The sequence below is a fragment of the Electrophorus electricus genome, chromosome 5 (genome assembly GCF_041902795.1).
Source record: "Electrophorus electricus isolate QZ-2024a chromosome 5, ASM4190279v1, whole genome shotgun sequence".
NCBI lineage: Eukaryota > Metazoa > Chordata > Actinopteri > Gymnotiformes > Gymnotidae > Electrophorus > Electrophorus electricus.
Genome location: NC_137501.1, coordinates 2,403,153 through 2,473,493, shown reverse-complemented (window position 1 = coordinate 2,473,493; position 70,341 = coordinate 2,403,153). Strand labels below are relative to the sequence as shown.

The 70,341-nt window shown below is 43.3% G+C and overlaps 4 protein-coding genes across 15 annotated transcripts in view; 2 read left to right on the top strand and 2 right to left on the bottom strand.

Annotated features, from left to right (window-relative positions):
- The window catches only part of rgs3b (regulator of G protein signaling 3b), a 23,362-nt gene extending 4,806 nt beyond the window's left edge, over positions 1-18,556 (bottom strand). Inside the window, exons 1-19 of one of the 4 annotated variants that reach the window (XM_027003039.3) lie at positions 18,334-18,556; positions 17,127-17,297; positions 16,670-16,839; positions 14,218-14,268; positions 13,890-13,948; positions 13,201-13,295; positions 12,779-12,847; positions 12,328-12,388; positions 11,623-11,713; positions 10,102-10,169; positions 6,833-6,914; positions 6,589-6,694; positions 6,036-6,405; positions 5,800-5,848; positions 5,373-5,629; positions 5,152-5,235; positions 3,555-3,666; positions 2,699-2,742; positions 879-1,001 (exon numbers count right to left, since the gene is read on the bottom strand). In XM_027003039.3, the coding sequence (XP_026858840.2) occupies positions 879-1,001; positions 2,699-2,742; positions 3,555-3,666; positions 5,152-5,235; positions 5,373-5,629; positions 5,800-5,848; positions 6,036-6,405; positions 6,589-6,694; positions 6,833-6,914; positions 10,102-10,169; positions 11,623-11,713; positions 12,328-12,388; positions 12,779-12,847; positions 13,201-13,295; positions 13,890-13,948; positions 14,218-14,268; positions 16,670-16,839; positions 17,127-17,297; positions 18,334-18,380 (2,109 nt within the window). In that variant the 5' untranslated portion in view covers positions 18,381-18,556. Of the gene's footprint in view, positions 1-213; positions 298-878; positions 1,002-2,698; positions 2,743-3,554; positions 3,667-5,151; positions 5,236-5,372; positions 5,630-5,799; positions 5,849-6,035; positions 6,406-6,588; positions 6,695-6,832; positions 6,915-8,232; positions 8,532-10,101; positions 10,170-11,622; positions 11,714-12,327; positions 12,389-12,778; positions 12,848-13,200; positions 13,296-13,889; positions 13,949-14,217; positions 14,269-14,840; positions 15,003-16,669; positions 16,840-17,126; positions 17,298-18,333 lie in introns of those variants that run through there. The other 3 variants (XM_027003041.3, XM_027003042.3, XM_027003043.3) reach the window with 3 other exon arrangements.
- A 1,696-nt stretch (positions 18,557-20,252) lies between these two features.
- Positions 20,253-40,208, bottom strand: dnm1b (dynamin 1b). 9 transcript variants are annotated; one of them, XR_014123949.1, is made up of 22 exons: positions 39,811-40,207; positions 37,378-37,451; positions 37,048-37,197; positions 36,688-36,891; positions 36,188-36,286; positions 35,503-35,663; positions 35,099-35,241; positions 34,832-34,967; positions 34,617-34,684; positions 34,183-34,321; positions 33,947-34,033; positions 33,728-33,798; positions 33,562-33,613; positions 33,032-33,043; positions 32,020-32,133; positions 27,552-27,661; positions 27,058-27,169; positions 26,372-26,542; positions 25,974-26,215; positions 25,582-25,779; positions 24,701-25,144; positions 20,253-23,864 (listed from the first exon to the last, which is right to left on the bottom strand). XR_014123949.1 is itself a non-coding variant. In XM_081714975.1 (22 exons), exons 1-21 carry the CDS (start codon positions 39,969-39,971, stop codon positions 24,716-24,718), a joined length of 2,526 nt encoding a protein of 841 aa, XP_081571101.1. In that variant the 5' UTR covers positions 39,972-40,207; the 3' UTR covers positions 20,253-23,864; positions 24,701-24,715. The 9 variants fall into 9 exon arrangements, 7 of the variants coding, with proteins under 7 accessions (XP_081571101.1, XP_081571102.1, XP_081571099.1 ...); XM_081714975.1 differs by having other exon boundaries at positions 24,701-24,737; XM_081714976.1 differs by having other exon boundaries at positions 20,253-22,234; positions 24,701-24,737.
- Positions 40,209-40,890: 682 nt separating this feature from the next.
- ciz1b (cdkn1a interacting zinc finger protein 1b) lies at positions 40,891-47,529 on the top strand. The gene is made up of 16 exons (XM_081714977.1): positions 40,891-40,985; positions 41,391-41,636; positions 41,871-41,935; positions 42,084-42,247; positions 42,480-42,591; positions 42,728-42,815; positions 42,962-43,050; positions 43,624-43,709; positions 43,917-44,096; positions 44,296-44,420; positions 44,728-44,821; positions 44,951-45,064; positions 45,221-45,352; positions 45,455-45,509; positions 45,597-45,718; positions 45,918-47,529. The coding sequence occupies exons 2-16, from the start codon at positions 41,428-41,430 to the stop codon at positions 46,233-46,235; spliced, it is 1,953 nt and encodes a 650-aa protein (XP_081571103.1). The 5' UTR covers positions 40,891-40,985; positions 41,391-41,427; the 3' UTR covers positions 46,236-47,529.
- A 180-nt stretch (positions 47,530-47,709) lies between these two features.
- On the top strand, positions 47,710-54,144 carry surf4l (surfeit 4, like). The gene is made up of 6 exons (XM_027003079.3): positions 47,710-47,923; positions 50,280-50,466; positions 51,130-51,206; positions 51,759-51,802; positions 51,897-52,083; positions 52,707-54,144. The coding sequence occupies exons 1-6, from the start codon at positions 47,876-47,878 to the stop codon at positions 52,971-52,973; spliced, it is 810 nt and encodes a 269-aa protein (XP_026858880.1). The 5' UTR covers positions 47,710-47,875; the 3' UTR covers positions 52,974-54,144.
- The last annotated feature ends 16,197 nt before the right edge of the window (positions 54,145-70,341 follow it).

Genomic DNA, 70,341 nt, shown 5'->3' with positions numbered 1-70,341 from the left:
ATCAGGCCTCTACATGTGACAAACATTAACATACAATACCGGTGAAAACATTGAAAGCAAATATAGATTTACATTTCTTCAAACCCATATGGCAATCAAATCAAATCACTTTTAAAAAGCCACATCCAAAAGGAAAACACAGTAAATACACTGCACATCTACTGACAAAAAACAAATGTGTAATTTAAATATTAGAATATTTAAAAATCTCACCTTCACAAAAGATCCTATGTTTATCTCCTAAAGACAACTAATGTATTCTTTCATCATAGCAGCATGCACTAGAGCAGCACTCTGTCACATCTCTCTCTCCGTCCCACTCTCTCTCTCTCTCTCTCTCCCTCTCTCTCTCTCTCTCTCTCTCTCTCTCTCTCTCTCTAAGTCACATGTGCGTATCTGCTTGTGCTGGTCTGATTAATGATACGTCTGCATCAGTTGTTGCTAATGCCAACCCATGGGGCACTCAGTCGCAGAGAAGACCAAGAGAGAGAGACACACAGAGAGAAGATAGAAGAAAAATCTCATTTTCTCTGCCCTGCTCTTCGAAGAGACTGAAATAAGATGATAAGAGGCACCTCACTTGAACACTAAACAAACCAAACACAGAACAGTGTGACCCAGTGCTTCGCTGAACACCAGCAGTGCACACTGTTGTGAGCTGTGGAAATCACTGGGTAGATATTCTATAGAGGACTATGTGCCTTTTGAATGTGATTCTGTTGTGTGTGTGTGTGTGTGTGTGTGTTTATGTTTATGTTTATATATCTCTGTGGGGACCAAATGTGTACGAGTAAAAATTGGTACTTTCATTTGAGATTTAAGGTTAAGGTAAGGGTTTGGTGTAGCTGTGTGTGTGTGTGTATGCTCATGTGTTGTACCTGGTCAGGACACATTCTCTCCCTCAGGGCAAGCTGTTTGTTAATATTATCTCTCAAACACTGGTATACCCTCCTCTTCTGCTCAGTTGAAAAGGCCTCCAAACTAAACAGGCACTCAGTCCTCTATGGAGAGAGAGGGAGAGAGAGAGGGGAGGAAGGGAGGAGTGTAGAGATACGTCATTCAAACACGTCTCTTTTCTTTGGGCGAAGAGCGGGTGATATGCTTTTTATTCTCAGGGTTTATTATGTGTGTCCATGCAGTGCTCAGCCTCTGAAAAGCGACCTTTGTCTCACACACACTGTAGCGAATGAGAGGTGAGGGAGCGACAGCAGCATAGATGGAAAGGAAGAAAGGAAAGAGAGGGAGGGAGAGAGAGAGTGATGGTGGAAAGACGAGAGAAAAGCAAAGAAGAGAGGTACACACACTGTCACTCACACATCACTGCGTGTGTGTGTGTGTATGTGTGTGTGTGTGCGCGTGCGTGTGTGTGTGTGTGTGTGTGTGTGCGCGTGCGTGTGTGTGTGTGTGTGTGTGTGTGTGTGTGCGCGTGCGTGTGTGTGTGTGTGTGTGTGTGTGTGTGTGTGTGAGTGTGCGTGAGTGTGTGTGTGTGTGTGTGTGTGTGTGTGTGAGTGTGCGTGAGTGTGTGTGTGTGTGTGTGTGTGTGTGTGTGTGTGTGTGTATGAGAGGTGTTGTCAGGGAGATGGGCAGATGGCTGTGTGTTCACTGCTTCGCCTCTGCGTGTATTTGCTGGACTGAGCCGTCTGTCTTGCCGACACGTCTACTCTGCTGAGAGTGAGGAGGTAGCACTGCACTCCCACATGACGTACACCATGGCAGAATCAAGAGTCACTCTCTAGAATATTATGAGTGACCTGGTGCAATTTATAAAGTTAGAGAAGATAAAACCCTCACTTTGGGGATCCACTACAAATACTTCTTCATCTGGGAGCCAGTTTTGACATATGTAGGGAACCGTAAAGATATGCTGGATTACTGGATTATGCTGTATTACCAATTACTTTCAGTATTCATCACTATCGGCTATTAGCAATTTGGATCTACAAAAGGGCTCACATAAGGTATATATATATATATACACTACTACTACTACTACTACTAATTCAGAAGCACTTTCTGAAATGTCCTGTTTCTCTGGAAACTCTGTGTATTTCACTACAATTTTGAATATCTCCACACACCCACACACCCACATATATATATATATATATATATATATATATAAAATGCATGTGTGTGTGTGTGTGTGTGTGTGTGTGTGTGGTGTGGTGTGGTGACCAAAACACAAACACAAATTTAACAATTTAGCCATGTCCAGCATATTCCCATATACACACACAGTCATCTGTGAATGTGTGTGCGTGTGTCTGTTTCTGTGTGTGTATGTCTGTTGGTTTGTATTGGATATGGCTACAAGGACACATTTTTGTTTGTTTTTTTCTCAGCCTCACTAGGTGACTGTCCTCTAGGTGGGAGGGACGGATGGATGCATAGATGGTTTGTTTGTTGGATATTATACATGTATTAAAATGCATTTCTTTAAGGACTTGTTCACTGTATTTTGTAATCCTCATTATTTCCAAAAAATCCTGTAAGTATTTAAAACATCATCATGTCAACATCATGCAGAAGTCTGGACATCATGTCTACAGAGTGGTGACCATTTTGAACAGTGAGTAAAATGCTATGTTATACTGTAAATTCTAAGACCCATACAGGGGTCCTTGGGGTAGCTACAGAATATTCATTTTAGATGTCAAGTGAGGAGAGGCAGAGAAAACAGACATAAGAATGATCTCACCTCTACTCTGTAGGAGACATACAGTCGCAGCTTGTCTGCAGGAACTGGACAGGAAGGGAGATATTTGTGTAAAAAACAAAACCTCACTGGAGTTTACAGTATGTTACATGCACTTCTCACTTGGCCAGATGCAGGATTGTAACATTCAGTTTCCACTAAAACTCCTAGTAATGTTAAAAAAACACCCATTAGCATTAAATGTACCTTCTGCTTAAATGGTACCAGATACAGTGTCAGAGATAAGGCTATCCTCTAAACATAGACACAGCAGGAGACATGCCCACTGTAACACGCCTTGGGGTATTTCTGTCCATCATCAGGGAGGTTTAAAACTCACAGGCCACCTCAGGCAGCCAGGAACAACCCCTGCCCAAGACAAGGCCATTGTTCGCAGAAAACACAGCAGCAGATAGGAGACACAGTGGCTTTTCTCAGGGAACCTCGCACACACGCACACACACAAAGACCTGCTGCCTCCTTCCTGACTGCTGCCGTTGGCTCATGTACACAATCACAAATAACCCAGGGTGGGGCTTCATCACATCCCCTCCTCTCTAAACAATCAGCCTACAGATATATCATGCACTTTTTCACAGACACATGCACACACAGACACACACGGCCGTGCACGCGCACACACATTCACATAGCTGGCTGTGTGGCCCTGCTTCCCACTGCAATAAATACAGAGGCAAAATACTGACAAGACCTAGCTGTTCCCAAACAGAAACATACAGTGACATTTTAAACTATAAACTATAACATTTGTTTATGAGTGACTATAGAAGAACAGAAACATAAGCATAGCAGACTCCACACTCCCTAATGTGTGTGTAATGGATGTGAGTAAACATACCATCCTGCAGCTGGATCTGGTGGAGGTATAAAGGACTCTGGAGCACATTACATCGGCCCTGGTCGTCTTCTCTGGTCAACAGAATCAGGTCAGTGTAGATGAACACTGTTGCCTACAGGGGGCGATAGAGTCATCAGTCATATCAATATACAACCTGCTAACCTCAGGACATTAGTGGCCTGCTTTAGTCTTACCCAGAAGTCATTCTGATCAGGCCATGTATGGTGAGATACGAAAAATGAAGTGTGCATGTCTTGAACTTTGGTTGATCTAAGTACTAGATGTTACATTATACTAGATGTTACATAATTATGGATCTTTTCCTTCTAGAAAAGGAGTGAACTATGACACCAAACAATGATCTGCTTTCCTCCCTGATCCATGGAAGCAGTTGTCCTTTACCTTGGTATAGGACCAGTTTCTATTTCTGAGGATTTGAGAACTGAGATTTGAGGAGCGCTGATCCTACATCAGTTTTTACCTGATGTAGTCTTTATTTGAACTCAGCTCTGCGGGCTTGTATCTATGGCTACGGTGGTACACGGTGAGGTCGGGTTTACTCCTCCTACAGCTCACAGCTTCATCATTACTCTGTTCTGATTCTCACAGAAAAGCCAGCTAGCCGGTAGGGAGTGTTTGTCTCTATCCTGGCCTGGAGTAAAGCCAACCTAATAAACTCGGCAGTTCCAAATCGCAGGCAAACATACACACACCCACACAGCCGCACACACACACAAACACACACACACCACGACACTGAAGGAATGCGAGCCAGTGATGAACAGCTCATCCTTATTAAATACGCCAAACTTTACAAATGCCAAGCTCCTCAGTGCATTACACACTCAGGTCTCACAAAGAGAATAAAGGTCCTTTAGCCATGAAGGCCTGGTGAAAAAAAGCTCCAGGAGGCTGCAAAAAGAGAAGGGAATAATTGCTCGCGCTACAGAGTGAATCAGAGTGGCTATTGTAGCATGGAGAGATTTATCTTCCCTCGATATGCCTCACTCTGTTATCTAGAGGTCAAGCTATTCCCAAAGCAGGTTTCTCCAATGCTGCTGCTAGATGAAAGCATGAACCTGGCTATCCTCTTCCCCAAGCCTGACAAGCATGTGTCCGATTTGTGCCCCCCCACATTGTCGATGATGAAGCCAATTTTTGCAGTTGTCTGCTCAGTGAACTGAATCTAATTCACAGGTTGAGAGGTAAGGTAAAAGAAAGGAGACACTGGGTGCCGAGAAACGAGGGTCACCTTCAGGACTAGCGAACAAGTTGTCACAAACAAGGACCCTCTTCATGTGTATTTCACCCAAGAGACAAAACGTTAGGCGTATAAAGCAGTAAGCTCTAAGCTAGTTTCTTGGATAATCATCCACTATTCTCAGCTAAGTCTCAATTCATTCACCAATCAACTTACACTCTATTCATCTTACACTCCACAATTGGTTTTCATTTTACAGCTTTCTGGAAGAAACAATAACCCTGATTTAGTTTGTAGAAGTCTGCAAGCTACACAACCCACACAAAGCACAACATGATTAAATATTAGAAGTACGGACACTTACACAAGTACACAGGGGAGTGTGTTTGGCCTTACCTTAAGTGACATGTGTGTACTGTCGTGAAGGATCATCTCCTCTGACAACAGCAGAGTTCTCTCCGGGCTGCACAAGTCCAGCGGCTACGATACAATCAAACGTCCATGAGTAACCATGGAACTAGCTTCAGAATAAACCATACAACTCAATCTACTGCTTGTTAGAATCACACTCAACGGTACAACCGCATGGGACCGCAAATGGGCAGAGGGGACCACACCTGCACAAACACAGGGAAGATGAGGATCTTGGGGGCCAGGGTGACGTAGGTGCCATAGTTGGAGTGTGGGAGGTGCGACTGGACGATGGTGCAGTTCTGGTAGTTGGCAAAGCTCTGTCTGTAGGCGCTGGGTGGCAAGGAGGTTGTCGTGCTGCTCACCGACCTGCGCAGGGTGGCCCGAGCCTCCAGACCCGCGTCCGGCAGGTAGCCCGGGCTTTGCTGGAGCCCTCCAGATGGGTGCGTCTGATAGATTCTCCCTAAACACATCAGCAAGGATTAGAGGATGAAGGCTGCCTGGGCAGAATCAGGTTATTCTGAAATGAGAGTGACGGTTGTGGTGATTTAGAACATTTTTCTCCCAACCCAAATGCTATCCTTATCAATCATAAGGATATATATAATATATAGATAAGATGGATTTTCTTACCAAGAGTTCCCAATGTCCCATTGCTGCCTGGATAAACAGTTTGTAATATCTGCAGAGAAACGACACATCTAGTAGACATCCAATAAAAGCAACTGAAATCTGATGATGACTGAAGGTCTTATTGGGATGCACAGAAAGCACATCTTAGCAGGACCAGGTGTGTTCGACTCTAGAGCAGCAATGGGGGTTGCATTAATATTGATAATACGCCATGCACATGTTGTATAAGTGGTTACCTGGTTTGCTGGACTGACAGGAGACAGGATGATGTAATTGTCCCCGCTCGATGATGTCACCCGGGTACCTTTGAGGGTCGGTGTGCGTGTTTTGTAGTCATTCTCTTCCCGTTTCCCTGTCCATGACCATGCTGCATCCGCTAATCTACTTCCCGCGCTCTCTGAACTTCCTGCTTTCTTGCGGCGTCCCTGCTTCTGGTTGGTGGGCCGGGAGAGCAGGGGTGGGGTCTTGTTTTGGGTCTTGGCGACGGGAGAAAGTGTCTGGAAGCCTGCCGGTTTGTACGATGGCCTGTGGATGAGGCCTTCGTAGTAGGGCTTCATGACCGGCACGGTCCTCCACACCACCACGGTGATCTCATTACGGCAGTTTCTATAAGAGGCGAGGACACTTTAGATGTCTCCAGTGCACCAAAAGATGGAGAGGTCAAAACAAATTCACAAATAATTCCCTATGCCAAATGCGCCATGAGTCATTCAGATGTTTGTCATGGTGCTCTGGGGAGGCCAGTCCCACAGCAGGGATTTAGAAGTCCCCACAGTAAGAGAAGCATACCTGATGGCATGGGCCAGGTCCACGCACTTCCAGTGCTCCACGGGTTGGCCATTCAGCTGAAGCACCGTGTCCAGCTGCTGCAGGCCTGCCTGGTGAGCCGGGCCACCTTGAAGTATATGACAGAAAGAGATTCCACATTCTAACACATTCGAGATATCAGACAGAGAGGCCTATATGTGTGCAAGACACTGCAAAATGTTTCTTTTCTGTATGGATGATGTTTCCAGGATATGACGAGACTGACCTGGGTCCACTGCCTGCACTCGCACCGGCGAGTCTGAACAAATGGTGAAGCCAAAACCATCCTTCCCCCTCAGAATGGTAACCTGCGCAACAGAACACACACATCTATTGTCACAAGGACCGTGGGAGCTAAATTACTCCATTACTGTATGCACTTGGTCAAGCCAAGCAAACAGTGCCTGAGTCACCTCCATTCGATTCCAGCCAACTCAGGAGTTTAATCGAAAGCTGCTCAATGCAAGACCTTAAACTGTCTAGACCAGACTTACTGAGCATGGGATCTATCGGAACTGAGGTGAATTTGATCCAGTAAACACACCAAATGCAAGTACTGCGATCATTCCCTACAACGTATCGCCAGCGGAGATATCGTTCGCACAGGCACAGTAGAGAAGAGCGACTGCTGAACGAGGTCAACCAGAACACGTGTGGAAAGAAAGGTCTCCCTCTGAGAGCTGCTTCAGCCCAGCGGCAGCCAGGCTCGAGCCTCGCAGCTCCCAGCCGTAGGGTCTGTGCAAACCTACATGCTGAGAAATTAGCCCAAGTTGCTGGGGGAGATCAGAGGAGGCCTCCGCTCTCGCTGGTGAGAAAAGGAAACGTCTGGCCTCGGGCGAACAGTGGCGAGAGGGATATTTGGACAGAGCAGAGGCGAAGCGGCGCAAGAAAACGATGCCAAACTAAACAGGGAAACGCGGGGGGGGTTGGAGAAAACACGGCTTGCGTGATGCTTGGTGAACAACAATACAGGGGGAGAGAGAAAGGGAGAGAGAGAGGCAGAAGGAGGAAGAGTGAGAGGAAGAAAGACAGAAAGAGGGGACAGACAGGGAGAAAGAGAGAGTGGACAGTGCTGACAGACTTTGCTGGTGTTCCTCTTGGTTCCTCTGGGTCAACATACTACCCTCATTAGATGCTCATCTGATTATGCTCATAAAATGACCAGCAGCGCAGGCTTTGTGCTGTCCCACCATTGCAGTGTCTTTGTGCAGGAGCCCCCACTGATCAATTCCTCTGACCATCCAGCTTGGTGGTACTCTTGGCAGAATGAGCTCTTTACCAGAACTCAGTGCAAGATCTCTTCAGCTTCCCTTTCGATATTAACACAAAGTCCAGGAGATCTCCTCGAAAACTGAAGTGCTGAAATATTCTTACCCAGCATCTATGACAGGTTGTTGACACGTATTTAATACTCACACCAAAAATAACATCTCAACGATAAATTTTAAAAATTATTTAGTAATCATAAATATTGACTCTCCATATTACTCTCAATGATAACTGCTTCTGAATATTTTCTATATTCTAATTATGCGTGAAATAATGCATGAAACTCTCCAAAGCTCCAGTACTTCCATCTTCACAGCTCTCTCCCCGGGCGAACTGAAGGTAAGCGGCGAGACCAACCTGAGGCAAGTTGCGTTCGATGCAGAACCTGCACAGCCCGTGGATGGTATGCATGGTTCCCGAGCTACGGCCGGGCGCGCACAGACGACGCCTCTGCCCTGTGGCTCTGTGTGCTTTGAGCACGGCTGGAGAGTCCCTCATGTGATGGCACAGTGGTTTCAGAGCAATGTGCTACTGAGCCGAAGCACGCCTGCTCATGGGAACCATGCAGCACAGAAGAATGACAGGAAGCCACCTTACAACCCCCCGGCCAGTGGCCAAGCAGTGTGTCTACACTTGATAAGCCAACGGGCTTCCTGAACAGATATGTCTGCACAGTAGTGGCGCTCTCTCTCTCTCTCTCTCTCTCTCTCTGATAACCCTGATTTGGCATAAACACAAACATCCATTATGACCATGGGACATTAAAGTTTAAAGGCATGTTTGTTTAAGAGGGGCACACATCAACAAGGTGCCATGGAGGGACTTTCTCTTGTACGTGACAGGTAGACTGGTGAAAACAAGTCTGGAGAAAGTTCCAAAATATCTCCTTTACATGCCTACAAAATGGAAGGAATGTCATGTTCAACATACACAATTATTTTTAAAAAAATGAAATAATGATCATACACAAACAAGGAAAGACCATAATTCCAGTGAAACCAGTGAAACCATAATAATAATCTACATCTGCTGTAGACATCTACCACAGGGTTTATCCTTGTTTGACCACCTTTTCAAAGAGCTTGTTTACGAATCTAATAAAACATGTTATAAAAGAACACAGCCGTTTCCAAAGAAATTCTGAACAGCTTGTTACGGTAAGAGAGGAAGGAAGGGCATTGAGGATTAGCCAATAGCTCCACCAGCTTCTACACTTCGGGTAGGAAAGTGCCACTCAGCCAGGAGCAAACAGAGTGGCAGAAACGAAAAATCAGGTGGAGATAAATCTTACACGGGGGAGGCCTTTCCACCGCCCCACTTTGTTAGCTCTTCCCGTTTCCCAGCTTTGTGTGGAGAAAGACAGAAAAGTCCAAGTGGAGAGCAAGTCCTGGGAATTGCAGCTCACTTAAAGTGGATGGGCGGGTTTGGAGACTCTGTGTGTGTGTGTGTGTGTGTGTGTGTGCGTGTGCGTGTGTGTGTGTGTGAAACTGTGGGCTGATGGTTAGACAATAATGCAATATCCAAAAGGCACATCCACACAGCTCCCTATACTCCTGTGGGTCATTAGAGTGGACGAGTCAGCCTTGGGTGCGACCCTGGTACTGGAGGTCAGTCCTCTCAAACACAATATGAGGGTCATATATCTGTAATGTCAAAGTTATAAAGATCTCTACAATAAATATTTTAAACCCTTAGTGTTAAAAAATATCTAAATCCTAAAATGCATAAAAAAGTTAATGGGCAGTAAAAATAACTATCTTAAATATTTGGATTAAATGAAATATGAACCATTTGAATGATTTTAGTCACCCTGCAGAACATTCCCATAAAATAAAAGGCTAGCAAAGAAGAATGCTGTTGCATTTACCACAGTAAATAAAATATAACAAACATCTCCTCATTACTATTTACAACAAAACTTTAACTTTTTCTAGATTTCTGTCATCTCTTACATGCATATTTCCATCAATGCATTCATACCACAGTATGAGATTAGACAAGTATAATATAATATTATAATAATATAATATAATAATAAAATAATAATATAATATAATAACATTAGACAAGTATAATATAATATTATAATAATATCATATAATAATATAACAATATAATATAATAACATATAATATCAAGGAAGCATAGCTGGCTACAGCATTACTCCAATTAATGCAGCTATGAATATGCAAATTATTTAGGCAAAAGAGAAGGGAGTGCACTTACAGTTGCGGACTGCATGTTCTCTCCTGTTGCAGTATCAGGTCCAGCAGCATGGTTAGACATGGCAGCTTCTGAAACATACATAAGCGAATCCCATGAGTCCCATGTGGAGAGGCTGGTCTTTGAGAACATTGCTTGCTCGCGCGGGGAGTCGCTTAACGCAGCAGCACGCTGGAGCCCAGGCAGGGGCGGAGCAGCGGGGAGCACGGTCCGGTCAGCAGTGTCTCTGAGGTTCAGATGAAACTGACTCAGACATGGAGAAATGTATTTAGTTTCTGTCCATCTGACACAAAACACTGTTCAGTGCCCCGGCCTGGGGTAGAAACAGTGGAAGGGGCAGACAGAGAGAGAGAGAGAGAGAGAGAGAGAGAGAGAGAGAATCAACTTCTCTTATTGTATTATGCCCTATCCAATCAACCACTGACAGATTTCTCCCACTATGTAACCCTACATGTAACCATAGTGATTACAACTCTCCCAGGAAACAATGTCTTTTTAAACATTTCTCATTGAAGTGGCATTCAGCTGGGACACAATACAGCTGGCTTTCTCCCCTAAGGTCTACCCCCAGTATCCTGACTGCTCTCGCCCTCTCTCTCTCTCTCTCTCTCTCTCTCTCTCTGTGTGCCTTTCTCTCTCTTTCTGTCACTCTTTCTCTCAAGTCTAATCTTTTCTAATCAAGTCTAATCTTTTCTGATTTCCCCAATGGCACATATTTATGCCGTCTCATTTAACACATTCTTCTATTCTTGCATAGCCATCAGTTGACAATTTCATGCACACACACACACACATACACACACACACAGAGAAACACAGACACACACGCGCACACACACACACACACACACACACACACACACACACACACACACACACACACACACACACACCCATGATTAGGACTTCCTCCAAAATGCTCACTTGCTACACGAGCCAGCCAAATGAACTCACTAGCATTCGTCTTAACTAGTCTCTCTGGGAGTGAGCCCTCACAGGGATCTGGGAGGGGCAGCCTACAGCGGATCTGCACTGACTTGGAACCACCACGGAGCTTTAGCATTTAAAGCCTGATACCTCAGCCTCGGATACCTCGCAGTGACACAGCATGCGTCCAGCTCTTTGAAATGGGACACAACAGAGTGGCTTCTCTCTTCTCGGAGACACGTTTGCTTACTTCACAAAGCTCCGCCCATGAGAAAGGCAAGAGAATGTTGGCAGTACTGCATTAGCAGTGTTAAAGAAACAGAAACATGACCGAAACTGCAACAGAATTGTGTTGCCCCAGCACAGGTTTCCACCATCTGGTCAGAGGCAAAAAGAATCATGTAATTTTGCTTGTTTTTAATTATATACGGTATGTGAACTGATCGATATTGCCAGGCAGAGGTCATGTCAGGTTTGGCTTTAAGAAAGGGATGAGGAGGTTCAAAAATGTCAACTGGGATTTGGCCAACTTCATTTACTTCTCTGCAAGTCAATGAAAGAAAAGAGAGAGAGAGAGATGGCGTGATGGGAGCTCACCAGCAGATCGCTTGATGCGTCGGGAGGCCACTCGCAGATGTTTGCTCCTACCCAACTCCTCACCCAGGAGATAATACCAGCCCCTGATCTCCTGGCCAATACAAAATCCCAGACAGTCAGCTCTCCCCCACAGCAAGGATCACATCTCACACACAGTGAAAGGTGAGAAACAAAAGCATCAGGCAGTCAGACAAAAAGAAAGAAACTCAACAAAGAAAAATGAACAAAAAAGGAATACAGAAAGAGAGGAGGGGAACACAGAAAAACCCCCTAAAGCTAATTTTTGATTGAATTTACTGTCCATGTCTGTTCCCTGTGGTTGCAGCGATAATCTGCTCACTCTGTGCTCCCCGTCAGACGGAATCACCACTATTCAGCATCTAATCTCCTTCTCCTCCTCTCCTCTCCTCTCTTCTCCTCTCAACTCCTCTGATCTCCAACCCCACTCACCAGATGGCTTGCATTACATAAAATACCCAAAGTCTACTGCCTGTCAAACTTCATCCTATGGCACTAAAATTATTTAGATTGCTTTATGTACACTGCTTTATTTATTCTGTTTAACTGTTTTATTTACATACACTGTGAAGCACTCTAAAGTACAATTTAGGTGACACATAAATGGTCGTAATAATAAGTATTATTATAAAAGAAAACGTGGCCCATTGCATAGATTTGGTAGATGATCATTTCCAACATTTCCACCTTTGCTGAAGTAAAGAGGGAATGAACTCCAAAACTCATGCAGCCCAGGAAGTCAGTCCGTCTGCAACCAAAAACAGCTCCAGTCAAACACAACAGTCATAGAAAAGTTGTACTAGTAAATGTGCTTTCTACCAAAAGTAGAAAAGTACTGAAAATGCGTCTTAACCTTTATATTAAAAGCAGAACTTTTGATTAAACCTAGCACAAGTCACACATACACACACACACACACGCAAACACACACATGCAAACACACATATATATGAGAGAGAGAGAGAGAGAGAGAGAGAGAGAGAGAGAGAGAGAGAGAGAGAGATTACATGGAGTAACTGCAGTGTACAGTAGTAAAAGATGTAGAGACACAAGGTTTCCAGAGAAACAGGATGTTTCGGACAGAGGACCTTCTTCAGCTGTGCTATTTATACATATATATATGCATATAATATCACACCTAGAAGTCCGATTGCGATTCCAAGTGGTCACCAGCAACCTCTTCTGCTGCTCATCCTCCCCCACAGTTCTGTATACAAACATCAAAAACCTCAAAACCTCATCAGTCAATAGAAAAACACCCACCCACCCCCATCCAAAAACCCCCAGTACATTTCCTTAACAAAGGGCTTCTAAGCCCTTAGAGAAAAAAACGTTTCTTTTTTCTGATACTATAGAGTCAGCACACCAGTGTCTAATGTGCAAGTTATGCCTTTAAGGCTAAATGCACTCTAGAGGAGGACACATAGTGACACATCGTGGAATATTCAGCTAATATAATGTGGCATTTAACCTTTTTCTTTTACCATGAGTGTAGTGTTGAAAAGAATGTTAGTGTTTTTAAACTTAACCAAGGTGCACAGTAAAAGGGCAACCACTTACATCACAAAGGTCTCATTGAAGACAGGACTCTTGCAGTCAATGACAGTCTGAGTCTTCTGCCTTTTGCTGTGGTCAACATCAGGAACCAGGGCTATCTGCAAAGGGACACCACTTAATCCACCCGCAATTCTCGTTGTATGTGTCCTTTGTACTGGGCAATTTCACGTCAACATGGGGGGGGGGGGGGGGGGGGGGGCATTTGTGAAGTAGGGAATGTGAGTGACACATCAGGCTGTACAGGAGGAGAAGCTGACCACCAGCAGATGATGGACCCTGCAGACCCTGAAAGGACAGCCAGAGCAGACCAAGGGCAGACAGGCCCCTGAGGAAAACGCATCAGTCAAGGGCAAAACAATTGCACCACTTCCTCCTCCTACCCACTATGTATTCAACACAAGATACAACTGAACAAGTCTTTTTAAAATTGCATATTAAAAGTCCTCTTTAAAAGATTCATGAAAAGCAGAACGCAGTGTTAGTATCAGTACCCACTACTTAATGCAATTCACGATACAGCTGAACAAGCTTTTTTTAAAATTGCATATTAAAAGTCTTTAACAGATTCATTAAAAGCAGAATAGAATGTTAGTATGTGTTATGAAAAAGATGCAGACTTGTGTGTCCTCACACACGGGCTGTACATAGTACCCAAACGGTGCACACACTTGTTATGTAAATAACACACCTACCTTGATGTATGAGTCACATGGCCTGTATTCCTTTGCCAGAAGACCCCTGGCTTCTAGAACTGTGAGAACAAATGCGATAAGCAGAAATGGTTGATTTATTCATGTTAATGAACAAGGAAGTTATGAAGCTGACTGTACAAATTTTCAATGAAGACATTTCCTTGTTACTGTAACAAATAATTTACTTCAGCATTTGGAAAGTAATTGTCCAAATAATCTAACAGCACCCATAAATACAGGAGCACTGCAAGACCAGTGCTGATGGTCTTTTTTCATAAAGAATTTCATTTTGTGCTAAATGACACACATGGCAGGTCACGGAACTCACTTTGAACATACAGCTTTCCTTGGACTGGTGTTACGATCAGCTTCAGCTGACCTAGAGGAAAGGTATCTGTTAAACAACCATACATACATGCATACGTACAACTGTGCACGCACATACAACTGTGCACGCACATACAACTGTGCACGCACACACAACTGTACACACCTATAAATGTACACGTACACACAACTGCACATGCACATACAACTGTACACACACACATACAACTGTACACACCTACAACTGTACACGCACACACAACTGTACACACACACACAACTGCACATGCACACACAACTGTACACACCCACAACTGTACACGCATGTACACGCACACACAACTGTACACACACACATACAACTGTACACACCCACAACTGTACACGCTCGTACAACTGTACATGCACATACAACTGAATCTTCCAATGAATTGATGGTGAGATCAAACACAAAATCTTTAATCTCAGGATATTATTTTCTCCTTTTTTTCCTTGTTTGCTATTAAACACACAGCCGATCAAATCCAATATGTGACAACTAAATGCTACCAGAAACCATTTAGTTAAAAAAATAAGTACAAAACATCAGAAAAACATTGTGACCTAACAAAAAATAAAACTCACCATGAGTTTGTAAAATAAATGAGGACCTCTCCCATTTTCTAGAGCACCTGAGTGTCCCTCTGTCTGTGTACTGACATTCCATGTCATACTCACAGAAAAGAAAAACTTCCCATATCTATCCAAACAGCTATGGCAAATGCCAGCTGTCAACATGCACACGCATGGCCAAAGGACAAAGGACAACAACCAAAAGCAGGCATACATTTCAACCGCCGTTCTATTTTTGAATAGTTGATAAGGCAGCGGGAGTACCGATTGGTCAGGGAGCTCCTTTGAATGGAGGAAAAGTGGGCGTGTCTTCAGGAGAATTCCACCTGCTGCACTTGCTGCTGTTTTGGCCAAGGCTGCTCTGTGCTTCTGTTCTGAGACCACTGATTCAGCACCACTGATACTGTTTTCCCTAATACTGAAACATACAATTTGAATGAAGGATGCAGGAAGCATTTTACCCAGAGCACAAAGAATCACCAAACTCATTCTCACCACTCCCTGCAGCTGGTGCGTTCACAATACAACGCTCTGACAATGCAACCTAGATATTCAATGACAAACAAACAATGGAATGGTCGGCACTTTGAAAGGACCTGAGACTCGATGACCAGATTTAAGTTTCCTATAGATTAACGCAAGAGCTTGTCATGAAAGAGCTTTTCACCAAGCACTGAAACGTGAGAGGGAAATGTCATTCTCTAAAACTATGGCAAAAAAGATCATAAAATCTCTCTTTTAGGTTAATATAGATTTATATTAATATTCCATTTGAATATTCATGCTTCCATATCAACACTTGTTATCATTCACTGTGCAGAACAGATTCAGAGCTGCGAGGAGGTCTCTATTTGGCCTGTTAACGGACTTTAAACCCACTGAGTCACTGATTAGCCCAACAGGAAATTAACCAGTCACAATGCCTCATTAATTCCTGGATGGAGTTTTTCACACCCATGAGCTAAACCCACGTTCACACATCCAGCTCGAACGGTATGGGAACAATGCCAGCAGTTATTTGTTATTGTAATGTAATTTGAGCACAGACTGCATATTGCACGAGCTGGTGTGAGACTCAGCCTCTGACGCCATACAAGGGTGCAGTTTGTGCTGCCCTCTCAGCAACAGCAAAGTGACGTTCCATGCCCCGGGCACCACGTCCTGTGTTTTCACCTCCTCTGGGAGAGGGGAGTCGTGGAAAATAGATGTGACACATGCAGCACCACTGCTGAAAATGGCCTTTTTAAACTGGGTGAGGCTTATAAATCTCAGCGGTACTTTTCGTGCTCTACTTAATGCAAACAGACAAGGTGGTGGACACATGGGGGTGAGTGTATTGGCAAAAGATTTCTTTTAAAAAATTGCTTTAGAGCTGCATGCAAATATAATCACAGAGCTTTAGTCAGAGAGGAAATAATGCAAAATTATAGCTTTGTACCAAAGTTTTGGGTTTTTTCCCTTCATATATTGTTTCATTATAGTCATTTCTGAAATCACAAACTTCATTAAGTCACGTACCCACTAGAAGAGGTTATAACAGTAGGTGATCCATGTAAGATAGTTTCCACAGATATATAATTCTGCCATCTAGTGGATAAATAGTGGAATGCAAGAAAATGTTTTTTACATTCCAGAGAGGACACTTAGAATACTAACACACAAACACACAGACACACACACACACTCCTCAACATTTTTAGCAAAGAGGTAAAATGGCAATCAGAAACATCTTGTGGACAGTGTATCAAATGTTAGGTGTGAAATATTGTGTAATAACCTTGACATTATGCTATGGTTATGATAACTACAAACAATAAAGAATTCGTAATAAAATCGCTTGCCTTTCCCCTTAAACACAGATGGGTGAACTTTTCTCTTCTTCCTGATGGCAGTTTGCATGTTGTTCTGCACAGAGGTTTTGACCACTGCTGCTACTTTAATCTGGGCTCTGGGACCCCTGAGACTCACGTCTCTCCCCCAATCACTTCTCTCTGGCTTTTCTGCAGAGACACTGACATAATAATTAAGTCAGTAAAGCCAAAAATATTACAGTATGCCATGATTAAGCTGTCGAAGATGAATGCATATCCTGGTGGTAAAAGCTACTGTACAGCTAACTCTTTTGATCTAATCACCCATCAGTCCACTAGAGAAAAAAAAAACAGGATGAGACAATAATAACAATTAAAACTGCTTAATTAAGAAACGCATTAAGTCGTCCAATGTTGCTATTGCAAGTTTTTAATGGTTTTGTGATGCTTGGAAAGAAACGCATCACAACACCTCTGATGTATTTACTTGGGCTGTTGGTGGCGCGCTGGCGCCCTCTTGTGGCTTGCTGCTGTTCTCCTCTCCATATTCTCGGAGCGTTCAGCATTTCCCCGGCTCCCTCTGCATCGTTTTATCTCTGGCTGGTCCTGGTTCAGGTCAGGGATCCGGTGGCAGTATGTTTTTTCATGTACTCTCCGCCTAAAGGGAATGGCAAAATGGCACTGTCAACTTCTGCTTGATAAATGTAAAGGGCAAAGCTGCCGGATAAATTAGCACAGCGGGAGTCTAAACTAATGACTATAGTCTTGTCAAGACAAGCGAAAAATCCGATGAAGAAAATAAATGCACCTAAGATTTACAGTTATTTTAGTGCGTATTTTGTGTAACTGCACTGTAAAACAATAGCCAGTGCAAGTACAATTACCAGTACTGAAATGTCAAGCCTCAAGAAGCATCTGATGTAAAAACGCTCGAAATAATTAAAGAGCTGAGAGCTCTAGACAGAAGGCCTTTCAGAATTAAACTCCAAGCGGTTTCAAGAGGTCGGGGTCATAATCCTTCGTCCGTCACAGTTCACTAGACCATACTATCTTGGTAAACGTAACATAGTGTTTCGATACAGCCTGACTGTACAATTTCATCAAATTAGCAATATTTAAGATTTCCTTTATTTTAATTGAAAAAAAAAAAGACAACATTATTTTAAAACTAGAACTTACTCATATGCATGAAACTTTAAATTCTCCCAAGTCTTTGTCTTCTATTTTGTATTAATCAGCCGGAAGTTGTTATGTCTTTATCCATTTAGCCATTACGCACTTGGGGGTTGATGGCTTCGGTGATCGTATATGCGCCGGGAACAACAACAGTTACAACCCCAACCCGCCTCTTAAGAACAGCAAGTGGCATGCAGTGATCTATTCTACATGTACACGGACAAATAACTACATTCTTACGTTTACTGCTGTGGTCTGCTGTGATACTATCCTTTTTAGAACCTGCTTTCGCAGGGTAACACACACAACACAAAATAAACTCCAGTACAATTTCTGGCTGTTAGAACTGAAGCCTAATACTTAATGGCAGAACAGTGGGATACACGGAGTTTCATGTAATCCCACGAATGGTCTGCAGTGGACGTCTTCACATTCTCCGTTTGCATCGTAATTACTGACTGGACAGGAACGTGTCCAGGCGGACACCAAAACCTCCCCAAAACCCGAGCGCAGCCTACCTCGTGGCGATGTCTGCGGGTTGCGCCTGCATCTTGCCATATTCCATCTCTACCGACAAGAGGATCCCGATGTCTCGTTCGCTTCCTTTGTCAGATCAACAGCCGCCACACATATTCAAACTCCACACACCCCCCGCCCCAGCCTCAGTTCTGGGGAGGAAGTGTTCCTGCGCTGAGACTGCGAGGACGCATTCCACCAATCCGAACGCTCCATTTTAAACCACTCCAGCATGTAAGTAAACTTCTACAGACCTCTACATTTAGGGAAGAAAGTCGTGCCTCGTTTGTGTTCCATCAGACATTCATACCTATGTATTAAGATGTCTCAATGCGCCTGATCCTCTGTATTTAAGATGCAGCAAAAAAAAAAAAAAAAAAAAAAAAAAAAAAACAACGGTAAAACTTAACGTAACCGTCTAGATTTACTATAACCATTCATGAGGTCAAGACATGAATTATTTTTGTTGTTGCTCTGAAAATCTAAACTCAGAAAAAATGTAGACGTGAAGCAATAGCATACTTTTTTTTTTTGTCAAAGCCGCAGCTGGCAAATAGCGATGTTAATAAAAGAATACGCATTTAATGTATTCTGGGAAGAAACTAAATTACCCCATTTACTTGTTGGGGCGCCAGAATTAGTAAGCGCACAGTGACCGTTGTTGCCAGGTATCAGTAAAGAATTCTGTATCTTCTTTTCTCCTAGCTCTCACAGCTGAGCAGTACTGTGTAAATGTTTTGTCCCAGAAAAGATTTCTTCTCAAGTAAACTTGTATGCAATCCTGAATTTCTGAATTTCCCCTCTAGGACCAGTCTGTCTTTCTGTCTTTGTGTCTGTCTCTCTTTCTCTTTGTCTATCTTTGTAATAGTGTTATGCTTAATTCCAAACTACTTAATTCCAGACTATTTACTTTATCGCCTTATTGCTATTTCCCAATTCCATGGGTTTTTCATCAGTATCTGAGTTCCTACATGTCAGAGTACAAACAGTACACAATGTGAAAACACACCACAATTTAATCTCAAAGTGCCAAGTCTTGACCAGCTATTAGGGGTTTTATACAATGGATGACAACGTCAAAGAGCGGAGGTCATCCCTGAACAAGGATATAACAATACATGGCCGCTATTATTATGTAAAAACACTGGTCACACCCTGCTTATGTGTTATGCAAGAACCTTTGACTATCAAAGGTTACAGAGCTACAGAGGATCCCATCCTGCCATGCATAGGAACACACCAACCTGTGATAAAGCAGAAACATGCTCTTCTGATCATTCTCTGAGTCCCTTTTCCATAAAAACTTGGCCCAGTGTGGCTCCTTCACAAGACCAGGGTCTGATCGCACTTAACTGTCCTCGGGTCTTCTGAACGGGTGTGATTGAGCAGGGTTTTACTGGGCACTCCTCACCAAAGCTCAGTAGTTGAAACGCATTTTCTAAGAACTGTGCCTCACTGTGCAAGTATGCCATTGGAACCAGATGTAGTGTGTATGCTCAGTGTTGCATTTAGTGTGGTAGGAATCTTTACTGTGAGTGAAACTGCCATATAAAAGTACACTGTACATCACTGTTTTATGCACTATATTATTTTGTATGAAATCGCTCGCAGTTTACTCAAAGCTAATAACATAGTCATGGACCAATTTCAAAGATTTCTCAAATTGGTTGGGTGGAGGGTTAATTACTGGAGTTCCTGTTCTTCTGAACTCCATAGTCAACTCCCTGGAGGTTCCATGGCATGGTGAACTGGTTTTGAACCTTAAATGTTGCTTGAGGCCTTCATCCACTCTGAAGCTCCTCGGATGGGAACAATGCACATTATACGAATGCCTGCCTCTAATTTAAAATCAACTAAAGGTTCTAAGACCCATATTTGTGTAATATTGCACACTGGTTATGCAGTTAAACACACATGCACACATTGTTCTCTTCTATATTTTAAGTTCATCACAAAGCATTGGCCTGTTTCTGCAGACCAGACCAATGGCACTAAAATACAGAAGGCAGCAGGAAGACACAAACATTCATACTATTTGTTTAAATATGATCACTTAGGCCTCATAATATACACAAATATCATTCATCTCTTTACAGTCTCTTCTTTGAGTTTGTTATTAGATACTTAGTTACTATACAGTACCTGTGGACATAAAAGTAACAGAAGCACAATTCCCAGAGATGCACCACATACATACACACCAATACATTACGAATATGTGTATAACACTAAAAAATAGCAAATCATCTAATACAATTATTGGTTTGCTGTAGGCATTGTCCAGATAATTCTTCATTCACCTTCGCAAATTTCAATTAAGGATTTTTCAGCTGCTACCATTTCTTCTCATCAAAATTCACTTTAATAAATTATTCTGCTCATGTTTCATGTTTCAATTTAAAAAGCATATAATTTAAGAAACGTCTTAAAAGAAACTGAATAAATCTCTCATTTTGACTTCAACATAATTCTAAAACAATTTCTCATTCGGACACACATTACACAATACATATTCCAACATATTTATATCCCTTTGAAAGAAATACAGGATCAGCTAAAATTAACATGCAGCAAACAATGGAAGAAAGTCAGTAGGTACAGTGTGGCATGATCTCATTTGCATAATTCTAATCAAATCTTACCGGCTTTGCTCTATCGTTACAAGAAAAAACTCAGAGTATCACAATGTTCATCTTGTGTGACTTTGTAATAGACACAAAATCTCCTGCACAATAACATTGTCTGCACCACAAAGTGGATCAGTCCACTTCCAGCACCTGGGGAGGGGGCATGAAAACTGTTGTTCATGCACCCCATATTCGACCAAAAAAAAAACTTAACCCAGCAAAATGTGGTATGGGTACACCTTAACATGTCAATATAGAACACTCAGACATGATCTATTGTGTAAACACTGAAACACAGCACACCAGCCTTAGTACAAATAACACTGGGGCTGAGCTGACATGGTGATCCCAGTCCACACAGGGCCTTCAAACATAGACACCCTTAACGACGTGGGTGAGGTAGGGGTGGGCAATATGACAATGTCTTACTGTTAACACTAAAAGCTGCACGGTACACATCTATGACCATATGCTAGATATCGTCAAAACCTCTACAACACGGACTTGGTTTACAAAAAAGAGATTCAGTCCAATTGTAAATAACAACCAACAGGGTCACACATCAAATTGAAACTGAATAGCAACAAGCATTTCATTGCATTTTATCTTCTTCTTCTAATTATTATTGTTTTTTTGTTTGTTTTTTGCTCCTTTTCCCTGTTATCCCAGAATCCCATTATTCTTTTTTTTGTAAAAGTCGTTGTACTGTAGTTTTTCATGACTTTTAAAGAGCGGTTTTGCTTGAGCAATGTAAATTTCTTTTAAATTTGTTGGTGAACCACACAAAAACATCTGTCATGTATTGTGCAAATATCTTCATATATTATCCTTTATTTTTGCCATATCACCCACCCCTAGTATCTTAGGGCACAGTTAAAGATATTTCTCAATTCTCCCATAATCCCTGTACGGGTCACCCTGCGTCTCCTCTACATCGAATCACGCACCACCTGCTACTACTGTCAACTGACATGGGATCCAGAAACAAGCAGTTGCTCAGTGCCTACAGTTCCTTACTTTTGTATTTACCTTCTCAACATCCTGTAAGTCAGAGGAAAGACAGTAGATAGAAAGAGAGAGAGAGAGAGAGAGAGAGAGAGAGAGAGAGAGAGAGAGAGAGAGAGAGAGAGAGAGAAAGAAGGAGAGATGAAGAAGGAGGAGAGGAAGGGAGAGGAAAGGAGAGAGGGCCAGAGAGTGAAGAAGGGAAGATGAGCTTTACGAGTCAAACGAAGGGTGTGGGCTCTCTCCATGTGAAGGACTTCCTTTACTTGGACGGCTGAGAGAGTGAGAGAATATAGAGCGAAAAGAGAAATAAAAGTGAGAAAGAATAAAGCAGTGACTTAGCCTCCAGCCATCTCTATTTATTGCTTCATGTCTTTTTGAATGTTTCCTGCAACTGTAGTATTTACCACTTCTAATTATTTGTTTGCCATCATTAACTTGAGGCATTCATATTATTGTTGCTTTACAGGCTTTCAAGTTTGAGGTAACTTTTAGAAGTTACAAAGACTGGCTGTATGTAGCAGCACAAAGAAACGTAAAAATTATTGTAAACAAATGAATAATACAGTGAATGAATAAAACAAATATAATAATACACTGGTTTAATAAAAGGCGATTATTACTGTTCATACACTAATGCTGTAAACGCTTTATGTTCCACAAACTGCCCCAACCTGTCCAACATTCATAAGCTGTGACAGATGAGGTGCATAGTTAGTAAACACCTTTTAGACTGTGGTTATAAGAAATCGTACTTTGGCAAGTATTTCTTAACAAAATAAATAAATAAATAAAGCTGACATAGACTTAAAAGACCTACACTTAAATCCGAGCTGTCTAAACAGTCCAGAGACAAATGCTTCTTCCAGACAAGTGTTTCCCACTCAGTCGTTAGGGCCCTTACCACCAAACAGACATTTCTTATATCTCAAGACAACTGTACCACAGTGTTCATGATTACTTGGCTGAGGTCTGTTGGGAGTTGGCAAGAAGCAAAAATGTGAGCATCGTGTTTGCATTTCCCTGAAGCCTGAGTTGAGAAATTGTTCTAGAATACGCAGTGCCTTAAACGAAGTGCAAGCCATCAAAGCCGACGATTAGTGGCTACACGGTCATATGCAAGATAGGATCAGGTTTTAATCCCAGGGAAGTGTCAGTGAATCAGTGAGAGGGGGCATCTGTGTGCTCAGAACAGCATGCAGATAAGACCTGGGGGCACAGGTGGAAGGGTCATTCTGCTAAAGACCTCCATATAGCCTAGTCAACTAGCATTAATGGACTTTTTAAATGAAAAAGTAGCTACACAACTGTATGTTTGTCAGTTGATGTTCCTCATTGTGAAATATTTTACAAAGAGTTTATGCTGGTAGTGGAATATACTGATAACTGTACACATTATAATGTGCAAGACAAAGTCATCTGTAAATGTTAGAACCATCAAAGTGTGCTTTAAATGGCATTAACAGTATTATTTTCTGCTCTGTGTGTGATGGTTTAGAAGATAAGTGCGCATTTCAGTAAACATGTGCATGTAATGTTGCATCCATGGGCTATGCAACAGGAATTGTGTGTGTGTGTGTGTGTGTGTGTGTGTGTGTGTGTGTGTGTGTGTGTGTGTGTGTGTGTGTGTGTGTTTGTGTGTGTGTGCGTGTGTGTGTGTGTGTGGGTGTGTGTGTGTGTGTGTGTGTGTGGGTGCGTGTGTGTGTGCGTGTGTGGGTGTGTGTGTGGGTGGGTGTGTGTGTGTGTGTGTGTGTGTGTGTGTGTGTGTGTGTGTGTGTGTGTGTGTGTGTGTGTGTGTGGAGCAGAGGCAGTAGCTGTCCTCTGACTGCAGGATCCAGGGTCAGTGGTCTGTAAGGGAATCTGTGGATCTGTTGGGTCTGGCTGAAGATGCTGGTGCTCGCCGACTTCAACGATGGCAACGGACAAACGCAAAAAAAAAACAGAAGGGACAAGACACACTATCAAGGACAAAATAAACAATGCTAACAGTGAACACGCAGACATAGCTTACGGGTCTAATGAACATTCAACACACACTGAAAATGAAAACAGATAACCAAAGTCAAGTAGCAAAATGAATTAAACTTGTAATCCATGCTATCGAGCCAGCATGTCTATGCGCTACAAAAGTTCACCACTAGAGGGCAGGTAATTCCAGAGTTCAAATGTTATAAGTATTATTAGTTGGGTACAAGCTTTAAACTGTTATTTACTTCAGCCTTGCTATTGTATTCTACTAATAAGAAGCATTTTTGTCTTAAAATTAAATATGCATTTCCAATTTTTTAAAGAACATTTGCCATTGAAACTTGCCATAAGTTTGTATATAAACATATCTTTAAAGGACTTAAAGGTTTGTATATAAATTTGCATGTAAAATCTTGAACTGTTCCAAATGCCTCATCTATGGTAGCTTCAAAATATGTAAAGTTACCAACTAATATGCTCAGATACACAGGTCTGTATTTCTGCATAATAATAATATAGTCTACACAATATAACTATAAACTTCTTTCTTCAAATGTGTCACAATTAAAGTATTCAAAGACACCCAGTAAAACGGTGAAGCTGAATAAAGCTTGTCACTTCCATCTATGGAATTGACAGAAAATGTTTACTACTGTAGTCTGCAAACATTTTATTGTGCCAGACAGATAAGAGATGTAGTGGGGGATGGTTAGAGATGAAACCATGCACAGGGATGTTCATGTTACACTGGAACAATATGCATCAGACATACCATTTGTGGACCTCCTCATTGGTCACTGATAGAAATTCTGAAAGAATAACCGGAGTCATTGTGGGAGGAGTTTAGCAGGACTAAGATTGGGGTGAGACAGAGATGGACCGATCAAAGGGAAAAACACGAACAGCTTTCCTTTTAAACATGCCTCTCTGTCTCTTACCGTTCTTTATTACATTCTAGCACTTCTTTTTACATTTTTCATTTACTTTTTCGACTACGTGCGCTATCAGAGCATGATCTCACAAAGCCAATATTAGTGACTGATCAATGACTTATCAATGACTGAACATGATTTGTCCTAAAATGGGGTGTACAGCAGGAATGACATCACTGAGAAGGGGTGGACCGTTCGAAGCATGAGCGACTGCAGCTGATGTGTTTGAGGGATGACTCATGAGTTAGGGCCATGTCCTTAAGGAACCTGAGTGATCCGTACAGCTGAGTGACATCGACATGGTGACATCGCAGGAAAAAAGAGGGAGGAAAGGGTGTTAGTGATTCTTTTATTCCGGTGTGAAAGGAATAACGAATAATAAGTGGAGCAGGCCGGGAGGAGTGTGAGGAGGAACGTTTGTAGATCATTGCTCTCCGCACCAGCAGACTAGTTTGGGTTCATGCCTTTCAAATCTCACACAAAACGCTATAAGGAGCTTGAAGTGTATTGCCGTCTGTCTGCAGTTATAATAACCCTTACTGAGCTTTGTACATTAGCAATCACTGTTTACTCTTAATTCTGTACACGCATCAGTGACAGTAAAGCATTTTTCATAATAAATAGTCTAATAGCTATTAAAAAAGATACTTATTGGATGCCTTGTTATATGTAAATGCATAACTACATCACTACAGTGGAAGTGCTCAGCTCTGGGACTCACCTGGGTACCCCCGGTGGAGCGCGGTTGGGGCGAGATGGGACCTGTGGTGGTGCGCCACTGTGGGGGTCTGGAGAGGCTCCAGGTCTGGAGGGGACAGGTGGAGCTCCGGCTGCAGGGGGTCCTGGGGCAGTACGACCACCAGGACGGGGTGGCCCAGGCGGAGCCCGACGCTGAGGCGTGGGGCTAGACATTGGAGACCTGTGCAACATTACTTCAGTGTTTTATTTACCTTTACTCTTTAACCCTTATCAGGTCAAAGCACACTCATCTATACTATATATATATATATATATGAAAACACATATGCTATGCTAGTGTACTAATATTAGTAATTGAACATTTTACTACAATGACCTCTTTGATTAGCCAGCTTGCTTTAGCTAAAGCCACACCTGCGTCCAGACGGTCCTCCCTGCACCTGCAGCCAGGAATCGTCGACGGGCGGGGGCAGGGAGGTGGAGACCGTGGTGGTGCTGATGTCTCCGATGATGCTGAGCGCCTCCTTGAGCGCGTGGTACATGCGCAGCATCTCGTCGCGGTGCTGAGCCTGCTCGGCCGACTCCTCCATCAGTGTGTTCTGGTCACCGCAGGAGTACAGCTGCGCCAGGAGCTCCGCGTGGATGAACTCCTTAGTCTTCAACCGACAGCGGCAGGTGGGAGAAAAACTGCGTTACTTTTGAAACCTTAGAACATAACTCACGCGAAACATGGGAGTGAAACAAACCTGGAGGCTTTAAGTAGAAGGAATGAATTAAAAAAGGCTGGAAAAGAAATGGCCACAAACACTTACGTTGTTGATCATGAGGTGCATGATGGTCTTGGGCATGAGATCGCGAATGGTCTTGTTGACGATGGCCATGTAGGAGTCCACTAAATTGCGAATGGTCTCCACCTGCCTCTCCAGCTGGGGATCCATGGAGTGCATGAGGTTGTCCGAACTGTTATCCTCACTTGCCTCGCTCTGCCGCCAAAACAAAACGTCAGCGTAAAGACACAGAGGCAATGCAATGCAACGCAAGTGCCAAACCCGTCTTGGTAGCATCCACGTGATGTGGCATTTCTTGGAAGAGTTCATATACAAAGGTTACATAGAATGTGCATTACAGGATCAAAAGCTTCATTAGTTTTGTTGCTGTACAGTAATTAGACGATTTCTTGCTAGAACTGAATTAGATAAGGACTGTTATTATTGCAAAGCAGATTTGAATGGAGGTCTGTGTTTACCTTCTCTTTGTCCTTTCAATGAGCACAAGGGGACAGCAATAAAATCAAGGTCATATTCAAAACAAAGAGTTAGTATGGACAAAGCAGTGTTGGTCATGGCAACAGTGAGTGCAGAAGTAAACAAACATACTACAGTATAAAAGCAACTGTGAAGCACTGCAATGCCACAGTAAGAGTCCTTACTGGTACTGAACAGTATCAGGTCAGAACAGACAGAGGAGAGCAGAACAGACAAGTGGAGGTGTGGCGTACCACGATGCGTTCTGGGTAAACACCGGCACGCAGGAAGGAGGCCTTCCAGCTGTCCACTTCTTCCTGTGTCTCACAGGCAAGCTCTAGCTGCCTGTAGTCCTTGTACACGTTCCTGAGTTGAAAGAAGCATCACCGTCACGGTCATGAGGGTCCCGCCATGTTCCCTGATAGTTGCTCATTACTACTGAAACTGAATGTTCCAGTATGTCAGTATGTCAGAGGTCTTATGGTTATGGATGGACATAATACATTTATTTATTTGCAGTGACTTTCCAGGACTTCTTAAGTGCAACAGTAGCAGATGCCTTAAACAATTCATTTCAGCTTCAGGCTTAATACGGCTCCAAAAAAAGGCTCCTTAGGTTTTATATACACTGTGACTGGTTTCCTGGACACATGTTAAAGCTAGTCCTAATATATCCTACAGCGCCAATGCTGAATCAATTGGGAATTCTTTTTGTACTCGGGCTTAAACTTGCTGGAGGCACACTGACCTTTGTTCGGTGTTGAAGAGGGCAAAGATGTGCTTGCTGGACATGAAGCTCTTCTCGATGTCTCTGAGCTTCAGGTTGTCTACGGGAAGCATGTATTTCTTCTCTTTCTCCTGTAAAGGAAATCAACATAAGACAGCAGAAGCGAGTATCGTGCTGGCCCGGAGATTTGGAGAGTCACGGTTGCTACGTTATTAAACATCACGTCGGAGTCGTGGTCTCAAGCCATTTTCGCTCCGCATGCAAAATCCCACAATAGTAATTACTTAAGTAACTATACTATTCCTGAATAATAGCCTTTTATGAGATTATTGTGCTCTAGATTCTGGTTTCCACTGGCACTAAGCATAATATTATGTTTGCTTATAAATACAATTGTTACACTTTGAGAATCCATAAATAGTAAGAACAGCGTACTTTTAAGTACTGACAGGTATCTGCTGTCAATCATTACTGGCAAGTGAAGAGGAACGATTTGGTGCTCTTTGAATGCCTGAATATGGCGACGGAAGCAGAGATCCAATGACAAAATAACAGTGAAAAGGTATGAGAGCAGTATGAAAGCTGCCAACCTCAGGAATGCACCCTAAATACAGACCAGTCACAGGAAGCTTCATGAGCAACAGTGAAAATGTGCTAGAAGTATGACAGAACCTTTTTTAAAAAGGAAGCCATAAATCATCATTAATTTAACAATGTGATGATCCTATTACATCTGAGATTTTTCCTACAAGGGAAATTTTACTCTAAAGAATTTTTTATACTATTATGCAAATCTCCAAAAAGCCATAAAATTTAAGTAACTCTACAGTGTGCTACTCTAGGCCAGCTTTCAAATGATCTCCAGTAAATCTCAAACCAGCTTGTAACATCAAGCATTTTTGCTTGCTCAATAAGTGTCCAGTAATAATACACAAGTCTCCATAATAACAGCCTCTTGCAGAAGATGACCGGTTTCAGGGATTGTAAAATAGGTTGAATCATAAGAGCCACAAACCCAGAGAAAGTGCGTCTGACTTTTCCTCCTTGGCTGGGCACTATAAAATTAATGACTATATTTAGCTTTACTCTAAAATAACTGCATGTTGAATTACTCTACATTTCACTAGCCATGGTTTTAAAGTCAGAGGCACATTTGCTGTAGTTCTTCTTCTAAAGTAAATGGTGGGTTTTTTTTTACTGCTGTTTCTTTATTTTAACCTTCTCAGCTGTAAATTTCTTACCGTAGCCTTGCACGAAAGAGGCACTACAAAGATGTTGGTAAAAAACCAACAAGATTATTTCAAGCATTCACCACAGTGTCATGGTGCTTTTCCGACCATTTCTTTAAACAGCCAGGGAGTTCTGACAGCTAAATAAATACAGGGTATGCCAATCAAGAAAGAAACCTCAAAATTGGCTGAGGGTCTTTAGCTTGAAATGGATGTTGTGTCTATATGCGCGAATGGTTCACTACAGGGAGAATTCTCCCTTTTCATACTGCCTCTCAGTTCTCCTACCAGGGGCTCTTTTGAAACTGCTAAGCCCCCAGTTCTTCTACTTCCCTCCTCCCTTCTGCCATATGTAATGCTCACATGCACTGTCAACAGGCTACAGCAGGAAAAGATTTTAGGGGGATGAACTTTGAATTTGTAAGGCTCCACCTATGCTTTAGAGAAGTGTGTGTGTGTGTGTGTGTGTGTGTGTGTGTAAAACCCAGTATAAAGAGCTCTTTATGCAGCCTGAGGAAAGGAAGTGAGCTTCAGAGGAAAAAGCAGTATGGAGAGAGGTGGAATCCAAAGGTCTGCACATCTGGAGATACTACAACTCACCCACCATGCCAAGAAAGTCCGACATTCCTTAAGTCAGCCTCTCCACCCTGATCTCACACACAGCGGGAGGGAAATGCACACACACGTTCGCCCGCTCTCGCTCTCGCTCTCTCTCTCTCACACACACACACACACACACACACACACACACACACACACACACAGAGACACACACGCGTGCGCGCATGCACATGCACATGCATACACACACTCACACACACGCACAACCAATGACCAGAAACACATAAACACGCAGGCTAACGCCAGCCTTTCTTCTGACAGATCTTCAACATTAGTCTGACTTGCAAAAGAGGCCAGTTCTCACTTCCTGTTGACCTCTGACCTTACACTTCCTGTTTAATGAAAAAAGAAGAGAAAGACAAACCCAAAAAGGGGGAACATATGCTCCTCCCCTCCCCTCCCTTTTACTTCTCCCTTTTTCCATTTCTTCCAGAAGAAAATCTGCCACGTCGATTCAGCAAAATCTACACTTGACCTTAAACGAAGAACTCTTTGTCCATCAATGATAAATCTCCTATAAATTTTTATTTTGATATACGAGCAGTTTCGCTGTGTTAAAAGTTTTTAATGTGTTGTCATGGGATTTTATTTTTTGCTCAAGACCATTTTGTGATTTCACAGCCTCTGTGATTTGATGGCGATTTATGAGCTGACTTGGGTGAAGGAGCCGAGAGAGATGGGACTTCATACCACCCACGTTCCTGCCTTCGCTCTGCACCTTCAACAAACTACCACCACTCAGAAGACCCTCCTCCTCCACCCCCCACTCCCAGCGACCCACCCACCGCTCCCTCGCTCACTCACTCGGACCTCCACCAGTGCTCCGCCACAGCGAGAGAGAAGGAGAGAGGGAGGGATGGAGGAAAGGATGGATGAAGGGAGAGGAGAGGAGCAGAGCAGACATCTGATCGCCGTATGCCAACGCCATTTGGCACAGACGCCGGGGCCTGGAGGTATCCTTTATAGCCGTTTCAAGTACTTATGGTCTGCATGTGGGGAGATGGGGTTTGAAATCACAGGAGACGCTGCGCTGGACAGATGATGGATGCTGTCCAGCAGACTAACTCAGCCTACTGTGCCAACAGAGATATGAAGACATTACTGATACACTCACATGGCTCAGCAGGGTATCAGCAGGGTATCAGCAGGGTATCAGGCTTGTCGTGGTCGCCTACACCTTTTTTTGTTTCTCAATGATGTAATGCTTTCAGGACCACTCAAAATTCACAGATCAAATCTTGCATTATTTTGCAAGTAAAACTTGCATTATTGCAAGTAAGACATGCTATATGACATATAGAAGAGTGTTTTGCATTATAGGGTAGAGTGTGGTGATGCATCTGCAGTTCAAATCTATTATGTTTCTTACCAAGCTATTTTTGTAAAGCTCAAATTAATTCCATAAACTGAAGTGAAATTGATCAAATTCAGAATAATGAAAATCTGTAGTTAGTTACGTGAATTGGGGTGTATGCTTCTCTGTGTTTTTCCATGTGTATGTATGTATCACATTGCACGTATTGATTCTTCAGTGGAGAGTAACATTTCAGAGTGGATGACCCTGCGAGACCTGGCCCGCCTGCCCAGTGTTCAGACTACCTGTTCAGGAAGTAATGATTGTACAGTAGTCTGCACATTGGTTAGGCTGACCAGCGGAACGTACACCGAAGCTCACTGCATTCAAGCCTCTGTGTGTGTGTGTGTGTGTGTGTGTGTGTGTGTGTGTGTGTGTGTGTGTGTGTGTGTGTGTGTGTGTGAGTAGGAATGATGGTGTGACAAAATTGTTAAAATAAAACTAAATAAAATTAATTCATTCTTGGAGAAAAATATGCTTAGCTGTGTACTTTTTTTTTTTTTTTTACATCGCCTGAGCCATAAAGGTATCTCCAATCCTACCTCTGCAGTCATAGCCATTTCTGGTTGTTTTACTGGCTAGAATAAAAATAAAAAATGTACTTTTTTATCATATCCCCTTCAGGAACATTCCCCCACTTGCTTCTAGTTTAGTTAGACTTTAGGACGTTTTGGCCTGGATTCAGAAAGGCCTGGGGAAGTGTTGGGCTCCAAGGCTCCAAGTCTGGTATGTATGGTAATGAAAAACAGATGCCCCCTCCCCAAGGCCCAGCGCAGCCCCACTCGCCTCAGCCAGGCCTTCCCTGGTTCCATGCCTACCGTCTGGGGCAGAGGGTGGGGGGTTGGGCTGGGAATCACTGGAACCCCATCGGCACACGTGCTTCATCGTTGCACCGTATGACCGCCATGCTACGGCGCAGCTACGGCTAAGGATGAAGCTACAGCAAATGCTTTGGTTCCTGCACAAAAGGGTTTTTTGGGGGGGTTGTTTTTACCCTGCAGCATCTGCCCCAGCTACCCATCGCCTTCAGATGAGCTGAACGTTTTCCAGAAAGGCAGTCTAATCAAAACAATACATTAAGGCCAACGCATTAATCAAGGGTGAAACTGGCTCCCAGACACACAGTCTAAATAGAGCTGAGCTGATGGCAAAAGGGCAACTAAAAGCCCTCGCTGGCGCTGAAGCATGAAGTATCAGAACCTTCACGTAAACATGAGATGATTTAGTGACTTCTGGGAGGACCTCAGCTAAAGTTTCTGATGTATTGGGAGGCAGAGGGACTCACCTCATCATCTTTGTACCAGGACAGGGTCTCAGCGGTCAGCACGAACCAGTACTCCTTTGCTCCCCCCTTCATTATGCCAATGTTGTTGATGGTTAGCCAGCCCTTCCTAATCACCTATACACATGCACATTAGAGACGTTTAAGGCCACTGAAGGCCATAACACTGTACTGCTCTAGTGTGTGTGTGTGGGTGTGTGTGTGCGTGTGTGTGTGTGTGTGTGTGTGTGTGTGTGTGTGTGTGGGTGTGTGTGTGCATGGCATTAGAGTGAGAGAGAGAGAGAGAGAGAGAGAGAGAGAGAGAGAGTGTGTGTGTGTGTGTGTGTGTGTGTGTGTGTGTGTGTGTGTTTGTGTGAGTGTATGTGAGTGTGTGTGCATGGCATTAGAGTGAGAGAGAGAGAGAGAGAGTGTGTGTGTGTGTGTGTGTGCATGGCATTAGAGTGAGAGAGAGAGAGAGAGAGAGAGAGAGAGAGAGTGTGTGTGTGTGTGTGTGTGTGTGTGTGTGTGTGTGTGTGTGTGTGTGTGCATGTGTGTGTATGTGAGTGTGTGTGCATGGCATTAGAGTGAGAGAGAGAGAGAGAGAGAGAGAGTGTGTGTGTGTGTGTGTGTGTGCATGGCATTAGAGTGAGAGAGAGAGAGAGAGAGAGAGAGAGAGAGAGAGAGAGTGTGTGTATGTGTGTGTGTGTGTGTGTGTGTGTGTGTGTGTGTGTGTTTGTGTGAGTGTATGACATCAGAGAGAAAGAGACACAGAGAGAGAGAGAGAGAGAGAGAGAGAGAGAGAGAGAGAGAGAGAGAGAGAGAGAGTGTGTGTGTGTGTGTGTGTGTGTGTGTGTGTGTGTGTGTGTGTACCAGGGCATGGACAGACCCTGGTAGCTGGTATTTTATATCAAATAGCAGCAATTAAATATGGTCATGGAATCTTTATTGCAAGTGTATTGTATTCATTCACACACACTCTGGTCCATTAACAAACACGCGCGCACAGACAGCTCACAACCACTCTTTGCACACTTACCATTATCTCATCCTGAAGTGCCGTTGCCATAGCGACAGTGGCAAAGCAAAAGAGGGGGTTTAAGAGAGGTAATTAGATAGGCTGAAAAAGACGGAGCACAGAGAGGAGAGTGGGAGGTGTGGGACAGACGAGAAGAGCAAACAATGAGGCAGCTAAAGGAGAAACACAGTACAGGTACAATGCACTCAGTCAGACCTTAAAAACCAAAGAGCCGGAGAGCCAAACGCAATGCCCCTTATGATGCGCCCTGATGGCTCAGGAATAACAACTCGCCACAAGTTGGACATATCACCACACGGTTATTAAGATATCAAATAGCCATGACATTTGGACCATCCAATTTGAATTTGAGTGTACAATCCATTGAGTGTACACCCGTTTGAGTGTACAATCAAGGGTGAAGGAATGTGTCAGATCATGGGCTGAGTAGCCTCATCTTGACCACAAGTGTGGCGCAGGCAGTGTGCCAAGCGCTTCACTGAGAGTGTGTGTATGTGTGCGGCCCATGGGGGTGGGCTGCTCCTGCCCACCTGGTTCCCTGCTGCCTTCTTCTTACTCATCTGACTGCTTCTCTGCTGGGCACTGAGGAGGAGCAAACACCACCTTCAGTAAGTGTCAACCAATCATAGGCCGCAGCACCGATGCTTTGGCTAAAAGCAAAGACAAAAAGTCCGTGACAAAGGTACGCTGTCTTACTTAGCGAAGCCGATGAAATCCTCATGGTTGGTGTTCATGTAGGCCAGCTCAATGTCAATGAGAAGCATTACCTGTCGGCCAAAAGACAAATGAACCGTGCCACCTGCAATTGCACGTATGACCGATACCATTTATGTGATTCACTACTGATCCTGTCTTTAGCCACAGTGTTCATAGTGTTATAATCCTATGGCAGATTAGGCACATGTTAAATCACACCTGGTCTTTGGTGCGACTCTCTCTGTCGCGAATGTGCTGTGTAACAATCCTCTCCATCTCTTCTCTCAGCATTGGGTACTGCGCAAGCTGTAACAGCACAACGCACAGACCTCACCATAACACTGCCAACTACATGCGAATGGATGTGGTATTGCGAAACTGAACATAAACGGCAGGGCAAGCTGTGAAAATATCCTAAGAACCTCCAATGGCTGGACGGTCAGATCCAGGCTTACCTTCTTAGTGCACTGCCGGACTGTATTGACCAGCTCAGAGATGACAAGGTCCACGCATTTCTGACATGGCTCTTTGATCTTAGCAATCTGTCTCTTCACAATCGTCTCGAAAGCCATGTCTGGGGTAAAGAGACCAGTCCTGGGCAAAAAGAGAGACAGACAGACAGACAGAATCATTTTGTGATAAAACCCCTTCCCAGCATCCTGTCGCCATGGTAACACTATCGCGTGGTCACTGTGAATCCCTGCTTCTTTTGTGTTCTAGTAGTCAACAGTTTGTTTGGGCAAGTTGTTTATTTATTTTGTAGGTTTTAGAGCTATGCAATATTGGATCAATGAACTCTGACAAGCTGGAGCAGGCAGTGTGTGTGTGTGTGTGTGTGTGTGTGTGTGTGTGTGTGTGTGTATGAGCATGTGCACAGCAGACTACACACCTGATACCATGGATATTCTTAATAGCGTAGCTGATCTCCTTCCGCAACTCTTTCTCATCAAACTCCATCTACACAATCAAAAGAGAGTGAAGATCTGCAGTATCACAGGTGCCAGTTTCCATAAATGTAATGACATACTAACAAATCCAATTTCAGATATAACACCCCTCCCCCTCCCCCACAGAACTGTAAAACCACATTATAATAGCTGTCACCTTGACAAGTTCAAAAGGGAAGCGTTCATGAAAGATCCGATTGATCCGGGCTCCTCCGGAGAGCTCATAGGTGTCGATCTGATCACCAGAGCCCTCGATGCACTTCTCAAAGTCCACAGCAAACTGCTGGACCATCCTGCCGAGAGAGAGAGGAGCTGCTCACTCACTTGCCCCTCACTGATATGCGCTTGATAGCGATGTATGGTCATGTGTGCCGTTCACACACTGCTGGGCACGTTGAAGCCTTGGTACAGAGATCCAACTCACTGCAACAGAGCCTTGGTCTTGCGGGAAGGGTCGTCCGGGCGGAAGTTCTTGTACCCTTCCACCTCCTTCTCAATGGAAAGCAGCTGGCTTTGTAGCTTGTTCCTCAGCCCAGGCAGCGTGTCTCGAATATGATTGGTCAGTTGCTATACGTAGAAAGGGTCAGTCATTCAAATTAGGAGAAAGATAGTGACGTACTTTATTATGTGGTGCTTTATGATGAGTCTTATTGGAATGCAAGTACAAAGCAGGTTTCTATCAAAATATGTTTTCCTAACAATTTTGCTTTCAAAAGAAATGTACCTATACAATTAATATCCACCCATCTACATAGAAATGGTGTGCATGTAAACCTAACCTAAGTCTAATGAATTTGTAAGTGTGAAGGTATTCCTAGGGTATCCTACCTGATTGAGGACTTTCTGCAGGTAAGGGGTACCCATACGGTCAGCCAGGTGCCGATAGGCTGGGTGGCTGAGGAAGAACTTCCTCTCCGCTGCCATTGCAGCACAGATGTCTTTCTTTCCATCAATATCCTTCTGACTGCGGTTCACTACCCCAATGTAGCCTGTAGGGGGCATTAGACCATAAACTGGGCCTCAGGCCTCAATGTAGCTGTGAATTTGTTTTTCTAGCAATGGGTCTAATGGCCCTAAAAGCTCCTCTGTGGCACTTAGTTACTCTGCCAACAAGGACAGCATTTATAAAAGTACTCAGTATTGTTTTTAGTATAAATTTATAAATATGAATGAAAAACATTCATATTATTCAGTATATTCTTTGCAAATGTACCAAATATACTCACCAGAAACCAACTGTAATCTCTCTTTTCCTGCCCTGAACAGCCTGTTCCATAATAATGTCTAATATACTGCATAATGAAGAGGCATTTATTTTCTAGAGGACTAAATGTGATACAAGAGAAAAATTGAACAGTACAGTTTTTCTTCACAGGTTTGATCACCCCAGAAACGACTGGAGAGGGGGCTAATTCCCTGATGGCTGGATAAAAGGGCATCTAAATGACTGCTCTAAAATAACTCAAGAATGACGCACAAATGAATGTGATGGCCTCTAATGAACGAGGCTTACCTCTGCGCAAGGGCAGAAGCTTGTTCTCCAAAATGTCTCGAGCATCCGTACCCTCATCCATAAGGTCCAGTTTAGTGATCACACCGATGGTTCTCAGGCCTGGACAAAGGCAAACATGCACATACGCAAACCCGAAGACTGGCCAAAACAGGTTCATTCAAAAGAAGTATTAAGTATCATTCATTTTACAACTACAAACGAACTAAATATCCTTCTGCATAACCATCTTCTATTTCGCAACATCAGAGACGTATCAGGCCAAGGTTTTTGACTGGGGGTCATATTAGTATTGTATGATTAATGAAGCCCCTTTAAAAATAACACCTCTTTGGCCTTACCCAGAGAATGCACTTAAAAAACAGAGGGCCTCCACTTTACTTCTCTATTTTCATGCATCCATCTGACCCCTTCTGACCACTTAGGGCTAGACCAGCAGTTTAGATCAGGATACATTACATGGAGGGATTTGAATGAACACACTGTACAGTTTCAGCTCACACCTTGAATGTCCACTTCCTTGGCAATCTTAAGAGCGTCTGAGTTGGCGAGGTCTGAGTTGGCAGGGGAGACAGCCAGAAGGAGGCAGTTCTCCTTGGTAACGAACTGCATGATCATATCCCTGATCTGGGACTCGATATCGGCTGGCTGGTCACCCACTGGTACCTTGGTCATCCCAGGCAAATCCACCAGAGTGAGATTCAAAACTGGAGGGCAAGCAACATGGGGTTCATAAGTGCCTGCAGCTACTGAGAAAGTATATGTGTGTGTGTGGGGGGGGTGTGTGTGTGTGTGTGTGTGTGTGTGTGTGTGGGTGTGTGTGGGAGGGGGGGTGTGCGTGTGCATCTTTTGTCATGCCTTACCATTAGGGGAGTAGACTCTCAGGTTAATGGGTACTGGAGAGATGCCCTTGTTCTGTCCGGTAACACGGTCAGTCTCGGCCTCGATCTCCTGACGCACCTCATCAAAATCAGTGAACTTTTTCCCTTTGCAGTGCAAGAACTCAGCATACTCTACAAATCAGGAATTTGTAGTCAAGTGAAAAACAACACTACTTGACAAGAGAGTGAAGACAACCAGCTCACTGTACTGTACACCACAGTATATAAATGCTTCACTTTAACAGCCACTGTATGCATCATAGGTGTACATATTATTATTCAGGTCACAGCAGAGTCCTGATTTATTGTTACCTGTAGGACAGTTAATAAGCTGCAACACCAGGGGGCGCCGAGTGACAATGCCAGAACCACGGGGGAGAAAATCCCTTAGAAGAAAAGAAACAACGATCATTCCTTTATATGGGCAACAATCAATGTAGGGGCAGATACTGAGTACACTGTGACTGCATAGTGAGTACATTATGGAGCCTTTTTTTTTTTTAAAGAACTATGACAGATGAATGTGAATATTATATGAAATATCTGCTTGAGCCAAAGTTCTGGATGATGCTTTTGGAAGACTTCTCAAATGGTACAAAGAAGTAAAGGCTTACACTCTATTGCATGTTATGATCTAATATTAAAAATTAGAAAATGGGACATTCTTAGTATTTAAAAGCTGTATAAAAAACACTAAAATAAAATGCTGCATTTTGTTTACTTTGGGTCTGTTTGCATCTTTACTTTGGGGCTGATTGGAAGGGGTGTGTGTGTGTGTGTGTGTGTGTGTGTGTGTGTGTGTGTGTGTGTGTGTGTGTGTGTGTGTGTGTGTGTGTGTGTGTGTGCGCGTGTGCGTGCTTGTGTGGGGGTGGTGTGATACAGATGGCAGGCATGAAAAGACCAAATCTATGTGATGTATTTTGTTATACATCCTGAGCATGGCATACAAATAGTTTTAGGCATAGACTGCACTGCTCTTCTGGGGTGTAAAGGTTCATTTTTACACACTCACTTATCACACACATACACGTTTACACACGTGCAGGTCTGCATATATACACACACACACACACACACACACACACACACACACACACACAGTCGTATAGAATCGTGAGAAATGCTTGTTTGTTCCTCAATCTAAGGATGACTGCATGCTAAAAATACATGTGACACATAGCGTGAATAACTATTTGTCATTACAAGAAACCATCACAAAACCTTACCTAAATGAAGCAAGTCTACATCACATGGATATTAGTAGCTAAAAAGGAATGTTATTGATTCACATGTCGTAAATTAGTGGCAAGTCTGTACTTGAAACAAGCTCGCTAAAAACGCAACCACAAACAAAACAACCGTCCACAGGCGCCAACTTGATCTCCCTCCTTTAAAGTAAACAGCGGCGCGCATTGTCGTGTCAGTCAATAGGCCCGATTGTAACAGAACAGCATGACAAACTCTTCAATAGCCTACACACAACGTTCACAGTCCTGGGAAACGCGTACATCGCGCAAAGGCCTCGCTGAATCCGAAGGGTACAATGGGAACCCAGTGAACATCGAGGAGAGCAGTGCACGTCACGACCCGAGAGCCGAGGCCATGGTGTCGTGCTGCGATTTCTCAGCTGTGGCTCAGAGATCGCACTGCTCTTAGGAGGAGCTGACCGATCGATGCACAAGGAGGTGCAAGAAGCCGTTTGTCCGTATGAAGCATATGTTTCTGGGATGAGTCCTGTTCTCTTATTATACTGTAAGCACTGTGAGCAAAAGGAAAACGTTCCTACAGTCCTCTGTTAGGAAACATGTTAGGATTATTAATAGCTGAGACAAATCTAAATACAGTCCAGTTATCGTGGTTGCTTGTGGCATCGTGTCTACACAACTGAACGTTTTAGATAAAGCCTTTGAAGAACTGTCCTTGGTCCTGAAACCACTGAAGCCCTATCTCGCTGAGTCTCTTTCAAAAAGATACTGGCACATACCAAATTGAAATGGGAAGCCTAAAAGATTACTTGATGGCTATCTTCCTTTTTCTTGTTTGATCAAGCAGCACGCTTGATTCATCAGACTGACCACCACGATGGCATCAAACACGTTTTAAAACGTGCTGAAATCAACGAAGGGGCACTAGCTTCAGTCGAAACGGAAGAGCCATGTCCCTGAGGTGTGCAAGTGACGCAGAGCGACGCCCAGTGTGGGTTCATACGCATGCATCGAGCGGACGGTAATTCCTTTGGTTTATTTCAATTTCGACATCAGGAGATTGCCCCAGAACGACTTGTACCGTTACTGGTAGTCTTTTCCTTACTAGTTAAGTAAAAATGTTTATATTTACTATTACTGCTGTAAAAGAAAAAATTAAGGAGACTGCAGTATACACAACATTCGCTCCTTGAGCTCATCAGGCAGTAGCCAACAACAGATAGGCCTGCTTTCAATTCACAAAAACATTTGGGATATCGATCAAAGATGCGCAGGGAGAATTCAGTGACATATACTCCGAATTGAAATATGATATACTCGATTATAAGATATTAAAATAACCTAAATGAAAATTTGTCCAGGCAAAGGATCGTCATAAACTGACCATGATCTCTGTGAATTGAAAATAAATAAAAACCCACGTTTAAACAATATCGGATATTTTGCAAATCCGTGGACAGGTTATTTATGTAAAATCCATTACTCCAACATAGATATTCCTCATTCGCCAAAGGAGCAGCCTAAGGGAAGCATCACTTACTTCCCTACGAAGTTCTCCAGTACCGAGCTTTTTCCAGCACTTTGCCCACCAACAACTGCGATCTGAGGAAGGTCCAGGTTGGCATTTTGTCCGATTGCCGAGAAGGCATCCTGTAGTTTGTTTACCAGAGGAATCAAATCCTCCATTCCCCGGTTGCCCATCTTCACTGGTGAATTATCTTCTGCTTCGCACAGAACGGGAGAAAGGGGACGACCTTTTAGCCGCGTTTTTCCGGTCTCTTTCAGTACGACCGTGATGTCCAAATACCGTCCAGTTTTTCAGGTTTGCGTGCACCTCTGAGGACTGACATATCTCAGACGGCTAGTCTCTCTCTCTCTCTCTCTCTCTCTCTCTCTCTCTCTCTCTCTCTCTCTCTCTCTCTCTCACCACAGTTATGTAGTCAGAGATGATGCGTTTCCTCCCAGTATGTGTGAGGCCGGTTGTGTACACAACGCGTGCCACTGGGGGCGCAGCGTCAGGGAATGTCACACTATTCTGGGAAACTGGTTTTCATTCAAATGTAGTTGTGTGTCAGTGAACTACATGAGTTTGTAATTGCACTTTATTTGTAAAGCAAATAAAAAGCATTCTTAGGGTGAATATTTTGCTTGCTTACCAGTATTATTCTGTATAGAATGGAGCCTTGATTCATCTGCGCTCCAATCACACCATCTAGTGGTGAAATTGTGATTTTTTTTTCATAATGCAACCCATTAGAATGTATTGTGTAAATTGCTGTATGTGAAGTGACTGAGAACACATTATAATACTAACTGTGTTCATTACTTTGTTAGTATGAACATTTATTTATTAGTAAGTTCATTTTTTTTGTGCGTGTCAGTGTTTATCTCTTACAGGCAATATATGTGTCCCTTATTATGTCTTTATTGGAAGAACCTAAATGTAAAATGTAATGTAAACGCAATGTAAAATGTAAGAACCTCACACACACACACACACACACATACATGATAAAATGTACATGGTGAACAACGAATGCCTTATATAAAATTCCTGTGCGTCAGAAACTTCAACTGCGTTATGGTGTAACATTTTTCCTATGCACTTGCAATTCTGCTTCCGTGTCGCAGAGAGGCGCAGTTGCTGTACACTGCACATCTGTGGTTACACCAACTTAGACGAAGAAAACGCTCCACCGCTTTACGTTTTCTGAGGCGAGTAAACACTCGAACGGTATGAACTAGTTTATGTGTTATATGCAGAATTGTATCTAATTGACTTCAGTTTCTGGTTACCGCTGCAGACATCTTTACAGACTGAACTTTGTATTGTAGATAGGCGTCTAGCTCCATTGCTAGCCACGCAATAGCGGTTAGCAGTCTGGTTCTCTCTCCCTTGCTCTAAAGCTATCTTGCTCCTTGTCACAGCAAACACTTCTCACACAGATAGCAGTAGCTACTTGGGAAAATTATTATTAAGTCATCATCATGTCTGCAAATGTACTTACTCTGAGCAGACAGGAAAAAGGATTAACGCACACAGTGACGCCAGTTCTTAGCAATGCATATCTCAAGTTACTTTTAAAGATGTTATCCGCTTTTTCCGCTTGACTTGTTCAGGTTTGTGCATTGCACGCTTTGGTCGGCAGAAGAAACGATGCTCCACGCAAAGCACAAGCAGTTGCACCGTGATGCACGGCCGTGTGATTTGTATCCGCGCGTGCAGCACATTCCCCGAGTTCCTGCAGCGCCGCGAGCGCCGGCCACGCGCCCTCCGATACCGTCGCTCCTTTCACTACCGAACCGCCCAGGCCGTCTCCACGCTAATCACCGACAGCCTGAGCATCATCTGCGTCCGGGGGGACGGTAACGGTCCTCCGTCTCTTTGTAGATCCTAGAAGTCGACAAATGCAGTGTGTGTGTGTGTTCAGTGTTCATTTTGCACATCGCGTGGAACATTCTAACCAGTCTAATAAAGGACCAGTTCCCTCTGTGAATTGGTGTTTTTGCTCATGCTTCAGTCTGTCTAACCTTTCGAGCCTGACTCCCAGTTGAACATCCACCTCCCTCTTCCCATATAATTATTCCATCCTTCACCAGCCCACAGCGGTTCCTCGGACCCAATCCTGTGATACGGCCCCCAGTGGTCATGCACCAAATGCCAGGTAAAAAATGTCCCCCCTCACTGCATGTACTGACTTAAGGCTTTGAGCACTCTGTCTTTGCTAAATTGATTCACTGTTTAATTCACTGCTCATTCATGTTTCCTTATCATTACAATTATAATCTCTTTCACTTCCTGGACTGTTAAAGGAGTACCAGTGGCTCGTGGAAAGCGGTTCCCAGCGCCGTTTCTCCCAAGAGGAGTCGGGCAGTCGCTTCTCGGGCTGCCTCCAGTGCAGGCACCTCTGAGGAACGCGCCCGTCGGGTTCATGTCTCGGCATCAACCCTGTCTGCATCGGCCTTGTTTGAATAAGGCAAGTGCCTTTCATCTCTACAGGCTGTACTCAAATGACTATTTCCAGGTCCAGGGAACTGCGGATTTTGTTTTAAGATTTTTTAATCTAATTATGGCCACTGTTACTGTTCTGTTACTGTCCTCTGTCTCGAAATGAATCAGTTGTTAATATTTGCAAATTGAAGCAGTTTAGAATTGTTTAGGGCCTAAAGATTGATGTGTAATGATTTCCCCAATGTTGTGTCTTTCAGGAGGGCTTTATAAGTTCTTCACAGAGAAAGAGAGACAGTGGCCATGTAGCAACAGGAAAGAGTAATAGTCACATGACCAAAAGTAAAACTGATGCAAAAACCACCAAAGCGGGTGAGTTTACTGTCTGCACGAAGGCACAACCCAAACACATGTTTGATTGTTGGATTTGCTGTAGCGCTATGGTGACAAAATGCACACTGTGCAGTACTGGTCATAAGACCTCTGCCTGCTGTCTCTATTTTCATAGAAATCAAGCGGGAGGTGTGTGGTGAAGGCAGTTGGGCTTCGTCCTCTGAGCAGACAGAACCTGCTGTGAAGAAACTGAAGAGCTTCGGGTAATCTTCATTATAAACCATCTTTTTGACACAGTGATAGTATTTCCTGTTTGCAGTAAAGGCGTTAGAACATCAAGATCTTAGAACATGGCTAGCAAAACACAGGTGCCATTTATTCCAGCACTCCCATGCTTTGGTTTGCACAGGGCGGATGAGCAGGTGGAGCAGGCAGAAGGTGGAGATGCAGAGCAGACTGCAGTAGACACCGACTCGCCAGCGATCCCAGAGCAGGAAGGTATGTGCCAAAAGCTGGCTTGTTGAAACTACTGTCCCACCTGCTGAGTGCTAACACCAATCAGGAATGTATATTGGGTGTAAATCACCGATCAAGAAAGTAAATTACTGAAACAAAGTTCCTCTGTTAAAGCCATATCCACCTGTATTGAAGGCTGAAGGCAGCCACCCTACCTGGTACTCGAACCCGAGTCTGACAGGAGGTAAACGTGAGCTCTGAACCACGGGAACAAAGAGCCAGCGTAGCTGCCAGAGCACCCCATTTAACGTTCCTAAGTGACAGTCACCGTCGCACCACCTTAAAACAAACCCTTGTCTCTTTTTGGTGTTAAGGTTTGAGTCTCTGTGGAAGTACTCCTAACCTCCCTGTAGCCTTTACTCATCTAACAGCTTGTTGGTAAATTGTTCATTGATTGTTAATTAATTTCATTGTTGAAGTTTGTTGAAAATCAGTTTTCTGTATGACAGAGACTAAACTTAGTCCGGGGACAGCAACTAAATTACTACACACAGACTAAGCACTGTAGCTCAGTACTAGTGCTGCAGACGTGTTTGTGCCTGTCTGTGAATGCAGCACACATGTGCTTTCCCATTACCCCAGAGGAGGAGAGCGTGTCAGCAGAGGCAGAGGCGGACCTGGAGCAGAGCAGGACGGCAGAGGTACAAGCCATCAGCAGAGTTCTGGCACATCCCCACCACTCCGGTTTTAGTTTCAGCTGCTTCCACATCTTTTTGTACACACTGTTGTACACACATTTTCTCTGCTTTCTTCTCCCTTAGCAACTCATGTTCGACTTATGCACTAACCAGTCGTTAGCGACATGTGCAGCAGATGTCTGACTGAATGATACATGCGGGACCGTGCAGGTGCAGGGCGTCGGCACGTCGCTGAAGGTGACCATTCAGCGCAGCAGCGAGAGCCGGGCCTTCAGCACCGGCCCAGAGGACAAGGTGGCAGCGACAGGCCGCAGTCCAGATAAAGACACGAGCACCACCGCGGGCAAATTCTGCTGCTATATTTGCAACATCACATGCCCCGACCAACAGGTAGGTACTGTTCTTTAGTAAAATTCTAGAAAAGGAGTCAGTATTTTTAAAATGACTTTGCGTGTTCTCTTTTATTAGATTGTTGCTACACTACTATACTACTGGTAAACTTGCTGTTCGGTCGATTGAAGTTTTAATATGACACACAAACGTGGTGTGACGTGTAGGCTTGAACCATTCCAGCTTCTGTTCACTGCAGGAGTTTCAGGCTCACATGATCAGCCTGGATCACCAGCAGAAGATGATGGAGATTCAGCACCTGAGTAACACCTGCCTAGCCACACTGCTGCCCAAGATGCAGTATTCCCTACAGAGCTCTCACAGGCAAGCACTGGCCACATTCTCAGAAACACTTCCAGCTTTAATGGAGCAACTACTCTGAGCCAAGGACAGAATGAGGGTCTTATGATCAGTGTTGAAAGTCAGTCAGGAAGGCTGATTTAAATCACTTCATTCTCTACCTCTTAAAAGGACTCAGAAATATGAAGCTCGTACAACATGTGTTTTTTACAACTATAAACCTTTTTGGTCTGTCTCAACACTGATAACCCATTAAAGAAAATGTGAGTTTGTACAAGATTTCCACGGGCTGGCCTTTTTTGTAACATTTAGAGGTGATTATGCATTACAGAGAGAAGAGGCAAGGCTTGCAGCACTGGTGTGCCATCTGCCAGTCTCACTTCGCTGGTGACCTCATCGAACACAGGAGAACCAAGAAACACAAGGTATCAACCAGGGGCCCTTCAGTGGCCCTGAGCTGACGCTTCAGTTTGAGAACCAGCTCATCAGTGACACGAAGACGCAGAACCGTCAAATATAAACCCTGTTTGCTGACTCTCCTGTTTGGATCACAGGTAGCAAAGGTCTCCTCCAGGCCATTCTGCACGGTGTGCGAGCGCTACTTCAGAACTCCTCGGAAGTTTGTAGAGCACATGAAATCTCCAGAGCACAAGCAGCAGGTGGAGGAGGTGTGTGCGGGTGATGGAGCAGACCACATCTGCTTCCTTGACAGCAGGGTTGCTTTTCTTCAAGCATTGTGATGTTGAGGTCATCAAGCAAGAAAACTGCAGTGATTTCATTAGATCCCATTTCAACTGGCAGATCTTTTCATTGGCTTGCCCTAGCTCAGAGAAGAAGGAGGACCTGAAGTCATGGAGGAACTCATAACAGTAGATGCCATTGGCTGTTTTGAAGGTGAAGATGACTATGAAGAAGAAGAAAATGAAGACAAGGAAGAAGACACAAGTCCTGAAAAGGTCACTGTGTACCATTACTGGGTTTTTTTCACCATTTTGGCTTGTTTTGATTAGTGAGCTAATGAAGTAGTTGATGAATTTCTACTGTGTTTTCCCGAGCAGGTTATTTCAGAGATGATGAGTGATTGTGAAGGGTATGATCCAGACACGCAGTACGGTGAGCGCTGAATCTGGGAAACTCCTCCATCTGTGAAATTCTTAATAAATTGTCAAATCTGACCAGTTTTTCTCTTCTCTTTTGCAGGTGCCAGTTTTGTAGTGCCAGCGGCAGGATTCCTCTGTAAGCTTTGCCACAAGTTCTACCACTTTGAGTCTAGCGCTCGGGAGACCCACTGCAAGTCTCTCGTACATTACCAGAACTTACAGGTACTACAGCCTTTAAAGCAGTTTAACAGCGGCATAACACAGTTGGTTCTAATATGAAGCAGAAATGGACCTGGTGCATGTGTTGATATGATTATCTTAATTAATATATTACAATATGTTGCCATCTTGAGCGGCTCTCGGTGGCTTGTTCTTATCGGATTTCTGAACGCGAGGTGTGAATGATGCGTATCTTTTACAGAAGTACAAGGCCGTGCTGAGCCGACCTCGAGAGGGTGAGGAGAGCCTGCGCAGCTCCAACAGCAGCACCCCAATCCCTGAGAAGAGCAGTGACACAGCTGCCAGAACGCAGGCCGAGGGTGGCCAGGAGGAGAAATCCCAGAGCCTGAAGGAATGCTTAACGTCCTGCCATGACAGCCCAAGCCCAGAGCGAGAGCCAACGTGCGCAGCCACGCTGAGCCCTGCTGGCACTGCCAAGCGCCTGACTCGCAAGGCAAACAGTGACTGTGGACCCACCGCACAAGAGAGAGAACCCAGTAGGAAGTCTTCAAAAAGCTGAGAGTTTCAGTGACCATGCCTGTTACTGCCTTAGTGCTGCTTCTGACAACTACTCCAGACCCACTACTTTAGGCTTTTTAAATAACATAATAAACACTCTATAAAGGCAGCTGCATCAAGGTTGTGAAAATGTCCCGTTAGGGGTGGGCGATGAGGCAAAAAAAATAATCATGATACACAGAGCACCAGCAAAACATTTTTGAAAAGCTATGTAAGTACATTTTTACAAGATTTTCAAATCATCTGTTATACTGAAGTTTTAACTTGACAATGTGACACCCGTGGTTATTATTTATGGACTTCTGAAAAACTCCTTTTTCTGACACGTGTTGTTGGTCAGAGTTTTGAAGGGACTAATGAAACGTGCTATGCTCGGAAAAATGAATTATGATGTATCATGATGACATATGTCATCACACAGCCCACCCCTGGTTCCACTGGAAATTCACTACAATTTGATCAGATATAGTGCAGTTTGTCTGGACACTGACAAGTCTGTTGTTTCTGGCTCTACTCGAACGCATGGACATCAGTAAAACAGTAGCTAAGACACTGAAGTGCAGCCTGTCGGCATGTGGTCATCCACAAAGAAATCGCAGTAATTTAAATACATGTTCCCCAGTTCTAGGAGACCACAAGTAATTGGGCAAATAAAGATACTTTTAAATTATGTTTATGGTTGCAAATATTTTGAAATTGATTATGTAGTAGTTGCTGATTGCTTGATCACTATAAAATAAAATGGCCTTTGATACCCATATGGTTAAGCTACTGGTCTACTGATCTAAACACCTTCATACATTTTACTGTGTTTAATTTCTAATTCTTGTTCAAATCCAGTCCAGTTGCTTAAGAATTTTCTGTACATGTGAGTTTGAGTGAGATTTCCTGATATCGTCCTGATGAGCTAATCATTAGTTGCTCTTTTTGACTGACCAGTGACGAATTTTGTAGTTGTGCTTTTCAATATCGTTTTTACAACCTCAGTATTTGTGTATGTTAGTCTTAAAACCAGACAAGAATTTTTTGTTGTTTTTGACCTTGTATGCAGTTGTCATCTTTGTTTGTTTTTGCTTGTTTGTTGGTGTTTTTTGTTGTTGTTTTGTATACTTGTGAATCTCTTGGGGAGCCAAGAATTGCCAAGTGCGGATACCTTATGTTATGTTTCACTTATCAGTTAAATGGCCTGTGCAGAGATCCCATTTTGGCTCAGTGTTTGTTTTTTAATCGCATGTATTTATTTGAATCTGAAATCTCTGTTTAGATAAATGGGAATTAAATGATGTCTAAAATGGCGCGGTGTGACTGATAATCGAATTGTTTTCGGTCGTGCTTGGACAGATCTCTGAAGTAGGATTTTGGTGGCACAGTCGTGGGATGCGAGTAAGCGCAGAAACGGAATCACAGCATCAGTCGGTACACGTGGCATGCAGTTCCACTCGCCGCCGACGGGGGGCGACAGCGGCCCTCATGCTAGGCATTATGGGGTGGCGATGGTTTTCACACACGCCGACGTCGACGCGAAGCCGCTTGTGGGAAACCCGTAACACGTCTGCGAGACCTACTGTTGCTTTTACTCGACGTTGCACTCTCCTCTTATAAAATCTAGCACAAAGATAGCGCCATTCAGATTGATGTGCGATGGTTCAAAGCAGTTTGATGAGCAGTGCGGAGGACGTGGCGGATCAGGTAAGAGGCCGATGTTCAGCCTCCGAGAAAAAAAATCAGTGACGGTTTGGATTAGAAGCTCGCTTGCTAACCTAGTCACTAGATGCTTGTCCATCTTGGGTAGCTACTTTAACTAACTTTGTAGGGCTGGTTATCTAGCCAGGTTACTCATTTGTTTCCACCTGGAGTAATCAGGCGTCCAGGAAAGAACTGATTCGTTTATCAGTGATGTGCATGCTACGTTTAGCCACTTTAGGGGAGGGAAACTGAGCAGAGAAGTACGTTAACTAAAACTGGCAATAGCCCTAGTTAGGCAGGCTAGCTAACGCTACAGTAACTTAATGCTGTAGCAGGAACTTCACAAAAGTTTGCTTTGACCACAAGACTGAAAACTGTTAAGTTCAGATGTTAAGGAGGCAACTGTTTTATATTTACTAACCTACTTATCCCAGCTAGCTAGATAGCCTAGAACATAACGCTAGGTGGGTTTTACAAACAGTTTCAAAACTTTATTAGATGATGGACTAACACGTTGAGTAGGCTACTGACCTAACCTAGCTAACATTGTTAAATGATTTTATATGCTGGGCCCACGACGGGGAGGCTGGTTAACCTCAGCTAACTGCACAAGTATGGTTTCCTAACGTATTTTCTCAATTATCTATACTTTTTGGTCTTGTTGGCTACACCTAATTACATAACCTTTTTTAGGTCAGAACTGGCCCTGGGAAATTTCTCAGTTATTAACACCTACTGTAACGACTGATTAAAAAAAAAAAAAAAAACTTTTTAGCGACATGAATAATCTCTATCCACCCATGCATTCAAACACGATTACCAGTAGCAGAAAAGGTATTTTGTTTCATTCTATTAGTTGCTATTGGTACTGATTGTTACTGCAGCTGTCAAATAAGTCTTAATACAAGTTCCTCTGATTAATTCTTTTGCGCTGGTTTGGCCATCACTTCAGCCTCGGTTTACGGTTTTAGTTAATTTTCCCTACAGGCGACTAAACGGATATTCTTAAGTACTCCTTAATGTGTGTAGTATGCTGGCTAGCCAGACTCTACATTGCTTCCCATTCATATGGTTTTGATGTTACTTGTTGATTGTTGATTGGCTATTTGCGCTTCTAAGCAGCGACGTGGACAGTGTTGGGGGCGGGGCCTGACAGCGTAGTGGCGCCGTCGTTCAGTACAGTTTCACAAGGTGTGGATCGTATCTTCACAATAAACCCGCATTACAGCAAATTATAGTGTTTTCCCTGCGTGAGTCATAAGAAACCCTATGGTCTCGCAACACCAAATTCTATGACTAATCCTGTGAGCCGTGTAAATGGACAGTTGGTGCGTAGTCACAGCTCTAGTGTTTATTATACTCATCTTTGACACAATCTTAGACATCTGTCAGTTTCTTCTATCTGAGAGAGAAAGCTTGTGGAAATGTGGAAAGCTTCATGTTTGAATTGCCTGCCCATGCTTCCAAGCAAAACCGGATTTTAATAGACTCCATACTACATTTTCTGACTGAGCTGACCTGTAATCTTTTTCTTGCTGCCTTGTCACTTATGTGAGATCACCAGTGGAAGCTGTGTTAATGTGCTCAATAACTCCTAATTGCTAATTTTCCAAATCTGGGCCACAGTCTAAAATTAAACCTCATCAATGCCATGCTTTACCCATACTTAAGAAATATGACTGAAAATGGATTGTTCTGTCTTGACAACACTGACTTGTGCTTGGCTTTTATGCAGTTGCCATGTATGGAGATGATTATCAGCAGGGAAGGTTGTACTGGCTTTTATCTTTTCCTTCCCAGACTGTTAGGCCTAATTGCTGTGAATGAGCGTAGGCATGTCTTTTGTAGTTTCTCCGGTTCTGAGTCAGTTACCTGTTTAAAAAGGGAGAAAATTCAGGCTTGTACACTGACCATTGGGTGGGCTACACACGTTCTGTAGTTTTGCCTTGGCCTAAGAGACTACCATACGGTTTACAGTCATTTGTAAGTTTTAAACCACTTGCACTGGCACAACTATTGTACTCTGAAGTCAGCTGACTGGCTCAGCCTGAGTTGTGCACCCTGTGTATGTTGTCAGCTTGTTTTGACCTGACCTGATATGATCAAATGGCAGGTAATAGCTGAGTGCTTTTTTTTAATGTATTTGTAAGCATATTTCTACCTGGCAAATGCTGAACACAATCATATCCTGTATTATTACAAACACCCAGTAGCAAACCTAAGATATTAACCTGTTATAAGCCTGTTAAACCTATTCAAGATGCCGAAACATCCTTTCTGTGGAACCACTCCCTCTCCTGATGACTCACGGTCCCAGCACAGAGCCGTCAATCTGATTCTCGCCGTGTTTGTGCTGCAGTTCCTGCGGGTGACAAAGCAGTACCTGCCTCATGTAGCACGCCTCTGCCTGATCAGCACCTTCCTGGAAGATGGCATCCGCATGTGGTTTCAGTGGAGTGAGCAGAAGGACTACATCGAGAGCTCGTGGGGATGCGGCGCCTTCCTGGCCACACTCTTCGTCTTAATAAACCTACTGGGGCAGCTGGGTAAGGCTCACCGTTGGCCACCACACCCCAGCTCATCTTGGAAAGTGGGTGGGCTATAGCGTCAGCCAGCCTGTCACAGGCATCTTAAACCTAGACTCAGCTCATTACGGCCTGCTGCCCTTGATCATGTTCCCTTTCCTGTTCTATTTTAATACCTTTCACTGTAGGATTGCACAATATGTACTACACTGCAGTGGCACGCGTTGTATAAAGCAGACACCACATCTCCTCATTTGTTCTCTGATGGTTTAGAAGGAAGTGACTGCAAACCACTGATAAATACTGTGATAGGAGTGTCTCTTGCTACATATAAAAATGCATTAGGAACCCATAATATATTATGGTTAAAGATCGGTCTGCGTCATTTACATGCATGTAAATGTTGCATCAAACCCCCATACAACTTTTGTCTGGAATGTTTAATGTTGGTTAGTGTTCATAACACACAGTAAATGTTGATTATTTTGTTTAGGTTTATTAGTGGTCTCATTTACATATTGGAGCCTTTAACAAAACCAATATTGCAATAATGATTGACAAACTATATAGTGTGCACCCCTGGTTTGTAGAAATGGACCCCTGGTTTGTAGAAATGTGTATGACTGACTGAGATTCTGCAGTTTAGATGAATTAATATTGAATGTTTTTGATCTCTTCATACAGGTGGATGCATACTGATCCTTAGCAGAAATTTTGTGCAGTATGCCTGCTTTGGGTTGTTCGGAATCATTGGCCTCCAGGTATGCTGATATTAATATTTAATTGGCCTGCAGGAATGCTGATATTAACATTAGCCCGCGGGTATGATGATATTAACATTTTATTGCTCAGGCTCCAGTTTCATCCTGTTTCATCACTTTATTGTGAAAAATCCCTGTACAGACGGTTGATGGGCATGTGTTGCCAGAGCTGATGTTAGTTCAGCAAAAGGAAATACTGAATTTGCAGTACTCCAAATTAGATTATTATAGTATATTGTAGTATTGTAATGCAGCCCTGAATGTGTAAAGCTGGAATGAAGGAAGGGGCTTTATATGGCTGTTTTTAAAACCCTAACCTTGGCCTTTGTTAAATTAGAAAAACAGGGAACTTGTTCATGAAATTGCAGTGGCAGGAGTTTGAGCTCACGCAGTGGCCGAGGCTCAGGCTCATGTTGCCCTTTAAGGGCTTTACGGGTTGTAAGACTGCTCTTGTGTTGTCTTGGGTTGCATCTGCTGTGATCTTTGAATACGGCTGTTAAGAGGCACAGGAGGATGCTAAACTCTGTCCATTATGGTTTTAATCTGTTCCAGACTATTGCTTACAGCATTTTGTGGGACCCAAAGTTTTTGATGAGGTGAGTTTGGAAGGCACTGACACACTCATGGATTTCCAAAACCTGATGTACGTATTTAGGCTCCTCTCTCTCTCTCTCTCTCTCTATCCATAAGGAACTTGGCCCTGGGGGGCGGCCTGCTGCTGCTACTGGCTGAGTCGCGCTCGGAGGGGCGGAGCATGTTCGCCGGGGTGCCCACCATGCGGGAGAGCTCCCCTAAGCAGTACATGCAGCTTGGAGGTCGCGTGCTGTTGGTTCTCATGTTTATGACCCTGCTGCACTTCGACGCCAACTTCCTCTCTGTGAGTCCACGCACACACCCAGCACGTGCACAGCATGGCTTCTGTTCTAGAGGCAGGTGTAATGCACTGATTGAACCACTAACTACTGCAAGTGTCTTGCCCTTTCATACACACCCTGGTGGTACTGTCCATGTTGCAGGTATAATACAGGCTGTTGTGCCATCCAAGGTTTGTCTTTGCTGTCCAAAAAAAGATATCATCTGGGGTTTTTGATGCTGTCCCTTTATATGTACACAACAAGGCAAAATTTAACAACTGGTGCCAAATTTATGAAAATTATATTTGAGTGGTTACTTCTCCTAATTACATTGTTTTAGAAAGGCAACAATAAGTGTAATTTTAAGAATTACACTAGTATTTTATGAATTATATTTTACCACTAGTACATTATTAAAGCTTAATAAAACATTTGTTTTCTTGTTCAAATGCTGAAATACTGTAGAGTTGAACTGTATCTCTCCTAGAGCAGTAACTGTATTTTACCACTAGAGGTCAGACTAAGATAAGTATTTGCTCTATGTCTCATGAGGCTGTCACACTGTGGTCCCTTTTGTAGTTCACTGATCTGCTTTTCTGAGCTTAGAGAGGTTTGTGCCTCTAATGTTGCCTATTGCCTATTACAGATCTTACAGAACTTAGTGGGCACCGCCCTCATAATTCTGGTTGCCATCGGCTTCAAGACCAAACTGGCCGCCCTCACTCTGGTTGTCTGGCTCTTGATCATCAACTTCTCCTTCAATGCCTTCTGGACCATCCCAACCTACAAGCCTATGCATGACTTCCTCAAGTATGACTTCTTCCAGACCACGTCTGTGATCGGAGGTCTGCTGCTCGTGGTAGCGCTAGGCCCAGGCGGGGTCTCCATGGACGAGAAGAAGAAGGAGTGGTGAGACTGGGTGGGCCTCCGCTGGCTCTCTCGCTCACTCTGTAGTGTGCACTTGGTAGTAGTTTTCTGTTGTTATCCCATAAAGCAAGCACGGTGCACTATACAGGGAGTGATGAGCCGTTTGAGTCGTGGCCGCTAGTCGAGGACCGCAGGAGCCAACCGCATGACCCGCTCTTCACTTCTGCAGCCGAAGCACTATCTCGTTTTCTCTTATTTCAATGTGTTCTCTTGGTCAACTTTTGTTTCTTCTGGCACTTTTAAATCTTGTTTGTGTCATATTTATTATCACCATGTGTGTCCAAAACCCAATTATACTTCTTATCAATATAGCTTCCTCATGAGTACTCTAGAGTATATTTCTCTTCCCCCTCACTGCTTCTTTATTGTGGCACCGATTTACAGTCCACCAACCAAAGAAACATTCCATCATCATTTTGTTCTCTCTTCAGAGGACTATGGTGACTCTGGCGTGCTCGGAGCCAGTAGGATGAACTGATGAATATTATTGGGACATTTCTCGGCGATCACAGTTTTTATTTGATAGCTTTGTAAGAGGTTTAGTACTGGGTCATTGTGATTGATGGTTGTCTCTGGTCCCGGAGTAGTTCATGAGCATACATTTATTGCTGTGCCGATATTTATACCACACTGGTTGACTTCTGTAGAACTCATGTGTGTATGGCAGCTGATCCTGTTTACAGATCAGGTGTTTTACAGATGAACTGAGGTTGAGGTGTGGTTTAATTTCTGTTAATTAACAAAAGGGGTCAATTAGATATGGAACACCCTTAATGGCCTTTTAGAATCTTAATTATGATTTTCTCATGTCATTTCCAGTATAAGTTTACTGATGTTTTCTTGTCGGTATATGGCATTGTTAAGTGTGAGTACTGTCTGTTGTCAGGTCACTTTAAAGTTTACAGTAGCTGAATAATAGTATTTTTCAAAACAAGCACAGCAGGAAGTTCCACAAATGAAACCCTGTGATTTGTCACTCCGTGATTTTCCTCTTTTTGTACAAAAAAGTGCAGAAAAAGTGGTTTTCTAAGTGTCTTAAATATGTTTTGACATTTATAAAGAGAAAATGAAAAGAAAAATGTTTTGTTTCAGTGAAAAATTCTATTGCCTTGTTGGTAGCTGTCTGTGCCTAGTCATTTCAAAGAGTAAAACATAAATAACAAAAAAAAAATTCTTGTTTTGTTGCAGATCCAATGGTAACTACTGTCATTTATGATCAGGGTTCTCGGAAGTGCTCTATATTTTGTTGTAAAACCAGCCTGTTGCTCACAAAAAAAACAAACAAACAAACAAAACCCAAAAGGAAAAGCGCTCCTGGTGCCTGGCCTGGATGGCTTTGGGCCCATTCTGCCTTCCCTTAGATTAGCACGAGGGAACCACAGACGCCACCACCTTGGTTGCACACACCGCCGAACCTTGCCTGGGCGCTTTTAAGGTTTGTCCTTAACTCCGCAATCGGTTCCAGTCTTATGTGCATCCAGTGCAACCGTTCAGATTACTGTGCTAAAAGAGCGCGATGTATCGCGCGCTGTGGGCTTGCGCGATCTCCATCTGCCGCGTGCGCTCGAGCTGAACACGCGCATCCTGCGTGTTCTGGAGGATGTGATAAATAGGTTAATGAGCTTGTCTATGATATAATTTAGCACTTGCTGGTTAAAACGTTTTTAAGTATCCCAAATTCTTGTGTGTCGCGTTCCAAGACGTGAACGTTTTGACGCATAACATGCGGATCCCTGTGCAGAGGTTTAGTCAGCAGACAAGATGTGACAGCCTTACCACGAGATACACGAGAATGCATTAATGCCTCTGTCTTTACGCCACGCACTGTGGACTACTGTGCCTATATGTCCATAGGAATTCAATTTTCAGTGATATTAAACTAGCTGTGATTTACAAACTAATTATAAACACAAATATATATGGCCCTTTTTAAATTTTGAATAGTATGCACACGAGTAAAGGATATGGATAAGTAAATGAAGGCTCATAATAGACGAATCGCGCCATCGACTCTTCGCAAAGTTCGTATGAGTCATTTTCGGCAGTTTCAGGGAAGCCATGTAGTCGAATAACCCATCTCTTTCCCTGTGCCTGTTGTCGGGACTTTTATAAGTGGCTGCGCGGCTCACCGTGCCTGCGCCAATAGAGCGCAGAAGTGTCGGCAGACTCGCCAGGTCATACTGAGGCTGGCTGGAGCTGACAGCTCAACACAGTACTCTTCTCCGCAGGGGAAAGGCTATCTGAGGAATCTAGAGGAAAAGTGTATAAAGTGGCTGCCAGTCCAGTCTCATCACTATATGCATAATTTACGGCCTTCGGCAGTTGAGCTCTGTGAAGATACCGGGAGCGAACTGTAGTATTTACGGTTTAGTGCAATGATGTCGCCACTGAAAACTAGGACTGTCGCTGAGACGAAGCACTACTGTGAAATCTATGGTACCGACGTACATACAACTTAGTGGAGTGCTGGTAGCGCCATCTTGAGGAGAATTTCCTGCTTGCTAACCGTGAATATGTGAGTGAGTTGTAAACCAGTTCCATCAAGTGGGTGCTTTGCATCTAAAAAAATAATATATAGTGATAAGTTACTGTGGCAAAGCATACTTCAACCTCCTGGTCAGTCACAAATCGCTGATCCCTGGTTCAAGGTTTTTGATGATAGCTAACTGCTGAAAATTGCACTGGCTTAGCGATAGATGGTTGTGAGGTGATGTGAAGTGAAGTAAAAACAGCTCTCTGCTAACAAAATTTCAAGCTCACAGTTCATATGAAACATATCTGCCATTAACTACAACTCTATGCTTTCAATGCTTCTGAGGTTTTCTGGTCCCCCGCAGCACTGAATAAATGGTATCGCATTATATATTAATGCCCCTCCATTGCTATCCAATAACTGCACAGTTCTGGCTTTTCCAGTGTCAGTCAACAACAACAATTGGAATCTTTACCATATATGTTGGGTAAGCATTCCCGGAGATATCCCTGCTATCAGATACCAGAGCGCTGGTTGTTAAAGTTGTGCATGTCCAGGTTATGCGTGTGCTGTAGGTGTACGGTTTCCACTTTGTTCATCTTCATTTATATCAGAGCTATTTGGAAAACTTTTTTCATCTACATGCAACAAAGACATGAGATGATAATTTTCTACCGCTCTCTTCTGGAGCAAATGATGTCAGAGTAATTTCAGTGATACAGTGACATTTGATTTAACCTGTGAAATTCTGTACACTGGGGCTGTGAACTAGTTGGGTGGCGGCTGTGGGGTTTCATAAATTAAATGAATGCTAAGCTTACACTAATGGAGAATAATGCGCAGAATGAAATAGGACTAATGCTTGAATTAATAAAATAATTACTGTATGTCCAGACATGAAACCAGACATAAAAGGAAATGCCCTAGACATGCATATGTGTGATTACGCAAGAAGACATGTGTACGAGACGGTCAAACAGATGTGACGGCTGAGATGGAAAAACACAAAAGCAGAAGCGGTGCAAGGCGAGAGAAACTCTAAGTCTGTCTGTTGCAAAGTTATGCTTTAGATCTCACTCGCACTGCGTTGTGAAGTGACATCTCCAGAGCTCTGCATTAAGAAAAGGCCACAGGGTAACGCACTGGTTCCTGTCTCTTCTGCACTGAACATATGATACAGAACATGAAAACCCGCAGGAAAGACTACATGTTAGACTTGCCTAAGAAGATCATGGACCTCGAGTTCCTCTCACATAACAGTCACCATGCTTTGGGCATGATTTATTTGGCTAGATACACAATTATAATACATGTAGAATCTTACAATATAGAGAGAATCTTCATGTTTCTTTATTTTCTTAAGCTATTTGATAGAAATGGTGTTGCAACTCGAGTTGAGATATACTCAGCCTTACTCAATCAATTTCATGCTTTCATCAGTAGATGGCACACAGAGTTTTCCAAATAGAGGAATGTTTAAAAAAATACACAGCCTGAACTAATTTTATTTTGGTGCCAAAAATTAATTACTTGAAGGAAAAATATTGTGTGTTGTTTACTACCTAATAGACTTTCAAATACAAAATCTCCTTCAAAGGGTAAAATGAGTAATCCGTGTTTTGCTATAAAAACTATAGTTTTTATATTGGTTTCTATATTGCTATAGCCCTGTTATACCCCTGCATTCAATATTTCAATGTTTTCCTTCTCCTAACACACCTAACGTACCAGGTGATGAATTAACAAGCCCTTCATGAGTGGGTTAGAACAGGGAAAACACTCAATTGTACCACGGGTTCCCCCAAGCAGGACTGTGTAGGGCATTGAGTTTTGTCATGAGATGAAGTCTCATAGTGGTTGGAGTAGTTTATACACTGGCTGGGCCCATATCCCTAACCTTTAACAGCACAGTGTGTGACAACAGTGTGTTGATCCTGTTACTATAGAAGATGAGTTATACAATTGAAGCTAAGAGTTGTTTTTTTGTTCTGCATCCAAAGCACAACCTGAAGAAACATTTTACCACAAACTTGCAGGGTCTGCATATACACTATATGCAGCTATGCCTAGCTCTTCACGTACTGTTTTGTGTGCATGTGTGTGCATAAAACGTTTTAATAAATCTAAAAAAGAATAAAACTCATCTGTTAGCTTTTGAGTTTCCATTTGCATGTAAGGCATATAAAATGAAAGGAATACATAGAAAAAACAGTAGTGCTTGAAATGTCATATGTACTATCTCAGTTTTTAATCACAGCTATTTTAATCACAGTTCTCCATTTCATAGTATTGCAAAGACACTGAACAAATGTAATTTTAGATGTATAGATTAGTATCATGATCATTTTCACCCTGTAATCATTTTTTAATTATATTCTGGACTAACTGATGCATTTGAAAACAATAGATTGGCCTTTTTGAATTCACTTTTCATGTTACTCAAGTGTCTGTTGCAAAAGGTCCATTTTGTGATTACTTGCAGTTTTTTGTTTGTTGGTTTTGTGTCTGTTTTTTGTTTTTTTTGACAAATTTACATTCTTTTATAGTAAACCTGCATGAAGATCGGTTATACATATATAATTTGGAATTTGCAGGTCTCAGGTCAGTGGAGACCCTGTTAAAGCTTTGTTTTCTCTTCTCTTCTCTTCCAAGTGGACATGACTATCTAGTATTAATGAAGAGGTTCAGCTGAGTGACTGAAGAGACCTTCATTGTTTAACTCGGCATGATTGAAGGTCTCACTATGTCTGCAGTCTCTTTACAGATCAGTATTTCTGGGCCTGCATGGGAATCAATGAAGATCAATGCACATTTTACGAGCCCCGAGTTCAGGCCAGACAAAATGCTGGTCCCCGCTGGGACAAAAATTTAGTGGGGAAAGATGGAGGCAAGGTCAAACTTCGAACCTCATCAAAAAGTTGTTTCTGTTCCCCTTCCTCGCGGAGAGCCAGGGACACACAGACAATGATTTGTCATCAGAAACGGCCCTGGTAATTTCCAATTTCATGGGAGTCGTGGAGGAGGCCGGGCCAGAGGGCCGCAGCTGGGGCCGTGTGTGTTCGCCGCGGTCCGGTTCTTTGTCTGTACCACAGACCCCCCTGTCCGGAGGGGGGGCCTTCTTTTCCCGGCACTCCGACACCCAAGTGTAACCAGCGGCCATAAGCCACAGAATCGTGCCCATTCATGGTGGACGCTCCTTAAGGGCAGCCTAGGGGGTCGCAGATCACGGCTGCCCGAGTTCAGAGAGGCAGGCAGCGCTGAGATACGCTGGTGTCATGCTCGTGCTGCCCTTTGATGTCTCTTCAGGGCAAATCCAGGCCTTTTCTCACACTCTTTACGAGTGTCATTTTGACTGAATCTTGGGTTAAACAGTTGTGCCTTGTCACTTCCACCAGTGTGAAATCAATGATGTTGTGGACAAATTGGCACATCATTTAATCTGCTGCTGGTTGGTCTTTCACTGAGTTTGTAGTGGTTGCTGGATGACTTAAAACCAATTTGGAAAAGCTACTAGTGATCTTGTGCTTGCAAATGCTAAAGTGTAGTTGTAGTGTGGTTAAAGCCAGTGCTTTTTATATTGTGTTATAGAAATTGCTCTCAACATTTATTATGGTCAGTGAATTCCTATACATCCATTTTAGTTTTACTGGAAACTTCATACACACTCACGACTACACACAAAGATGTGTTTTACAATCTTTTGAGATATTTTCATTAATCTGTGTATTACTGGGCCTAAATAATATGGTGCCTTAACTTCAGCATACCTTTAATGAAAAGCTTGGCTTTTTTAGCTTTTCAAACGACTGCTAAATAAGTCAAAGTATTTCTAACAAAAGCTTTTAAAAAAGATAAATGTAAAACTTTTTTTAATGTGCCACTCATGTTATCCTATCATGGGGGATGTGAGGTGTTCACAAAGAGCTAAATGCATAACAAAAGACACACATACGCAGACACACACAGGTTCCAGGTCAGTAGTTAAATGAGTGCCATTGACTGCTGAAACCCTAAGGGGCTGTCTAAGCATCACAGTCGGAAGAGTGACCACACCTTGGCCCTGCCACACTTCCTACCGCACCGAAATGAGCAGGAATGCCGGCTTTTCGTCAGTGTTGGATAAATACGAGAGCCTCTTTGATCAGGCCGAGCATGACCTGGTGATGTTGTTTGTAAGGGGAGGAAAGAGAGGGATGAAGTGGAGAGAGAGTAAGAATAGACCACGGTGCGACAGAGGAAGCGAGACCAACGTGTCTGTGATTTTCAATTGTCTTTTAAGGTCCTTGATTGACAAGACGCTAGCGGGCCTTGGCCCGAGGGAGATGTACACTCAATTACCCAATGCTCAGATTACTCCTGAGGTCAGGTGTTCCTTCAAGGCCATTTCATCTCAGTCAGAAGGGAGCATGGTGTCTTTCTAGATTAACATGAGTTATAATTGAGACTGTCAGTATTTGAAAGTTATCATTCTTGCATGACTTCTCCCGAAAACTACAGCTGTGTCCAACTTGCCAGTATTCTCTCTCTCTCTCTATCCTTCTCTCTCTCCTTCCTCTCTGCCCACTCTGCCGCCGGTTCTTTTTTCAGTCTACTCTCTGCCTTCTCTCTCCTTCTCTCTCTCCACCAGCTTCTTTTCTCTGGGCTCTCTAGGCTCCAATTGAAGGGCAATGAGGCAAGCTAATGCACCCAAAGATAGAAATTTACTTGCTTTAAGTTCATGCTGCAGGCCTGTCTTGAAGAGAGCATTCAGCGGCCTGCCACTCCACAATACGGGCCCACTGAATAAAGCCTGCGAGCAGGTTCCTCGCAGCTACACGAGGCTTCACTTCACGGCCCATTTGCCTCCAATGCTCTCCTCGCTCCCTCTCAGCTGCATAGTTTTATCTTCCTCTCTCTTTCAGAATGGTGTCCCAGGCCCCTCTAACTGAGGAGGTCGAAATGAAATGGATTAATACATTAATACACAATGTCTCCTCAACTGTTGGGTATTTAATGTTGGGGGGAACTATATCCCTGCAAGTGTTTCTGAGGCCTGAGCGTTCATTTATGAACGGCCAGACACGAGAAAACAGCCATGGATTCACAGATTCATGCATGTACCATAGTGTGCTGATTTTGTTCATATTCCAGATGTTTTGCCAGCATTTTCATTAGTAGGACACTGTTTCTGCTTTCGTGTTCAAATGCCTTTTGTGGGTCTTTGTGTCACACTGAAAAATTCAGTAGCAGAGCCAGGGACAAGAAACTCAAAGTAGAAAGCAGGTAATGCCTTCTGAGTGAGACTTTTTTCCTCTCTTTTAACGCTCAGCCTCACACTAACTACAACTGGAAGGCCAACAATCGAAGTTCCTTCACTCTTCACTCCACTCGAATGCCCAGCCAACAATTGCTTTTATAAGAGACACAATCACACATTTTTTTCCATTGACTGTTACACTTTCTCATAAGATCAGGTATAGTTGACCTTACCAACAAAGTGGTACAAAGAAGCCTTTGACCCCAACAGAGTGTCTGTCTGCCGCCCAGCCTCTAGTCTCTCTCTCTCTCTCTCTCTCTCTCCTTGTGTGTCTCTCTCTCGCTCTCTCTCTCTCTCTCTCTCACCCCCTGCCACGAATGCCCATTTGGGAAGAATGAAACCATCTAGAAAAGCAAATATCGCTGCTTTCTCTTTTCTTTTCTTGTTGAATTCAGTGCCCTTCCATTACAGTTTCTGGGACTCTATTTCGCTCTTCTCTTCCACTCCAGTTCCCACATGAGCAATATTGTGGTTGGTTCTAAAAGCCTCACAACCTCTGACACGAGAATAAAAATAAAAGCCAGTATTTACTACACAACCTGTGTTGCTGAAGCGAATATTTTACAATTTAATATCCACTAAGGAAAATCGTTGCTTTAATTTAAAAAAATGATTGATGAAATTGAGTTTAAACTGAAAGAAAAAAGCGGCACACTTGGGAACTGAAAATGCAGCTCAATATTAATTTCAGAGGGCAGTGACGCAGGCAAAGAGAAAATATGAGGACAAATTAGAAGATAAATTACAAATGAAAGAAGGCAAGAGTGTATGGAAATGTCAACAGCAAATAACTGTAAGATCAAAAACGGCATTAAGGATTCTAATCCATTGCTCTCTGACCGGCGTAATGATTTTTACTGTAGATCTGATTCACAAGCATCTGGCCAAACTACTGTACAAGTAGGGGCCATTTTTGTATGATCTCTTACTGCCAAGAAGCATGAAGTTAAATCTCCCCAGAACAGTAGCAGGGCTGCTGGACCTCATCAAAGTCTCTTCAGCCGGTTAAAGTTCTGCCCTGACTCACATGTTTTAAGTGAATATAAGATATAAGGAAGTAACATTCCAAAATGTTTTTAAAACTTTAAATATTGTGTCTGTTCCTAAGGAATCAGTGGTTATAGACTTGTAGCACTTACTTCTGTCTAGATTTCTAGTAATCTCTGTAATGTTGAGACAAACCTATAACAGTTTGCATACTAGGTTAATAGGTTTGCTGAGAATGCTATGTCATGTTTTTATATTACAGCTCAGTTTGTACAGTTTTACTTTTAAGGCTCTTTGGTTCTCTTCACACCTGGTATTAACATAGGTGAGATGATCCAGTCACAAAACACTGCCAAAAAGCACAGCTGTTTACACCTGGTATTTTAAATGTGTCTGAAGTGCCCACTTGTGATCAGTGCTGCACACGTTTACTGCCTCACTCTTTTACTGTGTTTGTTTTTGGACCAAAGTGTCCCATGAATCCTTGCTCATGTACCAGTTCTCACCCCAAATGAAAATGAGGCTTCTTTATTTGACTGATGCAGCAGCTACTAGGATTGCTTTTATGTATCAGCTTACATGAGGTATGTTTTCCAAATTATTTCATATTATTACCTCTCACAATTATGTCTTGTTGCATCCACCACTGGCCAGTGAAAGAGAACCTTTCTAAATGGGCGACAACATGGCTAGGTTTCCCAGGGTTCTGTGCCTCTCACCGCTGTTGGGTGGACTGTGGTGGGATGTGACCCTGATGTGTCCCTGTCGTGTATGTGCCTAGTTTGTTTAGTCCCATTGTTTTGTACTGAAGTAGTGCGCTTTAGTTTTGTTACTGCCATTGCGAGTGTGCATTTTGTTTATCCTGCCCTGTAGTTTTGTGTAGTCGTGTGTGAGTCCTGTTGCTCTGCTGTGTGAACTCTATAAGGGCTGTGCTGCTTGCAGTACAGCTGTGGGAAGCATTTTTTACGTCTTTTCTACTACTGGCACCACACTAGTGTCAGAAGTGGGATTGCGCCACCGAATTGACGTGGATCAGATGACACATTGAAGAACTCAAGAGTGGACGGAGAAGAAGAGGCAGCCCAGAGGAAGGAGGTATCAAGTTCTGCACACTACCCAAGATCAAGGCAGCTCACTGGGAAAGAACAGCACCAAAAGCCCAGCCTGCTCCAGCCATGAGAGACAATGAAAACAGCATTTACATTTATGGCATTGAGCAGACACTGTTGTCCAAAGGCACTTGAGGGTTAAGGGCCTTGCTTGGGGCAACAGTGGTAGCTAGCTTGGGAATGGGGGGTAATGGTTGTTTGAACCAGCAACCTTCTGATTATTAGTCCTGCAGCTCAACTGCCCCTGTACTTGCAGAATGCGAATTCCTCTGTTTCAGGTATTGAAACTTGAAACTACTCAAACTCTGTTATTATTTATTTTGTATCCTATGCATTTTCATCTAATGTGATAGACATTTTTCCTAAAAAATATTTTAAGGAACAGATGCACTGTTGGTGAGCCCTGTCAAGCTTTCTGGTATATCCTTTCTCTCGGTCCACCCTGGTGAGTGAATTGTTCCTCACTAGCGCCTTCATAACATTAATGTATATCACAGCTATTATTGACAATTTAAAAGAATTTTAATAGGCCTTAGCAGCATGGTTTAACTACAAAACACTCTTTTTATACAGCTTTGCCTTTTTCCTTTGTCTTCTCCATTCTTCCAAAGCCATGAAGTCCCATAAAGCACTCCAGGGAAAGAAAGAAAGGGCACAAGGCTGCAATTTTTTTTCTTTCTTCCGACTGAATCTTCCACTCTATTGTGCAGACTGGGTGAAATCCTCACGATAGGCTCAAGAGACAGATTGCAAGTGGGGAGACTCCTCCTGGCTGCCTTCATTCACTGCGGCACTTAATTTATTTGAAGTTTTAATCTAATTATTAACTATTTGGTGGAGATAATAAGCTTTGAGGCTGTAATAAGTGAGTAGTATCCCTGGACTCCTTTGGCTATTGAGAGCTCTGGCGCTGGGGCCAACTTTAGGGGGGGTGGGCGGGGAGTGAGGTCCCTGACAAAACCCTTGTCCAAAAATATTTTGTCAAGTCTTTTACGTGTCATTCTAACAGGGCTTACATTGGACCGCTGAATGGGGACGAGAAAGCCGCTTTTAAGGCTTGATTGGCAACTGCAAGCGCGCTAAATGCTAATGAAGCCCAGATGGATGGCAGATTAGCGCCGCCGTATTTTCCTTGCGCTTTCTCTTCAGGGCCACAAAAGTTTTGCCTCTCTGGCTTCGTAAATCCCCTGCTTAGCCCTCTCCTCCTTCCGCGCCGCCTTTGCATACTGCCGCCCCTGCTCCCAGGCCTAAGGTCCTTTTTATTGCTCATTTCATACTATTAATAACCTGGGTAATAGCCACCCCCCCCAAGCCCACCGCCCCGCCGCCTCTTCTCACCAAGCAGGGGGAACAGTAATTAATTCATGGGATCTGGCCCCTTGATCTGGCAAAGGAAGGGGCCCTTTGGGGAGGTCTGGAGGTTGGGGCAGGAGTAAGCAGGAGAATGGCAGTGTGTCGTACCCTCACCTCCACAGCATCGTGGGGGCATCTGAGCATGCACTGGCGGGGTCACATTTGTGTCTTTCCATATAGTAATTGACTGGGTTAAGAATGAGCCTGACGGAGGAGTAGATATAAGTCTCTTACTGTTTGTTTGTTTATTTATTTATTTTTCTCATTCATTCACTGGGAGCCTCTTGCTCCATTTTATCACCAGAAGGTGTGGTGGCACATGACAAAAGCGAGCCATGAAATTCAATTAAGAAAAGGTCTGTCTGTGATTTCACAGCCTTCACAGCAAAGAATAGCATTTGATAGATTGGTACTCCTATTTCCAGCCCATCTAGGCATTGCGATCATTAGCAAGCACACCACCTCCAGCTCCTCCTTCTTCCTCTCCTCGGCTATCTGTGCTATCTCTTTCCGTCTCTCTCTCAATCTGCCCATCCTCTGTCTCTCCTCTTCACTTTGCTTCTCATTTTCTTTCTGTGTCTTCCACTCTTAGCTGGTTGTAATACAGGCTAAAAACACAATTCTCTATTTTTTTTTTCTTCCTTTTGTTAATTCATAAAGAGGCGCTAAGAGTGCCTGTCACCAACTCTCGGAAATATGTGAATGTCACCCGTGCTGTGCTCATCCATCCACAAAAGTGGCCCGAACAGAAAATCCAGTGACTTCCCCAAACAGCACCTCTCCATTTCAGTACAGTTCAGTAAAAATCTTTGGCAGGTCCTTTAAGTCCAAGGGCAGAGGTATTTCTAGAGCTGCGAGGTCTTTTTCTGGCAAGAATTATTCTCCTTATGAGCGACTCTCCGGCGGCATTCCTCTTTAAACTCTGCCACCACTCTCTTCATCCAGTGGCCATTGTGCCTCTCAGTCACCCCTAATTTGTCTGATCAGAAATGCTAATGCAGTGGTGTACTCTTTTGGAGAGAGTTGCCCCCTTGTCTTGAAGGGCTCTCGCTTGGACAAAGGGCAGACACCCGTGCCTTGGTGACCCCTGCGTCTCTGGGCTTCCTTTCCTGTCCCATCCTGCTTTGCTCTCTCAGCCTGCCTGGACGTGTTCCATCGTCTTTCTTGGGCAGCTTTCACCCTCTACCTCACTCTCGCCCTACGAGGATGGCGAGCCCCCCCCCAGCTGCTTGCCTAACTCCCACGCGCTTTTCCCAACACAAGAGCCACACAGAAAGGACTTTTAATAGGACTTTGTATTTCAGCTCATGTACACTGACTGCTGTTTTAGAGAGTATGCTTAGGGTCAGTTCAGTTTCGGTTTGTTCGGTTAACTATTAAGTACTGAGGTTTGACTCCTTATTGACATTAACTGAAGCAACTTAAAGCAGTTTCTGCAGATAATTCATTCATTCAACAATGACTCTGAAATGTGACTGAATTGCTGAAACTGATCTCAGCCCTTATGTCACTCAAGTGGCCTCAAATTCTGAACAAGGTTCTGGCAAATGCTTTTTTACATTATTAAGTTTACTTGGCAACCCGAAAGTGGTAGTACTTATGCCAGCGTTTGTGGTGGCTTGATGCTACATTTCAAACTGGATGAACAATAGTCACATATGGCAACCCGAAGCAGTGAGAACGTTTTTAATGGTGTGGGAACAATATCCAAAAAGCTCCTAGGGTGGGTGGTGGGTTGCGTGGTAGGCACTTCAATGAAAAGCAAAGAAAAGTGGCCAGTGACAGAGAGCATGGGAGGAGCAGTGGAGTCAGACTAGTTAGCCCTGACAAATGATGGTGTTTTTAGAATGTTCCGTGAAGTTATGATCACTCTGCGAGTCTCTCCACACACACACACCCCTCCCGTCCGCTTCTCATTTTTGTTGTCAGAGGGCCATTGGGTAACTGATGACTAGGAAGTAATTAGGGCCAGGCTTGAATGTTGGCAGGTACGGACAGCTGTCCTTTGTAAGGGCCTCAATGTGGGGTGTGTACATTGCATGTGGAGAGAGACAGTGTTGTGTGTGTGTGTGTGTGTGTGTGTGTGTGTGTGTGGAGGGGTAGGGGCGCATAAAGGCCGGGGGGGGGGGGTCACACTTGGCCCATCTGTTTGCTTGAACCCCCCACAGCTGTGATGATGTCGGAGTGATCAGCAAGGAACCAAGGGTGATGTACTGAACCACTCTGTCTTCTATGGTAGCGACATTGGATTGTATTGTGTCGCATTGGCACATGCATGTTATGGTACGAGTTAATAAGTGTATGTCTCTACTGTGCAATGGCATATATAATAGGCAAATAGCCTACTCATTCAATTTATAATTCATTTATATGTAGACTGTAGGGTAATATGTATTGATGTGCACTTTCTTAGAGGTACGTAAAAGGATGTTCAGTCTTCTATCTTTTCATTCATTTATTTTCTATATCCAGTTAACTGTGTTTATGTATGTACCTTATGCTAAACCCTCCGTATCCTATTCTCAAAAGAGATTTCTCTTAAGCATATCATACAGTGGCCAATAAAGCTATTTTTTTAATTACTGGGGGAAATATTTTTCTTTATTTTTTTAAACATCAATGATATTTGTCATTGAAAATGGCAAGAGATCCTATCCTTTTGACAGGCTGTGTAATTTGTGTTTCATTTTGAAGCTGATAAATGCCTTCTTTTTATCTCTTTGTGCTCACTACACGTGAGTATGTTTGTGTCTAAATAGGAAGCTCTGTGTGTGTGTGGGGGGGGGGGTCCTCTTGGGGTAGCGCGCTTAGTGATAAAAGGGGTTTTTAACTGCCAATTAAGCCTTTGCCCATTAACAGCAATTACACCCAATTAGATGATGTTGTTTCAATATCATTTTGATTTGGTCATTATATGGGCCAGAAAGGATATAAATGCAATGTGTTGCTAAGGGACATAAATGCTGTGTTTTGTTCTGCAATCACACATATCCCCACAATTCAATGCCCTTTGAAGGTGTTTGGATCAGATTTACAAACCCTCTGCTTTAGTTTAGACAATGCATCGCTATGCATTTTCCACTTTCATGTTATTGATTTTTAAATCAGTCAATTAGTAGATATCAGAAAGTGCACATCTGTCCTTGTTTGTAATACCTTGATAATCGTGTACCACGTCTTCAGCCTGACGGGTTTAGAAACCAAATGGGCGCCTGTGCTAATGAATTCCATTGGCATGCTCTTAAGTTAACACAGTAAGGAAATGAGCCCCACTCTTCTCCACAGATGAGCAGAGCCTAATTACTGGTTTATGTTTCCTCTGTCTCCTCCTCTCCTGGCTCTCCCTCTCCCTGACAGGCCTGCCCCACATGAGCGGCCATGTGACGGACGAGCCCCTATTAAGTGAGATGTGAATCGCAGATTATCAGTTCTGATTAGGAGCTTCTCCCTTTTACGCACACACACACACACACACACCTGTGGAGGAACCAGGCGCTCCCTCTCCTCACACTCGTTCATGCACCAATCCCTTGCCCCACCATCCCCCTGTCCTGGCAACCTCAAAGCCCCTGTGGTCCTGCACCAGTGCATCTCCTGCGGGCTGCCACATGGACACTAAAAGGAACAGCACTGGGGGCAACATGGTGACAGCGCTGCCAGGTCAAAGGTGGCCTTTCTCCAGGGGTCGGGACACAGCGCCCCCTCTGGTGTCTTACGGTGGCACTTGCTGCAGCTTCGGAGCTCCCCCTGATAATTAAGGCCCATAGTGTCTGGGTCCCCACAGCGGTGGCCTCTGTGAGAAGAGAGTGCCACTTGCACTGTAATGAAGTGGATAATGGTCATGTGGAGGGCTGTACTAAGCCAGTTTGCATGTCACAGTTGCTGGAGCCCAGTACTGAGGTGCATGCTGGGTGCTGAGGTGCTTGCTTTTGAAATGTCTGAGCTGTGATCCAGATCAAGTCTTTTCATTGTTGATTGCTCACGTAGGCTTTGGTTTGATTACTGTCTCACTGCAGTTTATCTGTTTTGGTGGGACCAATTGTAAATTTTGTCCATGTTTGTCTATATTCAGCCCTAGTTGTTAGCTAAACTGTGCCTCTCCAGTCTAGACGGTTCTGTATTAAAGCAAATTCAAAGCAAGAAATTCTTCCTTTTTCCCCTTTTCCTCTAAAAAGTGTCTTTTGTGTTGGTTGTGAAGTGCTTTCGGCATCCATAAACACAGGCAGTGGAGCTTTTAAACAATTGTTCTTGTATTGATAGCTGTATGACAATCATATTAACAAGAGTTTAGCCATTTATCATTCTGTAAATTAACATCTTAATATGGTTCGCTTTGTTTTAGGCAGTGTGCCTCACCCTCTTATAGACACACGCATTGTGTTTCTACCTTGAACCAATTGCGGAGATTTTTTTCCCCCCTCTGCTTTTAACATTCTGTTTGTCTGGGAAATAATCACCCCGGTGTTTCTCCAGTGACAAAAATAAAAGAGTAAAATTTGCCTCTGCCGTTTGAATATTGCATGTGGCGTAATCAAAACAAAACGAGAGAAAAACAATGTGTCGTCTATAAAAATAAAATTTAAATAAGTGCAAAGACATTAACGCATCAAGGTAAAAAGCGGCAAGCTGTTCTTCGCCCCAACAAAAACATTAATTACATTTTTTCCCCTTGTAGCGGTGATGTAGCGCCTTCAATGAATCAGCTATAGAAATGTGTCTCTTTTCAGGCCCCAGTGTGTGTCAAACAAATGAAGCAACAGCGATTTGAAGGGATTGTCATTTTAATGAGAGCGATTAATTACGGTGATGAGGGAGCGGCTTGCGCGACGCGGCTCGCACACGTTGGGCCGGAGAAGGACCTCGGTGGGCTTCCATGCTGCCAGACTGCTGCTCTTGTCTTATCCCAGTTTAGTTCGATTTATATTCTTTATCATGTACATGCTTGATATAAGGCTTGGGGCACCTGAGGCGTGACCTTGGTTAAAATCCTCTTTCAGATGTTCTGCGGATTCCTTATTCATCAGCTCGCATAAAGACATTCAATTTGCAGAATCATAAGTCAGGCGGCCGTTATTCAAACAGGAGACCATCATGGTAGGGCAGTCGTAAATGAGGCCACATTAGAGAGAACAACACGGGCCTCGTGAAGACTCTGAACTGAAAGCAGTCTGAAATATATTCATTTTAATCCGAATAGCCGTTATCTGTAGGGACAGGGCTTGGATCGTTGGATGCAAAGTGGTACTGGGACGCACAGCGTTTTCACACTGAGCTCCCAGTGAATGGTGCAGCTGAACTCTTAAACGGCCTGCAGGTCTGCGGTATCCGGTGGGTTCAGTCGTGTTTCCTTGCCGCTGTCCTCAAGCGCCGTCTCCCACACATTATCAAATTAGTTTCTCTCTCTAGAGGGACAATTACAGGGGCAAATCGTAAGGCTGGAATTGCTGACAAAGTGTGTGAGTGTGTTTATGTGTATTTTCACACCCAAAATATTCTGTGTGGGAAAAGTAGTAGTCAAGGATTACATACCTTGTTAAAGCCTTTTTGCTAAAAGCTACAAAGGTACTTTTTAAACTAAAGGAGCAAAAACATTTTTCTAGTTACTGAAGTTAAGGTTGATGTTAGATATAGGGTTATCTTTATAAAAAATTTTATTACATACAGGTATAAGGTAAAAGTAAAAACAGAGGAAAACATTACTTATGTATAGAAAAAAGCGTGTGTGTGTGTGTGTGCATTTGCATTTATGTTTCTATTCCTTGTTTTCCTAGACTTGGTAGTAAAAAGTAATCAGAAATATCTGGTGAAGTAATTTTACATTTACATTTGATGTTTTTTACATCTTCGAATATATTATTTAAAACAGCAAATGTCGAAGGCACAAATACAGCACACATGCGCACAAACGCATAACACACAAATATATATGTATAAAACAGGTGATAAGTCCAGATGTGGGTCTTTGCACATATAAAACTGAGGGGGACATATAGCCCTGTGCATGTGCGTTTATATGGAGGCACACGTGTTTGTGTTTGAGTGAACACACAAACATCGATGCTTTTTTCTTTTTCGCCACTTTGACAATGTTTGCGATTAACAGTGAGCTGACGGACTCCCCCTGCGCAACACAACA

Bases quoted from the DNA above. Each gene is read 5' to 3' on its own strand.
- surf4l (XM_027003079.3), top strand. From the start codon at position 47,876: ATGGTTCAAAGCAGTTTGATGAGCAGTGCGGAGGACGTGGCGGATCAG. The intron at 50,467-51,129 runs GTAAGGCTCACC...CTCTTCATACAG, and splicing joins AAACCTACTGGGGCAGCTGG to GTGGATGCATACTGATCCTT. The intron at 52,084-52,706 runs GTGAGTCCACGC...TGCCTATTACAG, and splicing joins TCGACGCCAACTTCCTCTCT to ATCTTACAGAACTTAGTGGG.
- ciz1b (XM_081714977.1), top strand. From the start codon at position 41,428: ATGCTCCACGCAAAGCACAAGCAGTTGCACCGTGATGCACGGCCGTGT. The intron at 44,097-44,295 runs GTAGGTACTGTT...TGTTCACTGCAG, and splicing joins TCACATGCCCCGACCAACAG to GAGTTTCAGGCTCACATGAT. The intron at 45,719-45,917 runs GTACTACAGCCT...TATCTTTTACAG, and splicing joins TACATTACCAGAACTTACAG to AAGTACAAGGCCGTGCTGAG.
- dnm1b (XM_081714971.1), bottom strand. From the start codon at position 39,971: ATGGGCAACCGGGGAATGGAGGATTTGATTCCTCTGGTAAACAAACTA. The intron at 37,452-39,810 runs GTAAGTGATGCT...TTTTCTTCTAAG, and splicing joins CTGGAGAACTTCGTAGGGAA to GGATTTTCTCCCCCGTGGTT. The intron at 27,662-32,019 runs GTGAGTCCCTCT...TTTCCTTTACAG, and splicing joins CCTGGTACAAAGATGATGAG to GAGAAAGAGAAGAAATACAT.